Here is a 72,089-nt window from a genome sequence, read left to right on the forward strand (position 1 = left end):
TGACTCAATAATTTAAAATCACGTCCTAAAAGACAGTAGGACATGTTGTACTTTGACATGTGACACTAGAAACCTGTTTAATAAAAGTGATGTTTCAGTAGCTTTTTCAATTGTTTCTATGCAGCTGGAATACAGTATCACAACAGGAACAGGAACAAACAGTGAACAGGATACTTACAAGGTCACTTCATCTGCTATAAAACAGACTAATGTTATGTAAGAGGTTAAAAATGATCAAGTTTGGTCAATCAGAGAACTCCCGAATAATGACGAAGACTCAGCAACACACTATAAGCACAATGTGATGGTCAGCGTTTGTAGAACTCCTGGTCGAAATAATACGTTTATACAATTTGATTAAGTCATTCTTCAGAAAGTTGATTGATAATCAAATAATTCTTGTTATTTCAAAGCAAAAAAGACAAACCCACCGGCTCTAGCTTCTCACATGAAGATATGCTGCTTTTCTGCCGTGATAGAAAGTAACAAAGTACATTTACTTAAATACTATACTGTACTCTTACTAGTATTTCCCATTTATCTTAACATTATCAGTCAATCAACCCCTAACCCAGGCTAATGTTCATCTGCAGTCTCTGGCAGGTTGACGGCACTGAAAGAAAACATACAAGATCAAAGCAGCACATAAGCAAAGGAACATATGAAGATGTTAAAATCTGCTCCACCTCCACCAACTACACTTGTAAATGCATATACAGTATATGTGATATTAATAATCCAGTAATTTATACTTTATGATATTAAACAGGAGTGTTTTGACTGTTGGTCAATATCAAGCAATTACAAGTAATGTAAAGGACATTTTAAATATATATTTATACTAAAAAACATTTATCAATGAATGGAAAATAATATGGAGATGAATCTATAGTGAAATTAATTGTTAGTTGCAGCCCTGAAATAACATATTACAGCCATGTGGAGGAGGCAATCACGTTTATTAAAATAAACACCAGGCTTTATTTATTTAAAATAAGCGTTAGCCTATGCACATACAGTACATCCCTCTGTACACACCCTCAGGTGTGTTTTTTTTACATCATGCTTCTTTCATAACTTATTTAGCATACTACTAGTACACTCAGCCCGTAAAATGAGGATTTACAGTGAGGCTAACAGAATGCCCATCCATCCAACAACACTGGAATCTTTTACTCTAAATTAAATTAGATTAAAACTTGTATAAAGCATGTGGCCTGAGCCATTTAGTGCACCGCAGAAAAATAAGAGGAGTTATTTTCTTTTTTGATGAGCAATGAAGGCATGCAGAAATTCAGCAGTCAGCCCTATAACAAGCATTTCATTTAGTAAAAGAGCAGCTATGGAACAACAAGAGCTTCAGACGAGCTATAAAAAAATTGGGGATTTACAGCTTGTATTTTGGCAGGAAAATGCCATTACCACTTTGACCCCCTTGGATAAGAAAAAGCAGAACAGCTTCCACTCCAAAAACATCGACTTCAGTAAAACATTGTGTTGACTGGGCAGCCTGTGGACAACCAGCACAGAGGCTAAGTGTTTAGTTTATGGATGTGTTGGATGAGAGAAGAAGGATTTTAGGAACAAAAACAGTTTTCTTCTTTTCCAAGAGGAGCTTTGACTAAAGTATGCATTTTGTCTTTGTTACATGAACTCTGTGTTTCCTTAATAGATTACACTTAAAGGCAAATCGTGTTTTTGTGAGGGAAAGCAAATGAAAGTTTTTGTTCAGCACAAGAAAATGAACGATGCGTTCAAGAACAGCCGGCGTTATTTTGAGACTTTCAAGAGTTGAAGGACTATAAAAACTAGTATTGCAGTATTATTGGCAAAAAGTACTTAAAGTTATACAATGTAAAAGTACCCATGATGCATTATTAAGAATTCTGAGCACATTTTTAACACAAACTTCCACTGTGGACCAATTGTAATTGTATTCAACAAGAATGTATTAATTTTATGTACGTTTGCATTATAAGTTATACATACAGTCATTATCTGAAAAAAATGGATATATATCATAATATTGATTTAAAATATCAACCGTCTAAGCAGCATGTTGAAATTGTTTGTTTCTTTATATATTTCTGTGTATTTTTTGTGTTTAAAAACAAATGTACTTAGATACTTTTCACGACTGAAAGGTATAAAATAGATTTAATTAAGGTATAAGGAAACACACAGGTACACAGGATTGTACCGTTTATTCTGTTATCACACAAACAAACATAAAGACGACGTCTTTCAAACACATTCTAGTACAGATAAACAAACATACTCTGCTCTTAAATTACTCTGCTATATAAAGGAAACTGTAAGTTTTCCAATAAAACCTAACAGTTGTGGAAAACTTTACCTTCTTAAGCTAAAGCAGAAAAATTTAGGGAGTAAAAATAAATAACTAATACGGACACAAGCGAGACAGTGGTTTGATCCAAAACAGTTCAAGTCTTTTTCATTGAATTTGTCCTCTCTCCTTTTGTTTGTTGATTATTAAAACACTGAATGACCTGATTATGAAACGCTGTATGTCTAATATGTTGTTAGATGACCATCAGCCAAATGAACACAGGAACACGTTGCACTGCTTAACTTTCACAGAAGCATTAAACATAAAATAAATCACTGTTATACACCTTTCATACCACATTGTGTTATTGTGTACCTCAGTAACATCACATCGATAGCAGATCACATACTTCACTTTTATTTGGCCTGCTCTAAATATTAATATCTTTAAAAAACAATAGAAAAGATTACAAAAATGACTTAAATTTCTATGGGGGTTAAAACTTTCCTGCACCCTTTTTTTTTATAAGGAAAACCAAATTTTATCAGGGTAGAGTTGAAAAGATTAGTTGGTTAATTGATAAGTTCACAGACAGAAAATTATTCTGCATCTTTTTTAATAATCGACTCAACATTTAAGTCACTTTTTAAGAACAATTTAGTGGTTCCAGCTGCTCAAATGCTAATATTTGCTCTCTTTTTAAAAGCTTCTATGATATTAAACTTAAAGCTGCCACAAGGAACTTTCATTTAGCGTGGATTTTGGCGCTCCTTGTGGACAAAAGTGGTAGTGTTTCCGATGAACAGATTCCAGTTTTCTCGTGATATAGAGGCATCAGTATTAAATTGAGACAGTTTCATAACCAGTTAAAAAGTTCCTCACACTATATTTAATATTTTGGGGTTTTGGACTTATTTATACAAATTCTTTATTTATTATTTATGGACCTAGTAATTCATCAATAACTTGAGAAAATGATCATCAGATTGATCTATAAAGAAAATAATTGTTCATTGCAGCTCTAAATGAGGGTAATATTAGATTATATCAAATTAAGATGCTTAAAAAGTATCACATGACATACCAGTCCCTTTGTACTTTACAGTACCTGGTGAAGGAATTTAAACGCTGGTTCATTGTAAAGTACGAGTGATCAATCATGGTAAAAAAAGACAGCGACACACAACAATGTATTCCAGTCAAACTAGCTCTCAGAAGGATTATGACAGAAAAGAGGTCTGAAAAACTGGAAAACATGAATGTTAGAATGTAGGCAAACATCTGAGCAGCGGCCGGCGACTAAAAGGATCCCACTGCAGGTAGTAAAAGTGTCCTCAGACCACTTCTGTATTTCAAAAGATAATTCCAACAAGGAATTCAAACCTTGAATCTAAATAGCGCAGAGTTGAAACACTCTTTTGTTGTAGAAATAAATAGTCTAACAAGACTTATCCTGACATTTCTAAATCTAAATCTTCATAAAAAAAGAAAAAAGAAAAAAGAATCTCCTTGTACATGTTGCGTAAAAAATGTAAAACCCGGACATGCAACCCAACGCACTCCATATGAAAGCGGACTGAAGGTGACGTCTGTCATCAGGCCTCCCTGCCGTTAAACGGTGGTGTTTCTTGCACAGTTCACAGTAGTGTGGGGCCCTTGGTGGTGTAGTTCATGGCGGGGAAGTGTTTGCTGTCTACGTCCCAGTGTCCGAGGGGCTGCGGCGAGGCCGACGGGAGGCTGGGGTTCCAGTGGTTGATGTAGCTGGCCATGAGCAGAGTCAGCTCCAGAATCTGAGACAAGAGATCAGGCTTTAACGGGATATGATGTTTCATTTGATTCTGGGGAGCTGGAGGCTCACAGAACACGTGAAAACCTGAGACGCACGCCCCAAGCAACCCGCCTATCAAGGATGGAGTTACTCTCATTAGCTTCACCCAAAGTTGTAACATGACTCTGTGTTAAAGCTCCGTTGAGGTTTCTGCACTTGAAATAAGAGGAACAACCTGTTTTCTCCATCATCAGGGTATGTAGAAACAGATGAACGTGAATCAGTCTGGACTCAGTTTAACCTCCTTCATCTTCAGAGCTGCTGTATACGACTTCAGCACCTTGAAACATTCGATACATCTACACACATCTCCTTTACGCCTCAGCTGCTGGTGGTTTACACCAGACATTTTCTATAAGACGTTTTCACACAACCCTGTCAGATGAAGCCAGCCAGCCCTCCTTCAACACCAACTGTTACGTCCATTTTAAACCGGATGTTATTTGACACTGTTAATTACACAAAAGTGGACAATGTTACAATCTGTTTTTCACACTGAACTGTCGGTTCGGTTTGGAGTTGCTAATGGTTTCAACCATTTATCAAATACTTTTAGTTCAGTATTTGAGCTGCATATTTATCACTTTTATCTAGACTTGCTAGACTTCTTCTTTAACTTCTTCTTTTAGTACTAAGACTTCTCATTTTCACAAGCTCCCAATCACCTCAATGTCTTCAAATTAGTTGAGCTACTCCACAATATTTCCAGTATCCCTGTTTAGGAATCAGGCTTTCCATCATCTGACTCAATGACAGGTGAGAAAGTCTCACATGGAGGCAGAGTGAAAACTTGGTAATCAATCAGACATATTAATAATGTGCCATACAGCAAATGTCAGATGCACAAACAGACATAATAATAATAATGAAAATAATAATAATGACAACAACAACCACCTCAACATGACTATAGACCTGTTCACCACATATCATGGGATGCAGCATCCTCACAAACAGAAGTTCAGTTATTTTTTCACCCTTTACAGTCTGCCTGATGGTAACAGCTTGTATGCACTAAATAGATGATGTGACACCTCTCTAATAACGTCCTCATGACACTCACCTTTGGTTTAGACATCACAAAGACCAGCTTCTCCACGCTCTTCTTCCCGACTCCAGGCTCCCTCTGCTGGCTTGTCACCACCATAAAATCGTCACGGCAGCCACCGAAGGTAATCACAGACTGGTAGGAGAGGGTGACCAGCGTGTGCTGAAGAACGAAGGACATTGGCAGTGTGAAATGTGCACTGACATAAACAGGAAGCGCTTTAAGATTTCTGCTGGTACCAAAATAAAGCGTAGAATTCTTTTAGGAAATCGTTTTGGTTTTGGCTTTTTTTTAAAGGGGCAAATTGAGTGTAAAGAAGCGTGACATTACATCGAAGACTTCTTGTGATTTTAACTTTGTTTTTTCTCCTTTTGATTCCATGAAAGCCCACGAGCAACGCTGCCCGCCAGACCAAGAATGAAATGGATTTAAGCGGGCCGCTGAAAATTACAGAGCTCTACTAACGTGGTTTACATGTTGGAACGGCTGCCTGTCAGGGTCAAGAATGGTAAATCGGAGGCTGGCCGTTTTATTTTCCTGTGGATTTCTGGTTTTTGAAACACCACGGAATAGAAATCCTTCCAGACCAGCGGGTCGACAAAGCACTGCAGTTATAAAGAGGGATGTCACATTTTGAGCTATAAACTGAAGCATTGTTCTAAACTGTTCTAGATAACTTGGATCTCTCTTTCCATGTTTTGTGTAACAACACAGGGCAGAGATAATGTTGGCGGAGGTATTTGTTTGAGACTCACCATTGTATAGTCCAGCACACACAATCCATCTTCATTGACTGCCAGCCACACCTGGCTCTGCTCAACAGGAGAGGGGGGCAGCGGCTGTGGACAGGGGAAACAAAGAGAGGTCGGATTACAGGTGTGAGGTAAACACTGCAGCTTCCTCTCTGGGTCCTCTTCGTGGGTCTCAAACTGGTCCAGCCTGGGCTTGAAGGCTTGATGGATGGGGCTTGTTAGGGTTCAAGCATTCACATCTAGAGAGCATGCTTGTTTAAATAAGTTTAAATAATCAAGGACTGAATACAACCTGCAGCCTGCAGCCTACATCAAGAGTAACATTAAACATAAACGAAGGAGAGAAGTGGACTGCTTTTTGTTCTTACCTTTGCACTGAAGAGTTTGGCTCCATATAGGGGCCATTTGCGAGCCACAGTTAGGTATATTCTCACACACTCGGGTGCACTGCACCCACGTAGCATAGACCACTTAGTGGCCAGACGCTCAGTAAGATCTCTGAGAGGAAGAAAACAAGAACATCCTTCAGTATGATAGATAGATAGATATTTTTTTTATTTTCGTGTCATGCACAGAACGTGCCCAACCTTCATGGGTTTACAAGACACATCTCATCAGGTCACATTTGATTACAAAACAACCGCTCAATCTTAAACAAAACATTCTGCCTTCTCTCTTTGCCATCACTATGTTTTTCAGGATTTATTTATACAGCAAACAAATCTGTATGAGGACATAAGGTTCTCTGGTTCAAGATTTAAAAAAATAGTGAGAGTATTTATTGAGACAACAGCAGTATTTTTTGTTTTACCTGAGCTGCTCTGAGCTGCAGTCCTGTTTGTAGCGTTTGGGGTAGAAGCGCTCTAAGGCCTGCAGGAGAATCAGCTGAGATTTAGGCTGAGGAGAGCCAGCAGGAGAGGAGGCCGCTGGTCTCTCCAAGTCACCATGTTCAACCTGGAAGACAGTTGAAAGAAGAGAGAGGGTTGGAAAGAGAAAGAGGAGTTTAAAACATAGGGATCCTTGCTGACAGTAAGTATTTTTAAGCCTATAATTTAACATATTCTTTACAGACCTGGGCCAAAAGGGCGGCCACCTCCAGAGCCAGCTCTTTGTTCACAGGGAAGTGGCCTTGCTGAACTTCATCATTCAGCTGGTACGCCAGCAGGAGGCGCTCTCGGTCCGTCTCTCCTTTCACCTGAGATCTGAAACACAACCTGTGCGTGCACAAACGAGAAAAAAAAAAAAAGTTCTCATGATTTTCCTGGTAGAGGCTCGACTCATGCACGAACAAATTCCTGCAAACACACGTATCACATCACCGTCTATTATTGTGTGATTCAAGTTTAGACAAATGTCTGTGACAACATAATAGACAATTAGGTGATGTGTGTTTTTTCAAAGCCCAGGTGTGACGATAGAAATCCTACCTGCTTTTGTATGTCAGACGCACTATCCGTGTCCCCTCATTTTTCCCAGGATGCAGCTCCTTTAGGGCCTGCTCCCACTTGGAAATGACATCACAGATCTGTCAAAAGGGATACAAGTCAGTCTCCAGTCAGACGTGTAGTTGTTATCGTATCCATGGCTACAGAAAAACACATCAATCTTCTCTACAAAAGTACTGTGTGCTGCTGGAGCTGTTTGGACAGAGTTATAAATGTGGTTTATTCACTTTCTCTGGTGAGCTGGTTACATGATGTTTCAGTTTCAGTAACCAGAATGAAAACTAAGTGGAAGCACCACTTTCATCATGATTGAGTGGAATTATATTACAGAGTAAAGCTTTGGTATGCTGGCATGTGACTACAGTCAAAAATCCAAAAGTCACCAAAATGTTTGGACAAACTTAATTTGTCAAAATAATCTTTAACTACCAGCTGCTGACCCACGAAAATATTAAGTAACAAGAGACAAATTATATGAATAAATGAAGCACCACAGAGGCCTCGGTGGTGTGTAGAGGTTTTCTTCCACCCACTTATGTTCAGTGACCCAGACTCTTACCTTGGCAGACGGCTGCAGGCAGTGCTCCAGGTCTTTCCCAGACGGATCATCAGTGAAGAGTGCAAACCCAGACAGCTGAGGCTTCCTCACGACGATCCTCTGATTCAGCGTATTGAGGAACTCTTCCACTGTGGTGGAGCCGTCAAAACCCACCACCTACACGAGAAAAGAAAAGGACACGTCTCGTTCACATTGATGAGGAGCAGTAGAAAACCAGATCCAGCCAATATCATCCGGCATTTCCAGTCCAAACTGCGCCACCTATCAGCGAGAAAAGTAACTGCAGCAGCAGCAGATTAGAACTGCAGATGCAAGAGGGGGGTTAAGCCCAAAAACAGCCTTGCATTAAATAAAAAAAATGCAGGAGTCATGTTGTTTTAGGTACCAGTGAGATGATAAAATATGATCCAGGAAGTCCAGTTTGAGAAATAGATCCATGAGTTCGAGGGCTCTTTGGCGCCAAGACACTTATGAAACAGGATTTTGCAACTCTGGAAAGTTACCACGAAGGCAGTGGTTTTATATTCTCTATCGGGACGATCTCAAAGTAAACACTAGAAATACAGAGTTCACGTTAAAAACGTATCTGATTGCATATATTTTTATGTTTTAGTTTTTGCCAGATACCTCTGAGTTGGCCCTCTCGCCCTGCAGGTATCACTAAATACTGAAACAGCTGTTGTTTTATTTGCCTGTAAGCGGCAACATCAACATATCTCCTCACAGCTGCAGGAATAAACTGATGCTGCTGTTAGTTTCCTTCCCTCTAGGCAGAGCATGTTGGAATGTCTCAAAGTGAGGGAGGTGCAGAGAAATTCTCAGATTTGAGGTTTTGCTACTTAAAAGATGACATTGTAATGGTGTCTATAAGGCCTCAATAAGACATAAGGTAGATGCCGCTTGAGTTAAAATTGTGTTTGCATTTCAAGGCCGTCGCCACAAAGACAGCGACAGCGTGTTGTGCTTTTGTGTCACCTGGTAGGTGTTGTTCATGAAGTGGACTGGGATGCTGAACGGCAGTGAGTGGTGGTAGGGGTTCCTCAGCAGGATGGAGACGATCTCCATACGGGAAGGTTTGGCCTCCCGCTCTCCGTTCTGCAGCGTTCGCTCCACGGACCTCTGACAGTACACGGCATACTTCCCCACCTCACTCCTGTGTTTGACAAAAAAAAAGGGGGACAATGCAGTAAAACGGCCTCAGATCTGATTTTTTAAGTTAATTCGGCCGAAGTCATGTGACAGCTAAAGGCTCAGGGCACCTTACCTCGGGTCAGCGTTGCGTTGCAGGTACTGTTTCAGGTACCAAAGGAAATGTTGTTGAGGAAGGAACAGAGCCACGCACAGAGACAACAGCTGCCAGCACTGCAGGAAGAGGAGGTCAAAGAAGAGAAGTTTAATTTACAGGATCTTTTGTATGCATACATTTTTTTTAAACTTCTCTCTCAAGTTCACATTCTGAGTTAACCCCCCTTTGGTTTCTGTCATGTCGTTTGTAAATTATTTTAAATTGAACCACTTTGCCCTTCACATGCATCTGTTTTGTCCTGCGTGTGCACCAGGCTGACCTGTGTGAGGGAGTAGTTGTGTGGCGTCCGGCGGTTGGTCTGCTTGATCAGCTGACAGTACACCTCGTTCTGCAGCTCCGGGTGGGTCAGGCACACTTGCAATGCACTCTGGGCCAGCGAGGTGTGGTAGTCGACAGACGGAGACTCGGCCAGCACGTTGATGAAGAGCTGACAGGACTACAGAGAAGGAAAGACTTCTGGCAGTTAATTCCACCGCATCACCAGCAGGTGGAGGCAAACACACACCAGAGACTACACAGTTAAATGTGTCTACAAACAGCAAAACTAGTAGAAGTCCAGGTGATGATAATAATCAGGTCAGAAGAAATGATAAAAAAACAACATAAATACATGGCATCAGGTCAATATGTCATTATTTTTTTTCATATTTTCAACTTTTGTCCTCTTGTCTGAGACAGTTGAAGACAATCTTTTGAACTAACGTTTTGAATCCATGAGTTTGGCATTTTGGCCGTCAACTTCTTGGTTTTTGCAACCAGAAAAGAGAGGGAGGAGCTAAGTACAACCGAACGCTGACTTTTTTAGGCAATCAAAATGTTAAATCTTAACATTCATGAAGTGAAAACACGCTGTGAAAGGGTTAAAGTTGTAGGACGAGAACCTCGACAACTCCCAGGTCAGACAACGATGTGGTAGCAACCTGTCAATCAGAAGGTAGCCACGCCCCTAAAGCATACCCTGCTTTATGGTCTATTTTACTCTAAATGGGACCATAATTAACTAAATAAACATCTTACAGTATTGGAGAAGACTTGAAACAAGCGATTGGGATCATAAACTCATGTTTACAATGTTTACTGTGGTAATAAATCAAGTGAGAAGTAAGGTCATTATCTGATCGACTTCTATAAAATCTGACCTCTTTTTGCAAACCAGAGGAGACGCCCCCTTATGGCCGGTAGAAAGAATGCATGTTTAGGGCACTTCAGGCTTCGGTCCTCAACCAATTTATCAGTTTTCGTCAGCCTTGTCAGATTCATTAATTCTTCAAAGGCATGAGGTAGAGCGTAGACCTGAAAAGCGTGTCACTTCCATTCATTCTGCTTCTTTGTGTGTTTGTGACTGTTCTTTAAGGCTGGCTGGTCAAAGAGAGGGCCGATCCATTCAACTTTCAATCCCTCAGCGCAGTGAGTGAAGTGAAGGGGGGGAGGGGCTTCTGGGTGGGCGCACTGAAGGGCCACAGAGTTGAAAAGAGAGGAAAAGGATCTGCCATCTTCCTGCAAGGTCCCCGTTCTGCTCTGATCCCACTTCTCCTCCCCGGTCCTGTGGCTTCCATGTCCATAGCTGCCACTCTCTGAAGGCCCTGACCTCCCATGTCTGGTCTTTAAAGGGGCTCCTTTCACACTGGCTCTAAACCAGAGGAACAGTTAGCCTCAATCAGAGCAGATAATCAAGGCCATTATCTCTCTTCCACACTTTTAATGAGCTTGGGTTCTCGTCCTGGAGCCTTTGATCTGGTTTAGGGGCCAGGAGGGAAGAGAGGAAGAGGGTCGCGGAGCGTATCCAGGAGTAGGAGGGGATAATGGGGGTGGGGGTGGGGGGGGGGGAGTAGGAGGGATGGTGCCTTGAACAGACCCTCACAGTGAGAGCCCCACAGAAAAGGAAATATTTGGAGAAAGGGATCAAAGGAAGAGGAGAAGAGGAAGTGGAATAGAACTAGAGGGACAGAATGAAAGGTGGAGAGACTGACCTTGAAAAGCTTGAGAGCTTCTGTCTGCAGAGCTTCAGAGGGCAGAGTAGTGAGAGGAGAACGCAGACCCTCCTTACAGAAGCTCAAGGCCTCGCTCCTCCACAAGGCAGATTCTGGGAAAAGAAGAAGCACGCACACACACACACACACACACACACACGCAAACACAGAAACCCACGCAAACACATGCACGCGCACACACAAACAAGATTGAGTTTCAAAGCCGTAATGACTCAACAGCTGACAGATATTCACACACAGCGCTCCAGTCGTAAACACAGGCTGCAGTGTGGATTAAGGCCGTCACACACAGAGGATCAAAATAACGTGTAGCGTGCTACTGAGTCAATTTGTATCCACTTATGGAGACTTTTCAAGCCTTTAGCCTTTAGCATCTACTGTGAGTGTTACAAATACATGTCCAGTGTTGACAACAAAGAATAAGCAGTGTTCATGTAACTTGTAACAGAAATGATGAACCAGCCACAGCTACCACTGAGGACACTGAGATTCTGTTATAAGGTTTTTTTGTGTAGAACTATCACTGTCCTTTTACTTCTCAGTCAACAAAATATTTAAAACAGCTAAATTCATCAGTGTTTAAGACATTTTTTCTGAATAAAATACAGTATAAAGATTAAACATCTTTCCTGATTCAAATGAGAAAACATTTGGCTTTAAACAAAATCTAGATGTTCATAGAATTGCTAAAATGTACAGTTAACTAAATAATTTTTTTTTAAAAAAAATAGGAATCAACCAAATGATAAAAGAAGGCAGGTGAGGGATGCATTATGGGAATTTGGACTCATGACCTCAGTATATCCTGCCTACAGCGCTGCTTTTTAGAGTTAAACTGAATATTTTGGACAAAAACAATTAACTTTGATGTGTAACTTCTTTGTAATTCTCAACACTAAGGGCAGTTTGGCATAAAGTACATTTGAAGTTAAATACATTTTCAACCTCTTCTCATCAACACCAATAATAATGCATTTAATAATGACGCTTCTTTGCTGTAGAACAGGGATTTCCTCACCTGGGTCTCCCTCTGTGTCGAGGAGTTTACCAATGAGCTGCTCGTACTCTGTGCCCACTTTGAAGTTCGCACAGCTGCCCGCTGCCACAGTCAGGTGATACAGCCACGTATCCTGTGTAGAAAAATGTGGAAGCACAAATAAATGAGTCCCAAATCTAATGATAAAAATCAAACATGTATTAATTACACAATTATGTAACATTACCTTCTCCTGCTTGGTGCCAATGAGCATGTAAGTAGGACTCTGCTCTCTTGGTTGGACCACCAAGGTGCAGTGTGAGGAGAGGAAGCCTCGACTGCCTGCCTCGTAGTCCTCATCTGAATCACAGGAGCGATCCACTTCCTGTACCGAGGCCTCCCGCATCTGCAGCTGACCCAGAGCCAACTAAGAGAGAAGAAGTAAATCAGCAAACCATGAGCCAAACAAAAGCTAGTGATAACTATATAAGATTTAAGTGTGTTCAATGACAAAAATATACTAAATTGACATAATTCCATCGCTTCTTCTTGCCTAAGCAACATCTGTAAGCACCTATCCCCTATTCTGGGAAAAAGCCTATCATTGTGTGGGAAGCAGCCTGTATTTGTGAGGTGTGAATAATCACAGACAAAAGACAACATTAAAAACAGGCGAGGGCATGTTGGGAGAAGGGAGGCTTGTAAACCTTGTCTTCCTGATTACGATAGTAGTAGAAGACTTTTCCAACCAGGGAACACCACACCAGCTTAGAGTGTCCATGTTTGACCTGAAACAAGAAGACAAGGGCATAGAAAGTATTAGAAAAGTATCAGGACACATTAGAAGATGATCTGGCTGTTGTTTTTTAAACCATAGTAAAAACAAGACTTAACTTTGTATACTATGTTTTTTAAAAGCTTGACAGATGTCAGTCAGGGAGTTTCTACAACTGACCAGCAGATGTCCCAGGAGTGTGCAGTTAAGTTTGCAAATCATTATTTAAATTGATTTAGTTTTCAAAGTAAAGATACAACTATCTTCTGTCAAATGTTAACAGTCCATCCGCGTTGGGATTCTTACTTTCTGTGACAGACTTCTTTCAGAGAGTTTTAGAAATGTGAATGGAGCAATGATTTCACTGAAGGATGCCGTCGACACGAAGCCAGCTGTGCATCCCTTAAAAAAAAAGGGGTCATCGGGGTTAACAGCCCCCCCCCCCCCCGGTCTGGACCGAGATCACGTCATAACCATCAGATCAAAGGCGAAGCTCAGGAAGGGATTTGGCGTTTGGTGTGAGGACATGAGCTGTCAGTCATCTGTCAGAGACCCATCACACACATCTGTCAGATGTTTAAGTGTCTTAACTCCACCAACAGAAGACAAGCCTTGGCTCAAGAGAGGCAGGGAGAAGAGGAGGGTTTGAGGTGGAAGCAGCTCTCAATCATTCCAGCAGATCGGCCTCACTGCCGTGTCCCAACGTGAAGGATGTTTTCAAGAATCTGCTTCAAGATCTCCGTCAAACCCTCCCCACCCCAGTGACAGGCACTTCTAAATCTGTCTGAAAGAGGAGGTTTAGCCTGAAAAAAAGTTATTTCTGGCGTCCTCCTGGTTAATCTGTACCTTTTGCATCTATGCAGTGAAGGCGAGATAGGGGTCGTAAGGCTACTTCACAAACAAGTTAAAAATCTACTAAATTAGGTGCATTGTTTCAGTAAATACAAACATGTAAACAAAAAAAGTTTAATTATTTCTATTTGTTTGTGTGACTCCAGATGTCATAGAAACTTGAGCTGAAAAACTTAATCAATCAGTCGGTAGGCAGAAAAAACAAAATATTGATAATCTAATAATAATTTAAGTCATCTACTCGTTATAAATATATTTTCACCTCTTATTTTTTATTTTTTTTAAATGGTCAGATTATAAAATGAATAATTAGTTGCAGGCTTAATAAAATATTAAAGCTTTGAATATGATACTCCTGTAAAGTAATAACTATGGAGGTTTTGTTTGTTTTATATGCTAAATTTCATGAATATTTAATGCTAGACAGAAATACTTTCTTACTGAGATAAATATGTGAAGATTAATATCATACTAATACTTTGCCAGCTGTTTCCAGTTTTAATGCTAAAATAGGCTAATTGTCTCCTAGCAGTTTAGCTTCACATTTAGCTTACAGACATAAGACTTAATGATCTAGTAGGGTAAGCAAAAATAAGTTTTCAGGTGCTTTAACTGATCTAACACTTCTTCTACTTCTACTTCTGTCTCCTGACCTTTGTAAGCCAACCCCTCACGGTGGGCTTGGCGGCGGTCTCCACTGTAACCGGGCTGCTGGCCTGGACTTTGAGTATGTTCTGCAGAACCCTGATCCACTCCTCCAGGATGTTGGGTGAGTCGGCGGTCAGATAGAAGGTCTTCTTCTCTGTAATCAGCTGATTAGACGAAAAAAGGGGAGAAATATGGGAAAAATGCTAAGCCGAGCCCGACTGAGATAGCATCGTCGTGTCAGATGAGATCAGAATCAGCTGCCGAAGAGCCAGGAAAACATTCCAGAGCAATGCTATACCTGATGTCATTTTAAGCTGCTTCTCTGGTATGCAGCAGTAAAGCTCTACGGTGATGCAGTGCTATAATAAGAGAGTGTGTGTGAAGCTGCATCTGCCCTCTAACAACTGTTTTTCTATTTTTCCTTCATGCTACAAGCTTTTGAATTGTAGATCTTTAAAAAATGTGCTATCATTACAATGCCTTTCTTAGCATTTAGAAGAAAATAGTCACAGGGTGCAGCACAAGTTATACTCTCCTTCTTACACAAAGTTAAGCACTAGGAATCCTTTGCTTAGGATATCAGACATGTTTTCCACTCACTTGAAATGTCTGCGCTCCCTCTCCACGAACTATACGGCAGGACGAGTTCAGCTCAATCTGACCCTGGGGTTTCCTGATCACGTCACTCTGAAAAAGAAACACACAAGAATCTTTATTTCTGTCAAAAACTATAATTATAAATTCCATCACAAAGTTCCCTGCGGTAACGTACATCTTCTTTAATCTAGATTAACAACACTGCTAGTGATGAGGGGTAAGGTGGTGCTCGTGCTTTCAACTACAACCATCTTGCACGCAAACACACAAACTTTTGAAATATTCGTGCAATGTTTTTACGTGCAGACAGCAAAACCTTAGAAGGAAGCAGGCAGGCGGGCTCGCACTCACAGGAGATTTGTAGTAGAGGATCTCTCCATTCCTCAGGATGAACCAGCGGCGTTTCCAGGCTTTCACCTGACTGCCCATCTTCAGCAGGTACCCGGACTTCTCCAGCATCTCCTACAGACACAAACAACTGACTGCTCATTCAGGATTTGACTAATGATTTATTTACCATTAGATTTTTTTCTGCAGAGATTTGTGTCAATTTTAACTGGTGTTTTGTAAAGTAACAACATGGAAAAGACAGCCAAAGGCCTCAATTATAAAAAGCACAACTCCACTCACAGGCCCGACGCTCTCACAGGAATAGGAGGAGGTTCGCTGGACTTTATGTTCCGGTTCGGAGTAGTCGCTGTCCAGGGAGTAGGCGTCAGGAGGAATGGCATAATCACTCTCTGAGCTGATGGAGGACATGGACACACCTAGCAAAAAAATGATTTAGAGCCAGTAAGCAACAGGAAGTTCAAGACAGAAGGCTCTTAAATGGGAAACCCAGACTCTGAGATCACTTCTAGATCTCATCAGTATGCGGTGTTCAATTAGTTATTTTGAGTGAGAGTGGTGAATATCTGTAGCCACTGAGTGCCTTCCTTTAAACTGCACTCACCTACTTCTACTTAAGTTAATGATTTCTGATGTATCTTGGTATTTTCCGTACTTACAATGCAGCTTCTTGCAGCTGCATACCATTGTGGTGAGCAGACAAGCGTTTGCCTAGACCTGCTGTATTTCTCTCTGTATGAACGGTAAATGTGCTCCTCCTGATATTTTTCATAATTGATTTTTTTAGTGTTGCTGTACATTGACAACCCTGCATCTTATCGGATAAACTGAAGTATAAAAGTACATGCTCAGTACTCTGGTCCTATCTTTAGGCTGATAAAACACTGGATCCAAAATTCATGGATTATCTTAAACTTGTGTTGTCAGAAAGCTTGTCTTGAGATTATGAGATTTTAGAAATATGTGGTTTTTAACTGTCCTGGCTGCACAGTAATGTGTAATCCTCACCTCTCTTGACGGCCCGCGGGCTCCCCGGGACGCTGCCCTTCTTGTCCGGGAACAGGATGGAGGTCCGTAAACTGGCCAGAGAGCCGCTGTCGTCCTCAGACCCAGAGTCGTCATCAGGAAGAGGAACACTGCTGATCTGAGTGGCTTTCTTAAAAAAAAAAAACACACATTTGAATGAGTACAGTAAATAAAACACCACATAATGTTTATTGCAGTTTACGCGACAACCCGTATGATGTTTAAAACGCAGAAGTATCTGAAAAGCTGCATCAAAAGTGAAGCACAATAATAAAAAGTAAAATGTCACTCACCCCTTTCAGTGTTGTATAGACTGGTACATTGATATTCTTATAGATCAGCTGGGTGAACGGACCTGCCGCTGGGTATTGGGGTAAATTGGACCCTGCAACATACACAGGCAAACAGTTATTCTTCTTACTTATGGATGTGTACATAGATGGCCAATGCAACATTTATATTATTGAGATTATGTCACTTTTACTTAACAGCTGCTACAAATACCAAGAACAGAAAAATGAAAAAGTCTGTATACTCCCTCTGTAATGTAAATTACACAGAAATATCTACAAGTAACATTAGCCAACATGAGGTTATTATAGTCTGTAGCATATGTATTTTAACCGAGGTGCATTTTATTGCTTAGGAATTTAAGTTTTTATTTGTAAAAGGAATAGAGTTGTTTCTTCTTTTTATTGGTGAAATTGTCTTGTTTATAATAAAGAAACACCCATCACTACATTAGCCTATATATACAAATACACATAACTCAATAGAAAATAATATACAGACAAAACACATGAGTTTAAAATGTATGCAAAACAGCTCTAAGACTGTTGCACCATGTTTCGGCCAATTTGATCTATTAGCTGTCTATAAGCAATTTCCAGAATTAAAATTAAAAAGTTTTGTAATTATGGTTATTGCTTAACAGTCACTCTGATTAGTTTAGATACATGATCATTAATATATAGTTTAAACCCATTTAAAGCAGCATCATATGCTTCTCCAGAACTGGTCCATGGTTTTCATTCTGCCTGAGATCTAAATGCTCAGACAACAGATGCACCTTAAGGCGCAAACATGAGAGAAAGCTGAATACGCTGAGTAAGCTATAACTTTATCCACAACAGCCAATTTGGCAGTAAGGAAATTCAACAGTCGGAGTGCTGTCAAACCTCTGCATCCTGACAAGAGAGATGATGTCTGGACAGAAAGCAAAGCAGTAATTTACGCCCAGACCACGTCCTTTCATCGCAGCTGATTAAAAAGCAACCACTCTAAACCTCACCGCTGCAATGCTCTTTAAAAAAAGAACAGGGAAGAGGAGCCCACACCTGTACAGGTGTGTGGAGCCCCGGGCCGGAGGAAGTGACATCAAAGGGGGCAATGACAGATCCAAACCCACCACACACCTCCAGAGAGGCTTTAGTGTCAGCTGAATGACATGTCAGCTCACAGTAATGACTCATCTCCTACACCACCCGGACTCATGCAGACGAGCACACACACACACACACACACACACACACACACACACACACACACACACACACACACACACACACACACACACACACACACACACACACACACACACACACACACACACACAGGGCGAGACACTGCTGCTGTCTTCATCTCTGCTTCACACTGAATATAAATGGATGTCCAGGAAAGAGATGATGGTTAGTTTCTGCAGGGGGCTCACCTCGTCCGGGGCCCCTGGCTCCAGGGCCGGCCTCTGATACTCTCATTCCTGACTTTGCCACAGCATAGATCCGACTCTCCTGCAGAGAGAACAAAGTCAGGATTATTCCTCTTCAATCCACTCAAACATTCATTATAAACACCTTTAGACAGTACAACATGTTAGCATTGAGATATTTGCTGTTTACATCATTAAAGGAATAGTTTGACATTTTGGGGAATTCACTTATTACATGAGAAGATCGATGAAGTTATATGGCTAACAGCTGCTTAGCTTATCCCAAAGACTTAAAACAGGGAAACAGCTAGTCTAGTGCTGTCCAAAGATAACACCTCTAAAGCTCACTGATTAACTTTTTATATCTTGTTTGTTTAATCTTTACAAATGTAAAACTAACAATTTGTCATTTAACAGTAGGGTGGACTATTTCTTGGCCAGGAACAGCAACTTCCTGGAGTGTCCACTGGTGAAACTAGTCACATAAATAGCCCAATAAAAAATGGCTAACTTTGTGTGCAGATTAAACAAACCAAGTCAAACTATTCCTGCGATAGAGTCCATGGGAAGTAAATGAAACAAAAATATGATGGATCCAGGTGAATTGTTCATGCTTGTAGGTAGGACATTAACAACTTAAATAATACAGGAAGCAGTAGTTGACTAGATAATACTGGTCTCTCATACCCATGAAGGGAAGCGGTGTAATGGGGGCGTTGGTGGTGGATCCAGCTGCTCCTGTTCTTCTGGGAGTCCCACAAAGGAGACTCCATTCCTACACGGCTCCTCCGACCCCGACCCCTCCACCACGCCGTCCATGCTGTCGGGAAGCCCATCGTCGATGTCTGTTTCTTCCACGACCTGCGAGAAGGGCGAGGTGGCGCCGCCTGTGCTCTTGAGGGTGGAGGAAGTGGAGGAAGGGCTCATGATGTCTATGTTAACGTTGAGGTGGTGCAGTCGGTCCAGGCTGGGCTGCGGCTGGCTGTAATGCTTCTTGACCAGCTGGATGCTGTCTCTGGGGGTGAGCGGAGTCCGTACTTTGGGGAGCGTCATGCTGGCGCCCGACTGGTGGACCGGAGGGTTGGGGAAGGGGTTGTTGGTGGAGGGGGAACGCGACAGGAGAGGGCTTTTGGGCGTTATCCTCAGGGACGACTCCAAGGAGCTCGGCCCATGGGCCATCTCGTAAGCGGAGGATGAGGAAGAAGAGGAAGAGGACGAGTGAAGGCACTGAGAGCGGAACTTGCTGCTGAGCTCATCGGAGGAGTTGTCTCTGTCAGAGCACCCTGACTGACCATCTGGGCCCACTGGGAGCTCTGGTCCACTTATGGAAACAGGGCTGCTGGGACCCCCAAGGTCACCGAGACAAATTCCCTTACTGGACAGTTCAGGAGTCCTTTTCACATCTGAGGAGACAAATAATTAACATTTGAGGAAGCCTTCATACCACGTAGAAACTGATGTTCAAGGAAAACTATATTATTTTCATTCTAGATTTTTTTGCTTTAATTAGAAGTAACTTTAGTGAATCCAAGCTGCACTCCTCCACAAAGGAGCTGTACACATTAAAGAGATACCTTTATGCTTACATTAGGTGTACATGCTAAATTTGAAATAAAACACTTTTTGGGGTCTGTGAAATATGATGTTTAAAAGTAAATATTATCTAAGGGTTACAACAGAATTTTCCATTACCTTGAGGTAAAACACAAGCTATCAGACTTTGGTTTGAGATACAAACGTGTTCAAATTATTAAAAAAGTACCTGAACCAATTGCATTTTTACTAAGCAGTTTATTAAATCAATTAGCAGAATTTTTCCCACCAATTATTGCACAGGAAAGCGACTGTATTTCTATTTCTTTAAGTTTGCCACTTACTAAAACTAATGACAAACATGTCAAATAATAAAATAATGGAAAAAGTTATTCGTCACCATAAAAAAAAAAAAAAAACATAATCTAAAAATGTATATTATATTATATTATATAAACACACAATACCTAAAGTTTTGGAAATAATGGTAAGACTGGATGCTGGTGAAGTTACCAATCCGTCTGCAAATGTCGGTTCTGTTCCAGTCATGTGATCAGCCAGACTTGAACTAAAGAACACGCTCTTTGCTTCAAAAGCTTCCTGCTTCCCATCTTAAGATAACACAAACTAATCTCACCTGTCTGCGAGGTCTTGGTATTAGAGGCGGGCCCTCTGGGACCTGCCTGTCTCCAGCTGTCATCTTGGGCAGGTGGAGTGCCGGGGCAGCTGGGAGGAAACAGCGGACTGCTGGGCACCAGGTGTGTATCCATTACAGGGGAGGTGGCAGGAGATCCAGAGGACGAAGGTTTCTCTAAGAGAGCTGGAGGAGAAAGACGAGACCAGTAACTCAGAATGGTTCCCACTGGAGCTCTGGGAATACATCCTAACAGATACATTCATTCCCAACTTGTCTAAATTACCTTTTACTGGTCTTCTGCCGACAAAATACTTACAAAATACTGATAATATTATGATCAAGAAGTACCAGGGAGGGCAATGCCCAAATAAAGCAGCGCATAAATTAATGTAAATCAAATCATTACATTTACTTTGTGACTTATAATCTGATCTGAACTACTGGTTACCAGTACATTACACATTTTAATGTATTCAACTGAAAATAAACTTTATTTAACATTCATTTTTATTGTATTAATAATATATTATAATCAATGTATATTTTCTTAAACAAACTAATGTGAAATAAATGAGAAAGGTGAGAAAAACAATTTTTGGGGGATATTTAGTAGGAACTGTGGCAATGGTTTTTTTGGGGGGGATAAAATATTCGTTGTAAAAAAGACATAACAGCCTTTAATTTCTATTTTCTATCTTTTTATATGTCATTGCTTCTGTTGGTATTCACCTTGTAGTTTGTCCTGCAGCAACATTATCTGTTCTGTCTGCTTCAGGTTGGCCATTTTCAGCTGCTGGTTCTCTTGCTCCATCTGCAACAAAGCACATTAATAAATCAATGTATATATATATATATATATATATATATATATATATATATATATATATATATGTATATACATATCTTTAACGACAACTTTAAACAGGCATAAACTGTACAACTTTAAAACCAATTAAATAATACATAGATTGTGAGTGTTAATTACAGAGATTCATTTTATAAATAAGAGCTTTTAAATGATCTGGAGGTGTATATTAACAGCTGTAGATAATAACGTTTAATCACAAGCATCTCTTGTTGCCACGGGTGACGTCTCTCAGCAGAGTGAGGACTTTCCCGAGGCTCTAACTAGAACCAGCGTGTATCGCTACATGTGTGAGCTTACCTCTTTAAGCTTAAAGGTGACCCAGTCTTTAATCTTGGCTGCCTTCTCCTCAATGATTTTTGCCTCCTGGGCTCTGACTAAGATCTGTAGAGAAAACAGGGAATAATTCAACCAACATTTTATGAACATAAATGGTCATCTCTTGGTTTATCTGACGGCTCCGTCCATACCTGTTTGTCCAGCTGCACCTCTAATCTCTTTATCACAGCATCTTTTTCTTGAACCCGATTGGTCAGCTCTTGATACCTTCTGTACAGCGAGCTCTCCGTTTCGCTGGTTTGTATGTTTGCAGACTTCAGCTTTTCTTCCATGACGTGGATCTGAAAAGGCACAATTAGAGAAGTGAGAAAAGAAGGATGAAATTTGCATTGTCGGTCTAGTTTGATGGGCACCAGAAGGAAACACTTTTGCCAGAAAAATCTGTCTAAACCCTCAGGTATGTCTTGTTTTTAAAGAAAGGGCACCATTAAATTACCACCTACAGAAAACACCTGGAAGACCAGTAACGACAGCAAATGGGAGATTAAACACAACAGCAAAAGAGACAGAGAATGTGTGAAAAGTACTGTCGGCGGTTTCCTATCCTTTAGTGAAGTCCCATCAAAGCTTGACTCCTTCTTACTGGTTAAATCTAACGAACTCTGTGACTTTATGGATCCCAATTTTAGGTCTTCTTCTCACATCATTCAATGTTGAGCATGAAAGTTTAGGCTTGATCTTGAAAACTGTATTTGACAAAAAATAAACTTACTGGCTTTAATCCAGAGCGTTCCACCACAGATCACAACCTTTTTTTTTTTTTTTTTTTTTTTTTTTTAGAAATAGGAGTTTTACATCAAATACAAACTGAGCAAACTCTATTCGCAGAGGAGCTTTGAGTTGTCACTTGATTTCTTTGTCAAATCATTCAATGTGTTGAATTAATGTGTTACATTTTACATATAAATTCACTTGACTGTGGCCTTGAATTGTGTTTGATTTTTAATTAAAGTACATTTTTATGGTACGTTTTCAAACTTTTAAATGACAATTCCACTTTTTTACAACCAGCAACGATTCATATTTTTGTAGTTTTGGTGTAATTTCTGTTACTTGTGAAAACAATGTTATTAACAAAGTACTTGCCGAAGTGCAAAAACATATTCCATCAAAGCCAAATAAGCATGTATGAAAATGTATTTATTTTCGAGTTCAGGTTTAACATTTTGCTGTCCCTATTTATGTAAATGGTAAAAAGTGGTTGCCGCTGAACAAAGGACACAAATTGGTTGCCAATTTCTCTAAATGGTTGCCAATGGCAACTTGGTAACTGTTACTGTCAAGCCCCGATGTGTTTCTTGCCCTGTTGGACTTTAGTTAGTGATGCTGTGGACTGATCCTTTAATATTTCACACGTCTCTACCTGTTTCTCAGCACTCTCAGCCCGCTGGTCCGCCTCGGTCACTCTCTGCTCCAGCTCCTGCATCTAGAATAGAAACAAAAGAGCTTACTGTAGTTTTTTGAACTCATCAAACATCAGCTAATCTTTAAGAGATAAATCTAATTTAAAGGAAGAAAAACGCCCACAGACCTGCCACAAAAGGCCCTATTAGACAGATAGACCTCCAAGCCAGACGACTACACAAACACACACCTACACATGCACCAGACACCTTTAATCCTTGTTGCCATAGGGAAGTCATTTAAAATGAATATAGTGGGAGGCTTTAACAAGGTACACATTCCTTATTACAAAAATCTTGAGGTAACAATAAAAGTGGTTGAAAGAGAAAGATGAAAATGTGAATTCGGCGAGAAAGAAAGCAAAGTTCTTTTTCTGTAAATAAAAATCAAATAACTGACTATTTGGAAGAAGGGCGCTTTAAGCAGGAGGACTCAGAGGCCCTCAGAGGAGGCCCTCAGAGGAGGCTGAACATCTTCTTACCGCTGGTCAAACAGCAGTGTGATAGAAGAATGCCACTATGCGTGTGTGCACAAGCTTGCGTCACCTTTTGTGCAAGCATGCATACTCATGCTTTCAAAGGCAAACACTGTCAATCCTGCAAGTATGCACACATCTGCAAGTACCCTCTCTCTCAGCACACACACACACACACACACACACACACACACACACACACACACACACACACACACACACACACACACACACACACACACACACACACACACACACACATAAATTCAACACAGGACTCCCTTTTCTTGTGAGTTCAGTGACCCAGGTGAAAGGAGAACAAACACACTAATGGATTCACTCTGTTTGAGAGATGCATTTGAATTCCTCCCGTCATCTTTGTTTCCCTTTCCTTTTGTTTCTTTTCTGTGTATCTTCTTCCCCTCTCGTCACCTCTGTAAAAAAGGCCGCCTGATTCCCAGAATCCACCTCTCACAGTTTTTGAACGCTTCCTCACAGCCAGATTAACACTCACTAAAGCCAGAGCGCATGTTAGTGGTTGGATGACTCCTCACCTCAAGGTCAAAAACCTTCATTGTGGGTAAAAAGGCTTTCCTGAGCTTGAGCCGTAGAGCAAACAGCACTTTGTCCTCCATTCAGAAACAATAAGTAGGAAGGGAAGCTCTTCAGGTGAATATTAAGTAAGTAAGAAGTAAAAACGCAGAACAAATGTGTCCCAGTTGATATTCTGTTGCAGTGTATGACAGGAAGTAAACTGGGAGTCAATCTGTTGCCTAGTGATGCAATTCCGTCGATCAACTAGTTATCATTGGTTAGCAACCGACTTTTAAGATGTAACCACACAGACCTATCAGATGAACTCCACACAATCTGTCATGTTACAAATTATTTCATTGTTAATGCATGCTATTCAACACTACACACGATGGGTTTTTTTCACAGTTGTTACAATATAATACCTTCCTGAAATATCTTTGTTTTGGTCAATATTGCATTTGTACTTAGTGATTGAAGTTTCCACCATTTATCAGTTACTTTTAGTTATTTCTCTGGATAAGCTTTTAGCTATCTTAATCATTTATCAATTACTTTAGCCAACTACTTCACACATTTTAGGTAAATATTTGACAATATTTATATTTAACTCAACCATTTATTCAATACTTTTTGCTGTTTCAAGTCCATTACTTGTAGCTAAATATGTAAACCTAACAGTTCTTTTTAATACTTTTACCATTTATTCAACATCTTTCTGGTTATCATTTACTGTTGGCTAACTATTTTTATCTATTGATTACAGATAATGATTTTGAACTGTTTATTCGTTAGCATTACTTTTATTGAAACAATTTTTTTCCATTACTACTTACATTACAACTATTTTTATCCATTACTTTAAGCAAATAATAGTTATCCATTATTTTTAGCTACGTTACGTTTTGTTGCCATTTTTAGCCGTTAAGACTTCTCTGCTTGCTTGCAAACACATTTTCCTGAACTAATTGCAGCAGGTTGTTTTCAGGTTACAGCTGACTCAAAATGCAGATTTATATTGAACAATAAAAATGGAAAATGTCTATGTTTCAAATTAGTTGAGCTACTTCCCCCTTTTTGGGAATATACTCAGTCCGAGCAATCAAATTGGTGACCTGATGCAAACAGACTGGCTCCTATAACCTTAAGGCCATCAGATATGGACACAGACTGTTTATCTGTCCGTCTGTTTACTGCAGAGTCCACTGAGCAGGCGTGAGACAGCTATGTTTGCAATCCATTGCAAAATTTTATTATGTTTTTTTTTATTGTTTTATTTATTGTACTGTCTTGCTTTTGTTTGGCTTTCTGTTGTTATATTGCATCCTTATTACATTATATTCTACTTTTGCAATGCTTTCTCTGTCAGAGCACTTTGTAAACTCAGTTTTTAAAGCTGCTATACAAATTAGTAAATTCTCGATATTATATTAAATAAAGTTATAATAAATACTTTAGTCTATTTGTTACCTGCATCCGTAAATAATCAATAGAGTACCACAAAAGTCACTCTTGTTAGCTAAAAACTACACACTCCCACTGGTAAGTTATTTAGCCATTCCTAAAAATAAAAGCATATATTTTGGGCCGATTTTCAGAGAGAGTCACGGACATCCTCCAAAGACGTGAGAAACACTAATGCTATGTTAGTTTTCTTATTTTAATGGGATACAGAAAAATAAAATAAATACAAAAATATAGAATATAAAGTAAACTTCTTAACTAAAAAATATTATTGAACATTTAACTGTTTCTGTTTAGATATTTGCATAATAATCTTGTAGGGAAGCAGAGGGTCTCAGTATGGATTCCAGAGGGACTGATAAAATCCAGGAGGTGGAGATAAGATGAGAGCCGACTACAGATGACAGATCATCTGCTCCCCAGACAGCGAACAGATCTGTCTCAGCTCAACAACTGTTCACTGTCAGAAACCAACTGACAGATCTGATGCTGTAGATCCTGGAGGCTTGATTATTTAAATACCATCAGCTTTTTTCTCACTTTTACCCTCCATTTCTTCACACCGTTCATTTGATCAGGATCCAAAATGTGATGGTAACAAAACTAGTTACAAAGAACATTCATTTAAACAGTAGAGGAGGTGGTTTGACTGTGAAATATCAGGGGAAAGAGAAAGAAGACACATGTAGAGAAAGAGTCAAATAAGAGCACTTTAATACTGCTCTGAGGACTGTCGAGCCTCAGTGATTATCAATCAAATCCACTTTAATCATTAAATAGGTATGGAGACAAATTAGAGGGTTTTTAATCTGTGAGAAAGCTGATAGATACAGTGATTGTATAAAAATGTGTAAAACACAGGAAAAAGTCATGAAACCTTACCAGAAATCCCTAAAGCACAAATAAGAAAAACCTTACTATGAAAAACAGACTAAGGCAGTTTACCTTTTAAAGAGAAGATGATCCAAACAAATCCTCTCACGAAAAATAAATGTTTATACCAACACATGAACCTGGTGACATTTTTGCAGACTGATAGCAGCGTCTGAGTCAAACAGCAGTGTTTTGCTCCTCGAGACATGCGAGGGTTATTGAGAAGATTAATCTAATTTGTCCAGTATTAGATTATCCAAGTAATGAAAGGAAACCTGGACGTGGAAATACCATCCAATTAAAAAAGAAAATCCTCTGAATAAAGGCATTTCTATTTTGTTAAACTGCCTAAAGACAACTGAGAATCTACACCAAACTTTCTGGATATATTTCCACAATGCTTTTTCACAACAAGCCTCTATTGATGATTCTGGATGTTTTGATTTGGAGAAAAGGTCAAGAAATTAGACTGTAACGTCTTAGGCCAAATTATTTATATCTAATTATAAAGTTTTGTCATTTCTGCAACAGAAAACAAACTGTATTCTCTCCCAGTCACCAGTCATGAAGACGTTTCTGGGTTTTTTTTATCCACCAGCTGACAGCCGTCGTTTGAACTTTTCTTCTCCACAGTAAAAAAAAAAACTCTTAAATGGAGAACTTGCCTGTTAAACTCCTCACAAGGCATATGGGGCATCTCCTTCCCTCTCTTCTCCCTCACTCACACTCAGCCTCTGGGGGGATAAATGCCATGTCACAGGCACCCACCTCAACTTTTTTCTCTTTTTTTTTTCTCCCCCGTGTTTTTCCATAGCAAAGTGGGTCAATGCGTTAAACACTCCTAACTTGGCAAAAGAGGAGATGAAGAGCGCGGAGCAGACTTTCCAAACAGTAATAACATGACGCCATCGCAGTCACTCAGCAACCCCCTCCTCTGAAAAAAACACAGTCAGCAGCATGGGTCTCCACCTCCACTTAAACCCGGCTCAGAGCTGTGTATGTGTGTGTGTGTGTGTGTGTGTGTGTGTGTGTGTGTGTGTGTGTGTGTGTATGCGTGGGTGTTTATGAGAGAAGGAGTTAAAGAAAAACTTAGAGATTAATTAGCCTATTTTCTAGCCAAATGCCCAAAGAGAACGTTTAAAAATAAATACCGTGTATGGTGGGGATTGACTGGATAGTAATTAACCCATTTTTCTAGAAAGCTTGAACTTTAGAAAGCTAATTTGTAGATACGTTCAAACACTGCGTTTGTCCAGTTGTGTGAATGTGGGTACCACTTCTTGATAAAACTAGGCAAGTTGCAACTATGTCCATATTGGTGGTTCAGGGAAAAGGCTGACATTATTATATATTTTTCTTACCGTCAAAAAAATTCTGATAAAAGACCAGAACCAGCAATACATTAACAATAAATCCACCTCCTGTATCATTACATGCTGACCTCTATACTGACACACGTTAAGCCCCAAGCCCATTTTGTCCTTCTGAAGACGTAAATCTTTAATAGCAGCTCACATATATATATATATATACTTTAATTTGATAAAAAAGGGCTGAGTAAGATGGGCGCAGTAAATGTTACTGAAACAGGAGAAAATAGTGGATTTGTAAGGGACTATTTTCTGCTGCAGATGAATACACATTTGGTGCTCTAGTATTGTTAAACAACCAATCTCTGAACCCATCGTCTATAAGTCTGACCATGGATAAGCGTCTGGAGTTGGAGTTGATAGACGATGTGTACAACCAGATTTTTCACAAGTAGCCAGTTTACAAGCTAATTTTACACCAATAAAAAAGCTACATCACTGTCATTCGATTATTTCCTCTTAATATGTTTAGAGTGAGCAGATTCCTTTAAGAAAATAACCTTCATGGCAATAAACAATATTCTGATTCTGGTTTGAGTTGCTGAACAAACCAGAGGCATGAGCGATGATTTATAGATTTGTAACCAGACTATATGTTCATCTTGATGACGGAAAAGTCAACCACTGCAATAATGTGGCCCTTAGATATAGAACAATGGAGCTCTAACGCACAAAGGAACAAGGAATATTATTTAAGCTAAACAGACCACTTGTTTGTAGGATCAATTGTTAGTTTTTGGGGATTGCTGGCAAAAAGAAAATTGGATAGAGGAACTTTTAGGTTCTCACAGAGGAGCTTGAGGTCTGACAGAACCTGACAGAGGACACAGCAGGGAGTCTTCCTGCTCTTATCAGACACATGGATTATGTTTGGACTGTAAACATCCTGTTAACAGGCTGAATGAACCGCTCTCTCACTCCAGAATTAGAGATGATGCAGAGAGCGAACCACTGAAAAACAAAAAGCAGCTACGAGCCAGCTACGAGTCCATAAAGGACGGCCATTTGTTTGCCAGCTGCAAAGAAAACCAACTTTTCACTCACTCCTCCTCACTCTAATCCAAACAATTTGACTCTTTTACCAACAAATCTTCAGAATGGAGCTGAATCTCCTGAGGACAGCTGATTACTTTCCAAAGTGTCTGGTAGTCAGGCTTTACAACGGCCACAACTTTACGAGCATTTGGCCGGCGGACGGCGGTTATTTCCCCCCGAATTGAGTGGAAGAACTAGAAGTGATGAGTTGAATGTTAAATATTCCTCTTGGCTGAAACTGTAGCCAACCTCTGATGACACAGAATGAGTGGAGCAACTGTTTACCAAATAAGCTGAGTAATCCCATCTGTCTTTATGCACACACATAAACACACAGTCATCCACACCTGTATTTCTAACTGATTCACTTGCTTTAATTGCATCCTCGTGCGTAAAACACTGCCAGAGGAAGAGGAAGATGATGACGAGGCAGAGAGATCTGTGTTTTGCAGAATAATCCACACCACAAGATATTTGGACCAGATGAGAGTGGACTGATTTCCACAGTAGTTCAGCAGTTTAAACAGCCATAGATTCAGTTCATTTTACATTATTTATGCCAAATAAGATTAAGGTACAACCGTCAGCGCAAACATGTTACCCATGCTCCAGTTCACTCTTATCTTTCTTTCCTTATCAAAGTGTTTTTGAACAATCTAATCCATTCATTTAAGTGTTTTATGATAAACCTGCCAGGTGTTCTGGTTGTTTGTTACCACGGTTACAAAGAGAGAGCTTTAAATGTACAGGACAATCTTTGTTGTGACTGCCACCTACAGTCTCAGGCTTTTGTTAGTGAGGCGTTTTTCTGATTAGTGGCTGAGCTCAGGTTTTGACCTGGACTCAGTACAAAACTACATTTCCCATCTGTCTCGGGAATGTTGTCCTCATCCAAGAGAAGCTGGAGGTAGTTTCTGAGGAAAATGACTTTTGCATCTGCATCTCTTTCCCTTGTTTATAAAGGCATGAAATACTCCCAAAAAATGGAAACAACTTTATAAACCAAAAGTCACCATGGCCTCACAAGCTTCAGTTCTGAGGCTAATTAAATATGCGTCTCAGTATGGAGTTAAGATTTATCCAAATGCGTTAATCTTACTGACGCTATGTGGTTAACTATTAGCATAATATTTTGTAATTCCAGGTATATTGTTTTATTTTTAATAAAACAATTTAATCAGCATAATTGGATGTTTGATTCTGATTCATTTTTTTCTTTAAATCTGGCCAGTTTAAATGATCAATAAACACTAATCTGATCTTGTTTTAGTTTAGATGTATCATGCATATTCCCTGTGAACGTTTTCGTTTGCACAACAGTTACGCCTGGCAGTTTCTGGCTGTAAATATTAGGTAGGTGGAACTAGTTTGTGTGCCTGTTTTAAACTATTAATGCTTAAATCTTTACTTGGTAAACACCTACATTAAAATTATGTTTGAACTTATGAAGAGTTGGATCCAGAAGTGTGGATCTTCTCCTTGCTCTAGTAACCATGCATGATGATTTTCTCTCTTACTTTCTCTGCCAGCAGCTCTCGGATTTTCCCGGCCTGGAGCCGGAACCTCAGCAGCTGCATCTCCAGAGCGATGCAGCGTTTCTGCCAATCCACGCTGGCCACTCTCACATCTCCGGACCCGCCGCCGCCGCTCTCCAGCACGTCGGCCATGACGAGGATTCAGAGCTCTGCTTCTGGACTCACTGACTGCACTGAAACACAGAAAACACAAGTCTACTCATGAACGGCTTCTTTTTAAGTTGAATCTAAATCTCTTTCTCTTCACGTTTATAAGGAAGCAAATGAAACATCAGCCCACACAGGATACATAAAGTAATCATGTGACAGTATTGTCATAGTATTCCAACTCCTGCCTTCATTTACAGCTCAAAAGAAGAGAAACGTGATTCAACCTCCATAAATGCTCTTTGTTGACCGCACTTCCCATGATTCAGAGAGGAAACGTGAGTAAAGCGACGATGAGTCCGCAGTGACACGAGTTCAACCAAAGCTTCCTCTCGTTTTCTGTGTTGCTCTGTGACACGTGACCACAAGGAAGCATAAATACTTTCACCTGAAACAAACAAACGGTTCAGAGAGAATCTTTTTCTTTCCCTTTTTTCCTCTGCAGTCTCTCCACATGCCCACACACACTGAACAAAACCTCAGCGGGGAGGCTCTGTGTCAGCGGGGGAGTTGGGTTCATGCTTGCCGGCTCCCAGGCCTGCCAGCTACAAAGCAGGTCAGCGCTCTGCTTTTTAGCCAAATTACCTACTAACCCATTCCCCCCTCGGTCTCTCCCCTCCCACAACTCCCGAGCCATGCAATCCCTTCTTAATTACAAGGCAAGAGTGAAACGGGATCCTGCGCAGCACAATAGTGTCTTTCTGCATGACAGTCCCATCACAGCTAGAGGGGGGGGGCCGTCAGCTCGCCTCGGCAAAGAAAGGAGGAAAGAATGTGTGAGAATGAATGGGCAGAGTGCTGAATGTGGGAAAACTGCGGGGCTCTGAGGTTATTTTTACCTGAGGAGGACTGACTCGTGGTTATTTGTCTCTGTGCCGACACTCATTCACAAAAGGTGACGGCCCGACTGTGTGAACTCAATAAAAGTCTGATTATCTTGAGATAACAGTAGCAATAACAATCAGCTTTGGGGTTTTAAACTCACAAGAGCCATGTGATGATTTGAGATTGTGCATTTCATTAAATAAAAATGAAACCAAATGAAGTTAGGTAAGCTGAAAATGACTTTTAAGGAAGTTTGAAGTTAAAAAGTTAAACAGTCTGAGCACAGAGAGACTCAAAGCGCAGCCAGACGCCGTCAGCAGAACAGCAGACGTTCAAAGTCCAGCAACTATAACTGCACCATGGCGCTCCCTGCAATTAGCATGCTCATAAATACAGGCTTAGCAAACAAATTACAGAAGTCTTGCATATGGAGGTTTCGCCAGCCGACCGCTGTACCCGGTCTGGACAGTCAGCCTTCATCCACCGACGTCTCTCACTCGCTCTCTCTCTCTCTCTTGGGGTCAGACTGGAGGGAATGAAGGTCAAGTAAAGTGGGACGCCTGCGAGGGGAAGAAGGGAAATCAGGCCGCTAGAATGAGCCCTGCTGGGCCAATCAGGGACGAACGAGTCCAGGCCCTCCTCCAGGAGCTATAACAGCTGGGTGCAAACAAGCCATTTGATGGTTAAACACTCTCAGCAACGCCGTGCTAATTCTACCCGGGACAATTCCTTTAGCACTCCCAGCCTCACATGAAAGGGATGTTTCAGTTCATGCCACAAACACAGCTGAATCATAAGCACTAAAGTTAAACTTTATACTGAGAAGGATCAGGACGGAAGGAAAAAGAGGTTAGAAAAGATTCCTTACTGTATCTGTGTGCATTCGGATAAAATTAACTCCACATCACCAGACTGTCAAGGATGAGGTCATTCTCACTGTGTGTGTGGGAGTAACCTAGCTTTTGTTCCTGCTTACATTTACACTAGAATCATATTCTCCTTTTGCATGAGCGTAACCCTGCATTGTGGAACAGTTTATAGAAGACAATTTTCCACTGAGTCGGCTGTGCGATCTGATGATTACTATTCTCTTCTGCAGCATCTCCTCTGTCTGACATATTACACCAAAGCTGGAAATATTCATGTTGGAGGAGGGGGAAAGAAAAAAAAAAAGCCAAGACAACAAAAACAAGCTTTCCAGGATTTTCTGTTTGTTAACACTTAGGGCCACCCAGAGTGTGAGGTGCATGATGGGAAGCCCAGAATGGTGACTCCTCTCCCGGGCTGCTGACAGACACAAAAGCCGAAGGGGAGCTTCTTTACTTCCAACTAGCTGCAAAGAAACTGCACGCAGCCGCCGCCAGAGCAAACACTAAGGGAGGACGACTGAATGGAAACGCCACCGCAGCGATCCCAGCAGGCCCGTTTTCTACGGCTGCCATCGCCGTCAACTGCTTTCCATTGACTACACTGACAGTTATACCGAATCATTCCTCAGACTGAGTGAGATTTGATATCCGGCGAGGAGAGTTTTTATTAAAAATGTGGAAGCTATCAAAGTTGTTATAAAATGTTCAGGACAGTGTCAAAAAAGCAGATTGTTTGACTGCACCTTTACTCAGAGGTGTGCAAGCAGCACAATAACAGATCCCAAGTCAGTCCTTCCATTGACTTCAACCTCCTTAATCACCCATGCATTCGAACACACACTCCCCAGGCCAGTTGTAACTCTTCAGCGCTTGCTTACCCGAACTCAGACGGACACCGATGGAGATACACACTGATGTAGATTGGAAACAGACACATGTGCACACACACACATACACACACACACACACACACACACACACACACACACACACATACACACACACACAAACGCACACACACGTAGAGCACACTGACACACTGCTGAGCATGCAGCTGCGGTGATGTAAGTGATTAGGTGGTTCAGTGATATCATCCCCACCAGACGTTTCAAATCCTCGCTGTTGTTGTCTCTGCCGAGGTCCAACTTGGCTTCCCCACGTTTTGGCAACCCCCCCCCTCCACCCCTTCAAATAACTCCCATCAAACAGGAGCATGTGTGTAAATCTGGGTCGCTCGCTGCAGATTCGTGTCAGCGTGGCAGAACTCTGCTTGTATTCTGAGAGCACGAGGAGTGAAGTACGGGTGTGTTATATGTTGCTTTATCTTCTCCTCGGCGGCCCCCCGTATGTTTAACAAAGGGGACCTCTGTCGACTCCCATACTGTCAAATAGGCCTGTTTAAATTAGGACCTCACTATTTCGGTACAGCGGAGAAGTATTCCTATAAATAATTGCGAGGGTGGAATCTCCAATGCAGCTACACATTTCTTAACCTTTGACCCTATTGTTAGAAACCCTGGAGGTTAATGTTATCTGGCGCTAAAGGAGTGTTAATAAATAACAGCGTTCGCCCTATTTTTTTATGATTATCTTGAAATAATTAACATTTAAAAGGCACTTCAACTGAGCAATAACTCATTTCGGACATTCAAAACACTACAGAGGCCAATGCGAGACTTCAGCCGGCTTTTTTTAGATCCAGAATACACCTCATGTTTATCCTCCCGCCATTCATCATCTTATCTCCCTTGTCTGTTTCCTCCTCTCTCTATCTATCTCTATCTTTCTTCCCTCTCCTCCTGCTGCACCTTTCCCACCCTCCCTCCTCCCTGCCCTCCACATCATTTCCTCCCACCTCTGCCAGCGAGGAAGAACCTGCAGCTCTCTCCCAAGCTCAGGTTAATGACAGGCCTCTCTGCAAACTGACCACACTCATTATCAGCCTCAGCCTTAAATACAGGCCCTGACATTCTTCTGTGCTGAGGTGTAAACATCTAGCTCTGCGGCTCCTCTGTCCTGCAAAAACACACACACACACACACACACACTTTAAAAAGTAATGGCTCTCCTGCAGCACTGCAGGGCATGGGGAAAGGCTTTGTGTGCCTGAGTTATAGGGAGAGACCGCATCTTCTGATCGTGTTGTAGCTTGGGAAGATGTTCAGAAACAGAAATGGCTGCTGCTGCCGGAGGGGTCAGATGTACAAAGCAGGAGGATTTCTCCAGATGCTCAAAATGATCAGAACAGCCTGCATGTGTGGCACATTTACGCACACACACCGTGTCCTCTAAAGTCATGCAAATGCAAGCAAGGATATGTATTTTTAAGTCTGGATTCACATATAAGGTTAGTACAGCTTGAATACTAACTTAGGATAAGCTTAAAAAAAAAAGTTTTTAGAGCCACCAAAAGGGCAAACAGTGGACAAGGTTGTATCCAGGCCACGGGGAACAGGTGTGCCAGACGCGCACGGCTTAGTAGAATAGTAGCGACCGTAAAACCGTCAGTCAGCAGAAAAAAAAGAAAGAAAAACCTCAGCCAGGCTTCTCTTAAAATACTCAGCTGCGGTTTTTTTTTTTTTATCCCAAACACCCCCCCTTTAAATGTATCCTCTGACAACAACTGCGTAAAAAAAACACCAGAAGCGTGATAGAGAAGAATCAAAGAGATAACTCGGTCCTTCACGGATACTTTACCTTGTGACTCTGTTGTCTCTCTCTCTCCCTCTCTCTCTCTCTATCCCCCCCCCCCCCCCCCGCACCCCCTCTCGTCCTCCCTCCTCCTCCTCCTTCAGTCGGCTTTCTCCGCTCACGGACACCTTCCCCGGTAATTCGTCGCAATTCGGTTCATAACTTCTTCTTCTTCTTCAGTCGGTGGACTTTCTCTGCGCTCTCATTCCTCATTCATTTCCTTTTTTGTTGTTGTTGTTTTGTGTTGCAGTGTTTCATAGTTGGAGTCGAGCCCCCGTCCCGTCCCCCCGTCCCGTCCCGTCCCGTCCCGTCCCGCTGCTCCGTGGCTTTCCTCTGGAGCGCAGACTTCAGTGGGACTTTTACTCTGAGCTCCATTCAACAAGACTCATCCCATATTCCTTTAAAGGGCCCAATGCAGGATCAGGTTTCTCCAGGAGCCAGGCCCCCCCCTCGTGTGTGCAGGAGCTGCTCAGGATGTTGCATTAAGGCTGGCTCGAGTTTTTTTTTCTTTTAGGATGTAAACACAGTCTTACAGTCTTGTGAGGAGGAGAAAGTGTGCAGCCTTTAACCAGTTCATTTTATATTTTATAAGGAGATGGACAGTACCAGTCAAAAGTGTGGACACACCTTCTCATTCAATGGTTTTTCTTTATTTGTATTGTTTTTCTACATTGTAGATTCATATTGAAGACATCCAAACTATGAAGGAACACATATGGAATTATGTGGTAAACAAATAAATGCTCAACAAACCAGAATATGTTTTATATTTTAGATTCTTCAAAGTAGTTGAATGAGAAGGCGTGTCCAAACTTTTGACTGGTACTGTATCATAGTGTGAGCTTTACACATAGGTCGGTCAATATATTGCACATTCCTGCACAAAAAAATGCACTTTTACTTTGAAAAACAGATTACATATTTCTTGCAATTTGCAATTATTATTGGATTTTTTTTATTTTTTTTATATCATGTCTCTTGACTTTTGTACTGTAACCTAGTTATCGATGCACCAAAACCAAGATACCAAGATAAATGTATGCAAAACTTTTAAAAAGCTGTTTTGTAATTCTTACAGCTTGACACATTGTAGACGCCTTTGAGACATGTTTTAAGACAAATTTTGTCGACTGTATGTTTACTGTCTGTGTTCATTAATGACAACAATGCTACCAACTGGACAAATCAAAAATTTGACCTAATCCTCGGCCAATAGGAAAATTTAGCTTGTGTCACCAACGCCAGTATGGTAAAATGCTCATAATTACAACATACTGATTTTAGTTACCCTGTTAGCATGCCAACTTTTGTTTTTTGTTGCAACTGTTACAACTGGGGATGGGAGAATGTCATTGGAGTTGCAATTATTTGGTCTCAAACCAAAGTATTGGACACAATGAAGGTTTGACCTGATGACCTGATAAAAGTCATGGGATCATCAAAATATTTACACTTAAAATTGGACGGTAATCCATCTAATACTTTTTGGAGATATTTCACACAGAAGCCCAAATGTGAACCTTATGATGGCTCTAGAGGAAGTGTCAGGGGGATCACCAAATGTATGTAAAACATTTCATAGCAATCCATCCAATAGTTGTTGAGATATGTATGTTAAACCAAAGATAGCATCCCTCTAGCCAACATTTTAAAAACACATCTACTCCCTCAGGAAACAATCTGAATGTATGAATCTGAAGTAACAATAAGCCAAACACATTTTTTTATGGAGGGGGGTCTTAAAGTGGTCTAATTTGAAGCAGTCTGTATGTTACCTTTGATTACAAATCAAGACCACCATGAGGGAGCGTTGAGAAGTCCAATTTTTAGGTTTAAGTAGCCTAATTACAGTATGTTTGTTTATTGTTTATTGGCAAGGCTTGTAGGCTGGGCTTTACTGGAATCAAAAGTTGTTAAACCACCGTGTGGAGCTTTGCAACTGTAATGAATCTTATTCTGGGTGTTAAAAGAATTGTGATGGGATATTTTGGGAAGGTTTGAGACCGCACCAGCAAAAAATACAAGTGCGCTCTGGTCTCAGAGGTCTGGCCTTCATTCTCTAGATCTCACAAGGATTCCCTCAAATGTCAGAAATAGTTCACCGTGAAGCTTTTTTAATCAGCGGTGCAGTTTAGAGACAAATGGAGCCTAATCAAAAAGGCGGATTTGTGGCCCTGGTTGGATTATCGGTTTCCTCTCTGTAGCCTTCGCACATCTCCATCTGGAACATTTTACAATGTCAGTCTGAGCATTTGAATTGTTGCACGCAAATAAGTCAGTGTATAGCTCACATTCACATAGAAAGTCTCAGCAGAACAATAGAGCAAGACGAGAGAGAACATTTCAAATCTAATTATGATACAGCCTGAAATGGATCCATGGAATGATTATTTTTGCGTGTTAATGTAACAAGCATGCAGTGGTGTGACACACCCTGCTGCGTCTGCTGACTGAAGTAGTATTGCTCAAATACAGAGTGCATGAAAACAGACAGACAGAGAACACATAAGTAACTGCAAGTTTTCCTCTCAGCTGCATGACTGTGCAGAAATTGGACCAGGATGCTGTGTGACATGAAAACAAGATCACATGTTCACATAAAAGCACTTCAGCAACACAAATACTTTGTTCAACCCTCTGAAAAAGGGCAGCTTTTTCAATTTTCTATAACACACAAGCGTTAGTTTTCTAACAGGTATGGTTGCTAACAAGAGTCAACAGCCTTTTATAGCAGATTCATGAGCTAAATGCTAACGTCAGCATGGTAGCTTGCCCACAATGATACTAGCAGTCACATGAGTTTTGAAACTTTTACTTGTCGTATAAAAAGACAAAAAGTCTTCACACTTACTCCTCACTAATGCGACCGTGGTGTATTTCATTTTTAGCCTAACGTTAGCATTTCACCTATTCCTATTGTACTCATGCTCCTTAAACATCCTTAAAGGGGTGTTCATTTGGGAAGATTATCTTGAAGAACAAAAAGTATAAGTATCATTAATGTTGTTTGTCAAAGAGCTTATTTTCTGGAAAAATACAAATGCACGTCATCCCTGCAGCAGTGTATACACCTTCAATGACATATCTGCATCCCCTGGCAATGGACCTGTCAAGTGCTAACAGTTGGTTATTTGGGACCAGACTATTTCCAGGAACAAAAGCGTTCATTCTGAAAATGACATCACTGATTGATGAAATGCTTGAGTTTCTAAAATGTAACATCTCCGTTCTCTCTTCCTTTTTCTGTTCTTGAATGTACTGTAGCGAGCGACTGAGAGCGAGCTGGACCCAGCATGCCTTGCGGTGGTATAACAGTTAATAGTGGCCCCGACTGCTACTACTCATAAATATGTCCCTCAGATCTCAATAAACTGCACTTCCTTGGGTCCCCAGCAGTACAAGGGCCAAGAAAAAGGGAGGACAGACAGTCAGACTGGTCCGGTTCAAGCTGTATTTATTCATCATTGTTATTATAACCTGCTCGGACAATAGGTGAAGTGTTACTTAGTTCCTGAATGCCAATTCAAGACTATTTGGTGCCTTTATTTCATTATTGACTGTTAAGTTAATATTTAAGTGCGTAGTTTGTCCTTTCACAGTACTAATACTGCTCTGGATGTCAAATTGGCCCTAATGTATTTCTCTGGAACACGGTTACAATACTGAGAAATGGACTCTGCTGAGTGTATCAACAGTTCCTGATATATTAACTGCACTGTTCAAGGGAATGTGCTTCCAAACTCCATCCTGGAAAAAGATCTGCTCTGGAAGTGGGAGGGCGTGAGTTTACAGCAGGGATTTCATCGTTACAGCTTGTGAGGCTAAAGGCTCTGCCGTGTGTTGCACAATAAGTCGGTGCCTCAGTGCTCTCAGTCAAAACAACTGGGGTCAGGCCTACATGGCTTACATGCCTATTCTCGGGCACGGCTGCCAGTGCGACGAGGGGGAGGCAGGACAGTAGAGAGGGAGTTTAAGGCCAGTTTAACAAAGCGTTTGTAGATTAATGTGTGTTCTTACAGCTATTTAACCTCCAGAGCTGTGTGATGACCCGGACTGTGAGCGGGAGTGGGAGACCAAACGAACCCCCATCGTTAACCAAAGGAAGAGCTGAGCTGAAGATACATCAAACATAATACTGAAGACTTAAGACTTAAACAAACATCAGGTTGAGAAAATAAGAAAAGATGATGATTGTATGATTAAATATGTCTTAGTCTGTTGATATTCTATATTTCTCCAAACAAATCACATTAAAAGGACTAAAATCAATAAGCTTATTTTTAAAACACAATCATAAACCCATTGATGAGTGAAAAAGTTGCACTAGCTGTCATGTGCCCCTATTATCATAAGCACTGTGGTTCATTTTGAGTCTATCCCACACAAACTGTCCTGCTGTTGAAAATACTCGTTGTCACACCAAAAACTACTGATTAAAGGAACTTATTTAGAGTTAATTAAGAATTAAAGTATATTTTTGTGACTTGTTTTTAAACATACCATCTTTAATTGGAACCACTTTCATTGGTCATTTTGGTCTTTTCGTGGGATTTGTTGACAAAAACCAAAACAAGGACCCTGTTCCTTTTGAGTACTGCTTTTCTAATATGTATCCAGACATAAAACTCTTTGCTGTATGTCAGCGGAGCTTTTTTCTCATGTCGTGCTTTTCCTGCCCTTACGTTTCTTGCAGAATAAAATAAAAAATTATACCATGAAATCCTTATTTGGGCCATATTTTTGACACCAGACTCTATGTCTGGATGTTTCCTGTTCGGCACCATTATAAAACACATTCAGTCCGTCAGGAGTGAGACGGAGAGACGGAGGGTTCACGCTGACATAGATTTGTCAGAACTGTTTAATTTTCAAAGCTCCTACAAGCCAAAATAAAACAAAGACAATCTGCTTTCAGTTTCCATTCACTTCACATCCAAATGGAACAGACTGCAGGAAAATCCCAACATAGACTCACTCATTCCAGTCGCATCTTAAAACCATCATTTTAGCAAACGCAGCAGTTGAAAGTGTTTTTATGATGACTTTGCATGCATTTTCTTTTTTATTTTAACCAAAGCTGCTTTTATTTGATATTTGTTTACTTTATTTTCTTGTATTGTGCGTATTTTTCAGTACTTTGTGTTTTAATTGAGCTTAACATAAAAAGTTGCCTCCCACAGCATAAATGTAGTTGACTGAATTCAGATGTCAAAGGTTGGTTTACTGACTATTGCCCCATCTTCTGCACAAACACAGACACGGATTAGAAGCTTCTCTGCGGCTGTTATTCGGCCACTCGTCTTACCCCTCTCAACAGCACTGAAGCAGAGCATTGCCCCCTTTCTCTCACATGTTGACTGCCTATTTAACCACTGGATATTGTGTAAGGCTAACAAATAGGTCTCCTTTTCCCTCTCTGATGTCCTTTGAGCATTTTATTGCCATTTGGCCAGCCGTGCTGGAACCACAGAGGGAGTGGAGCATGATGGAAACTCCATATAAAAAGAAAATAAACCAAACTGAGTTTAACAGCAACATTTTGAGAGAGAGAGGACAGCGCAGATGAAATGCAAAGGATAACATGTTTGACAGTGAACCGAGGGGAGGCAGCGAACATACATTATGAGTTTTTATGGCGGAAAAAACTACTCGCCATTTCATTTTTCACCCTCTGTGATAACAAGACCATTAACTCCTCTCCCCTTTGCCTCTTTATCATCTGTATTTCTTTTTCTGCAGTGTGCTTCCTCCTCACTCCGTGTGTGGTCTGCTTGATGGGCTGCAGTGTGGCTTCAAGTTAACAAAAGTGAGTGTCGCAGGTAGAGGTCATCTCGCTTTTGGCCACTGCTGAGAAAGGGATAGGTAGAAACCCATTCCAGTCTGTACCCTCAAATGCCAGTCTCTCATAATCACTGAATATCTGTCTCTCGAGCTGCTAAATGCTCCACGATATTCCCTAGATATTCTTTAATTGTGTCTGTCTGCTGTTTGGTGCTGAGCAGGTGGTGTACAGTTGGTTTTTAGAGCATTTTCTTTGACAAAAGCTGCCTGCTGCAGCTTAAAACAACGCAATGAGAGCGCAGAAAAGTGGCAGCTAGACTGCTAAAAAACTAGCTGAAACTCACTATAAAGCACCGTTGAGCCGAGTGGAGCTACAGATTCATGTGATAGCCTTCTGTAGGTAAATACAAGCGACCCCTTACACAATGCTTTAAGGCAATACCTGGTCTTTATTGTGATGAAGACTTGGTGTACAGTTAATATCATAGTATGTCGGTGTTGTTTTGACCCAAACTGGGGCCAAAAATGTAATACTCGGCATGTGTAATAGACATTAAAGCATATTGTCAATATCATCAGCTGCTATTGGAAAATATAAATCTGGTGAGTGAGTTGTAAAGCGGAGTTCCCGGTCACAGTGTCGTTGGAGGCAGACAGCGTTGGTGTGGTCAGACGATGATCCTTAAATCACAGGTCCAGAGTGTGATGACTGTTTAGCCACTCCACAATAACACTCATTTCATAAAGCTGCACGTGGGGCTGCATGCATGTGTGTGTGTGCGTCTGTAAAAGACATAAGTGGGTCTGCAATGTGTAAACAACACGCGTCTGTGTGCAGCATGAAGATCTAAATCACAACGCCTAATCCCGTGGTCATGTGTCGCAGCGATTTACCATATAGGTGCAAGAGTGTTTTGCAAAATCTCAGCCAGTCCACAAACCACCAGACCAGAATTGTTGAATATAGTTTTTCCACCTCGACTAAAGTTGTGAAACTACAGCCACGTTCACGTTCTGCGGTCACAAATTCACAGCTATAGTCAAAAAAGATTTCACTCCGACAAGCCCCTAGTGTCATAACTGATACTTTAAGAGCTCTGTCTTCTTATTGGATTATGCAATTGGGAGTTTGACTTTCCTTTAAGAAAACATACATGTGCACGAAAGGGGAGAGTTCAGTGTTGATGCAGAAGAGCATTAAGATGAGGAAACTTCTAACCTTGCAGCCTTGAACACATTTACAACAGGCTATCCTAAAAATATGTTATGCAGATGTTACAGGGCAGAACGCTTAAAGGGATAGATGATTTTTGGGGGAAATACACTTATAGCTTCCTGGCTGAGAGTTAGATGATACTACTTTCATGTTTGTATGCTAAATGTGACGCTACTGCCAGCAGCTGTTAAGCATGAAGTCTGTTAAGGGAAACAGCTAGACTGGCTCTGTCTAAAGGCAACAAATTTAGCCTCCTAGCACCTCTAAAGCTCACAAATCATATATGACATTTGTTATGTGTAACGTGCGTAATTATTTCTTGGTCAAGATCAGTAACTTGAAGCCTTTTAAAATGGCCAGTTTGTCGCTTACACAGTCTGCAGAAAAGCCAAAAAGTGTGTTTCCTAAAATGTCAAACTATTTTTTTAAGTGATCCCACAAACTGTCCTGATTGAAACTATGAGACAAAAATGTATAAATCAGAGAGGTAAAAGTAAACCGTCTCAGCTGTTAGCGTTAGCTACATTACGTTACACATTACATCAGTCTTCCCGTCTTACTTTCCCCAAGAACTTTCCAAAAATGACAAACTATTCCTTTAATGTTTAGATTCCTTAACAGAAAGTGAAATATCTTTGACCTTTGATTCTTATGAAGATCGACTTTATGAGTGCACAAAAACATCACAATGTGGCAGAAAATAAATGAATCTTACAATGAGCTGTCACTACACTCACTGTCTAGAAGGGGAAGAAGACCAAACCGAACACTGCTGTTGTTTGCAAGACTGTCAAAACAGAAAGAGGGAGATTGAGTGGAAACGACCGCTTGCACACAGCGCAGGCATCAAGGGATCTCAATCCATCATGGTGATTCACACAGACAAAACAGTCAACACCGAGGACAGACAAGATCTGTTCGGGGCACAATACGCTCTGTGTTTGCACTGGGAAATCATGAATTAAGTAGGAAAGGGCGTATGGCGACGAAGAATGATGGAGTGAGAGATAGAATTAGAGTGCAACGCCAGATAGCGTGCATAATATGTGTTTCGAAATATGGCAAAAAACACAGTAAAACAGGGTGGAGGTAGAAAAGCAGGGCGTTCCGCAAACAGAGGATGAGGCAATGTTACATGATCTTTTGAAGGCCCACGGATGGGGAGCTGTGAAAGCTCGGGGACAATGGAGAGTATGAGAGCATGAAATGGAGAAAACCCAGCATTGTAAACTGTGACTCTCCAGCCCGAAGGCTTCACTCCTCTGGGGAGGTTTGGCCACGGTCCCGCCCAGCAACTGGCCCGTTTGTCAGCCGCCACAGAGTGAGAGTGTTTTGCATGCAGAGATGATAAGATCCGGCTTTGATAAGCGTCTCGTTTTGACACAAGCAGACAGGATGTGAGGGTCGGGTGCTATCGCTTTAAAGAAAAGCAGAAACAAGAGTTTAAAGTCGAGAAAATGTAATTGCTGCGCTTTCAGCATCAAACTTCAATTGACACCAAAGGTGGAAGAAGTACTCGAATCCTTTAAGAAAGTAAAAGTACTAATTAAACAATGAAAAATACTCTTTTACAACTTAAAGTCCCACAGTACTGAAGTATTAACAACAAACTATACTTCAGGTAAAAATACTGGCTTGGTCCATGCCAGTGTTTATTAGATTATTAATACTGATCCATCAATTCATAAGCACCATCTTGCTGTTGTAGCTGGTCGAGGTGGAACTAATTTCAACTACTTAAGATAGTTTAGTCCGGTGGTTTTCCAACCTAGGGGTCGGGCCCCCTCCATAGGGTCACAGGATAGATCTGAGGGGATGTGAGATGACGAAGCGGACAGGAAAAAGAAAAAACAAAGTTCTTCATACAAATTTATATTCAAGGGTTTCTCTAATCTTCCATTTTTGTGGAATATTTGATAATTAGGGTCTCGAACTGTTATTTGAAGGAATAGTGCAACATTTTGGGCAATAAGCTTATTTCCTTGAGTGAGTTGAGAAGATAGCTGCCACTCTCTTTCTTTGGTTATAGGGTTACAAGTGCATTTTATTTTTTTTACAACAGGGTTGCACAACCGCAACAATGAAAAAACTATATTAGAGGGTGGAGGATGAATTAAGGAGTCTAACAGTTGTTCTGAAGTCTGGTGGTTCGGCAGCTGATACTTCTGTATCTCTTGTCAGACTGCAGTCGGGTGAACAGGTTGTGGCTGTAGTGGCTTCAGCCAGCGGAGGGTTAGCTTAGCTTAGCACAAAGACCGGAAACAGGAGGAAACGGCTAGCCTGGATCTGTCCTATCGTGATCAAAATCCACCAGCACCTCTTAAGCTGACAAATTAACACAATATATCTCAATTGTGCAATCCATACAAAACAATTTACTGATTTATTCGGGGTTAAGTGTCTGACTTTTTCTTGGCAACACAGAAATCTCCTGGAGTCTATAAATGCATAAAAAAGCACATCACACCTATTAAAAACGTCAAATTTCCGTTTTCCCACACTGAGCTTCAGAGATGCAGAACAGACATGTTTTGTTTTTCTCTAACGCCAATTCCCCTGTTAATCTTCTGAGGATGCCTGTGTGAATGTGTGAGGTGAGCTCAAAGAGAAGGTGTGAGGCCCACACAGGCCTTCATACAAACTATGAACACACTGCTCTGCTGCTGTATGTCCCACCTGTTGAGAGCTCGATGTCTTTATACCCCCAGAAGAAGAGATAGAAGAGTGTGAATGCCCAACAAAGGGATCAGCACTGACACATTCTTGTTTTTCTTAAGAGGCACCAAACAAACCACACACATGCTAAAGGTAACAAAGTCTTGATTTGGCAAGAAAACATCACATATATACATTTGTTTTAGGTATGTTTGGTAACAAAGTTCAGAGAGCCTCATTTAAGCCGCACATTCCCAAAGGCTGTTTCTGCAGACTGGTCATCGTCACTCGCGGTTTGACGTGTTGACAGCGCAGAAAACAGCTAAAAATGACCTCCTGAAGGGAAACTGTTAAGCGCAGCCCAAAAACCAGACTTTTATGAAGCTATAAATCCCTCGGTCAGTCAGCGCTGAGAGGTGTTTGTTATCTGCAGAGGAGGAGAGGAGACACCGAGGGCGGCTCTGTGTAAACACATACCAAACTGTCTTTGTTGTTAAAGAGACCGACCAGAGGTCCAAACGGGCCTTTAAGGGAGAGGGAACAGGACGGAGAGAGCTGTGACAGGCTGGTAAACTTAAACCTGGGACACTCTCAAACGCTGTGCAAATGCAACTCAAATACTGTCTCTTGTGGGCTACCGTAGCTGACTCATAGAGAAGCGTAACCCAAGAAAATGATTACTCAGTTTATGACTTTTAAGCTTTTTTTAACAGGAACTACTGAGTCAACATTCATGCTAGCAGAGGTACATAGATCTAAATGCTAAAATCAACATGCATTTAGTATGCTCACAAAGACAACGCTAACATACTACTGTTGCTGTAAGATACAATGATATGATGTTTACCATGTTCACCATCTAAGTTTAGATGTAACAATAGCATGCTAACATTTGATAATTAAAGTAGTACAGCTGAGGTTAGTTAGTTTTGCAGGTATGTATAGGGTTTAGTCATAAACCAAAGTATTAGACAAGTACACCTTTGAACGGATGGGAGATGAAAAAGTCAGAGGATCATTAAAGCTATTTAAATGAATCCTGTGGGGAATATGAATGTCTGTACTTAATGTTCCATTAAATATTTGTAAAGACATTTTGCTCGAAACCAAATAATGCAAAGTAAGAAGATCACCAGAATCATTATGGTTCATCATCTGGGAGCCATGAATAAGTGAACCAAATTCATGTCATTCCATAGAATATTGTTGCGATATTTCACTCTGGACCAAAGTAATAGACCAACTGACAAACATATATTACTATCCCTAAAGCCATGCTGCTAGCTAAAAACTGTGTTGATTGTTTATTTATTGATAAGAAAATGGCTTCCTTTATAGATCTCCATAAATAATCAGATTTGTTCTCATGATAGTCAAGCTGGGAGATTAATTCTGACCAAACACGCTTTAACATTTACCACATTTAACCACCTTTTAAAAGTAATACAATATATGAAGTAATATATGAAGTAGTGCCTAACAAATACAAACAAAAACTGTACGAATAAAATAATGAAGTTGTGATTTATCGAAGTTAGAGGTATGCTTCTGCATTTGAATAATGTAAAAACGACATGTTCTGAATCCTTACAGTGTTGCATCTTCTTTGACAGGGAAAAATGTGAGAAATATGAATAAAAGGTCTGGTAAGGAGAACACACACATTGGCCTCATCCCACCTACCTTTTCTTTTCATATGTCAGTTTCTTTCATCTCAGTGAGGAGCTGACGTCATCCACTTAAGAGTCAATGACTCTAACAGGTGAAGAATGAAGGGAAAGAGAGGAAGAGGAGTGGGAAGAGGTAGAGAAGGAAGAGAGATGAGTGAGGAGAGCAAGGCAGTTTTCATGGAGGGAGAAAATATAGTGTGTAGGTTATGGGGGAGGGCAGAATGATGGTTTTAGCAGATTCAGGCTGAAGCAGACAGCAGTATATAGAGAAGAGGAAAAACAGCCTTCTGTTACTCAACTCAAGGACTGGACCATATGGTTTGTTTGACTGTGTGGTAGTGTCTGTCTGTGTGCAACTTTAGCAAAGCTGACAGCAAAAGAGCTCCAGAGGGAAGATGAAGAGACGGATGAAAAGGGACAAAGGGGGGAGAGAATGTGTGACTGAAAGAGAGAGAGAGAGAAAAGAGGGAGGCAGGGAGGTCAAACTTTACTGTATCAGTGACGTGCTGTCCTCTGCTGGACAGTAACGGGACTGTTCTCTGTGTCCGTTTTATTTTCATCTTCACCACAAGAGACGCCAGACCTGCAGATCTCTGTTTCACCACCAAAGACTCATTTGTTTGAAACAAATCAATGAGGACAAGTCAAATCAGATGATGCAAATGATCTCTGAATTAATTTTGAGAAGATAATCAGTGATTAAAATGCATTTATTCTATTCTTATTTCCTTCCCTGACACATGTTGAGGTACTTCATTTGAGCAATTCCATTGTACTTAACTACATTTCAGAGTATTTCCAATCATCCCCACCTTTATCCGCTTCAACATTACTGTGATGCACACTTTAATGCATTAATAATTATAAATCATTTTATAATAAACATCACTGGTACTCTAAAGTTAAGTTTGTACTTATACTTAAGTAACATTTTGAATGAAGGAATGAAGAGTATTTCTACACTGAGGTACTGCTACTTTTACTTAAGATCAGAGTACTTCTTCCATCACTGAAGAGGTGATATAGTAAATCTAATTAGGAATGAGATTTTGTACTCTATCAAGCGACTGATTGTGATTATTATTGTTATTTATATTTTTAAATATGGGATTTAATAAACTAGATCAATAGTTATACTGATGTACACATTTATCCCTCCTGTCAAACTGTCTTATTTACTTTTTATCAATGAATGTAATATACTTTTTGTCCGGCTAAATTGTTCTTGTGGGAGGGGTAGCAGAGGTAATTGGTGGGAATATCGTCTTTAATACGATGTTTGCTTGTCTTAAAAACCTTAAAAAAATACAGTTTTCATTAGTCTTACTGTATTCAAACTTTTTTATCTTCTTTTTTATTTAGTATTACCCTTTTTAAAATCCTGTTTGTGTCTTTTTGTATTGCCTTGTGTTTCGTTTATATATTTTCTTAAAGGAGATCTATACAGCGATGGCAGCTGTTTTCTGCTAATAATGCTCTGAATATCATATAGAGAACATTTAGTTATTTTGTTTTATGTAAAGTACTTTGAATTGCCTTGTTGTTGAACGGTGCAACATAAATAAACTTGCCTTGCGTCAGCCCTTTGTTTCAATCCCTCGCTCTATGGTTACTTGATTACACACAGATTTCTTTAGGAATATGTACCACGTTAGCACACATTAAAGTTAAAATAATAAAGGCCATGACACTACATTTTGACTCAGGGCCGCTTGACAAGATGGGGCCTCAAGATGATGTAATAATTTAGGTGTCACCTTCATTTTATATTCTGCTTAAGTTGTGAATTCAGTTTGAGAAAAAGATGATTTCTGCCCTCATATTTCCATCCAGAGCCACAGAGGACACTATATAACTGCATTGTCGTGCACAGTACTACCTGCCATGACTAGAATTAAACGATTTGCATGTGTAAAATCTGCGGAGTTCCCCTTTAATGTCCCAAGCACACGGCAAGATTAGCCAACCAGGGGGCCTCATGTAGCCGTAGCCGTCAGATTATGTTGAGATTTAGTCTTGCACACAGAATTTACCAGCTAACAGGGTATATGCAGCCTGACATGCACTTAGTAATTACTTTGTTTATGCAGAGACATCAAACTTTTATCAGATAAATGGTTTCAGACGTATTAGATCAGTATTTCCACCAGTTTTGTTTGTCAGTGATTCATATTAAATCAATTATGCATTTAAAAGCAGCATTGTTCTCGTCTTGGATTCTGTAACGCAGTACGATATGTCGTCATGTTACTGAGTTTGATGTTATTTTGGTTTTCTTCCCAGCAGACCACTAACCAGACTAATTTGTTTGACTAACCAATGTCACCGATGTCAGACAAGGACTCTGATTACCTCACATGTTTGAACAATAATGGCTATAACTAGATTCTTTCTTCGTTTTTTGTTGTTGAAAATTTCTCAATTGGTAACACGTTGCATCGTGTATTCCACATACTGGATATCTTTGTGTTTTTCCTCAGTTTTCATGAATAAATGGAAAACATTAATGTGTAAGTCCTCCTCCAGAACACGGAGACTGCAGATGCTTTCTTTTTGTGCAAAACCTATTGCTCGATGTAGCGCTCACAATGTGAAAAACATGTTATACAGCTGTCAAACACAACAGCTCTGTTAATGACCAAATGTTCTGCTCTTTGATGGCTGTGGCTGTACACACACGTATATAACAATAGAGTAAATAACACCAGACTCTTGAAACACCCCCTCCCCCATTTCTCAGAAAACAATCTTGGTCCCTTTTTTTTTTTAACTATCACCACATTTGCAGCAACAGATGCTGCCATAACTACAACAAACTGACATAGTCAATTTGTCTCATGTCAGTTTTTTGTCTTTAATCTACTCCAAAAAAAGAATAAAGCGGCTTCCAACCCCCCCAACGCCTCGACCTCCACCTCCTGAAAGAAGCAGGGTGGCAAGTAGTTGAGTCAGACAGTTAGAGTGGTAACGTTTCTTTAAAAGGGGGTCGTTCAGCAGTTACACGGAGCAGAAAGCGTCCTTCATGTATGAAGGACGGGGGGGGTAAAAGGGTCACGACCTCTGTATCGGCTTCTTGGTGGGGGTGTGCATCCCGAAAAAGAAAGGGACAAGACAATTGAGCACTCTCTCCCTGCACCCCTGCCCCACCCGCCTCCACCCTGCACCGCCACATCCCATCGACTAACGGACGCTCTGATCAAACGGGAATTCCAGCTCTCCGTCCGTATCTCGTCGTACTCAGTCAACTGGAGCGAAGGATGGAGGACATACTGGTTATTCAGTTCCTGGTATACTGATTAAGACACAATGGAGCCTCATGCTGTGTCAGTTATGTGTGTGTGTCAAAGCATCCGTCTAAACTCACACACACACACACACACACACACACACACACACACACACACACACACACACACACACACACACACACACACACACACACACACACACAGTACACATCTCTCTGTGACCATGACCCTATAGCAGGTGGTGTGAGGGCCTCAATTGCTTGGGCTGGAATCTGTGCTCGGGGCCAGCTGTGGAGACGCCGGCCAACGGCAGGGAGGGCCGGAAGAAATGGCACCGATGAGAAAAAATAAAGTTTAACTAGAAATCATGGAAGAAGACTGAAAGGAGTGAGTTACGACTATAAAAGAGGAACTAGCTGTGGGGGGAAAGATTCAAAAGATATATAGATATTCCAGGGGAGATGGACTCAAACAAATGGCCTTTATTACTGACTTAAAATGTAATTTAGGATTTAAACTACTCATTGCAGCATTATCTTTTGGACTGTGTTTATACTATTGTGTCTGAGTCTATTGTTCAACTACAAAACTTTTAAATTAGCCAGTTACATTAAGAAATATGTGGGGAGATAAACTTGAGGCTTGTAAAGTACCATTTCCTTTCTCTTATCTGCCATGCGATGTAAAATATATTTGACACAATGTATTTGACATTTTTCCACAAAAATGTGTTATTTAAAGGTCAATTAAAATTCTAATCTTGTTATAGATGCTTTTTCTTTTGGGTTTTTTGTTATAGGTTTTACCGGACGATGCATCTATATCTTGTGATTTCATTTTGGACGAAACAAATGTTTGTCATGATACGGAAATAAAAAGGAACTTTTTGCAGTATTATATGTTTCTATTATTGTGTTTACCGTCTGTGTATGGGCTGTATGTTTGAGAAAGGGTTAGGCGCTTTTATAAAGTTGGGGTACTTTGGTCAGATTAGTAAAAAAAGAGTAATCCAGATCAATGCAGACGAGTCATTGTCCTCCGCTACGGGCCAAGCTCAAAAACATCGGGTTCAAACACTACTAGACCTGACAAAGCTCCTCAAGAGCCGTAGAAAACATAAAGCTACTATACCATGACAAGAAAACATATTTTGATGTGTGAAATCTGTGGAGTTCCCAGAGTGCCTTGTTGTTTTAATGTTATTGCTTTCCCCCGAACCACTTCAACTGCAGCTCGAGCTGTGAAAAGAGGCACTTCTACTTCCTGCACATCAAACACTTCATCAATAAAAGCCCTTTAGTTTCACCGAGTCACACTGCAACACATGCTGTCACATATTCACTGCTGCTTCATTGTTACACACACTATAGTATCATGTTGTCATGTTGTACATTGATGTTGATCGGACTTCCTCTCAGGGATTTGTTTCCTCTAAAGACCTCCTGTGCAGCTTTCGTGCCGCATTAACCGCACGTTTTCCACACCAACCAAGACTAACATAAGAACTGACGGGGCCAGGCAGTGATGGTCAAACTGTTCATAGTGATTCAATGATGCATCTGTTTAATTAGTCATGACCTACATTTTAAATGTGCTGCAAAGATTCAATTTATAGAGGAAAACTATATTTTCCTTCAAATTCTGGTTAGATTAAAAAATATAATTCTTCACTGTGGTTCCTATTTAAGAGTGGGAACGTGGCACAACAGTTACCCAGATTTTCTAAACTACTTCATCTTGAGGTGAAACCCAAAATGAGTGCACTCAAAATTGTCAAAGTAATTACTCATTTGAGAGAAAAACTGCTGCAGGACAAAGTTTGGCTAACTTAAGTTACTATGACAAAGTTCTAACTGTTTATGAAACATTCTCAATTTAATACTGATGCCTCTTAATGACCTACATAAGTAATAAAGACCATCAGCGAGATGATTGGCTATTTCTATATAGCTATTCTTAACGCTTGTCATCAGAGCGACCAGGTAGTATTCTGCACAAAATCTTTCGAGGGATGTTCCCTTAAACCCAGATTCCCTGAACAGGAAGCTGTGAGCAGGTAGCGCTGTTGATGTACAGAGTCTGGTTTTAAAACCTCATCAGGTGACTCCTCTCGTTTCTTGCCCTATCTGACTTATTTGTCTGATCCATCTGATTTTTAGTGATGTCATCACGTTTCCAAATCTCATGAATTAACTTGGGGACTATAATGTTATTATAAGCAGTTGGAACAATGGCCAAAAAATATGAAAATAAGACCAAAGTTGTGATAAACAGTAAATTTATACTTTGAAAGAAATTTACTTCCAACATCAAACTGGATTAACTTTTATCCTATTGTCAAAACTTGAGAAAAACTTAAAGATAAACTTTTTTTTTTTTCGTTGTGTATCTCAAAGACAAAAAATATAAAGTGAGGTCATCAGTACTCATTGGGCAGACACAGTACAGCGACGGCAGCAGATGGGTTTCAGTTTTTAAGTTTTCATATCCACATTACATAAATTCAGAAGCAGAGATGGTTAAGATGGGAAAGACTTTGTTATGAAGGGCTGGACCTCCACACAGGGCAGCCAGTGTCTCCCCCCCGCCAGGTCCAGGGTTTCCTCTCACCACCTGACTCAGCACCCAACATCTGGTCCGAATCAGCACTCTTAACGGTCGTACCCAAACCCCAGGAGCCGGCCAACAAGGGGGGCCCGAGGCAAACAGATCCCCATGACACACACAGACTAATGCAGTCAGACGGCCGGCCCGCAGGAACGCCTCTCATGTATCCACAGAGGGAATGCAAAACATCCTGCGCTCAGCAGCACCTCGCTGCGGCGCACATCTGGGCTGCAGATGTAACGTCAGCAAAGAAGAAGAGGCGAGAGGCTGCTGTACGGTTCTGCATGCCTGCTTGGATGCTGGTGTGTATGAGTCGACGGTGTGTATCCATATTTACACAGCGCCGGTTCTTTTTATTTTCAACATAAAGGCCACGTGTGTCTATGTTTATAACCAAATGAGCCGTAGCAGAAGCAGAAGTTTTGTGGGTGGAGGGAGAGAAGGTCAGAGGTGTAGCGTCACCAGAGGAGATACAATCAGCCATTGAGAGCTAAGGTTGTGTTTAGAAAGGCGTGGAGGCTCGACATCTACGGAGGAAGAGGGGTTGTTTCAGGTCAGTGGAAGACAAACACACAGATGGACGCAGATGTTCCGACCACTAAAAACACTCTCTGTAAAAAAAAAAGCAAAGGGAGGAGAAACGAGGAGAAACACCTACAAATAATCTCCCCTCCTGTGACTTCACATCATAGCAGCGAGTCTTGAAATATGCATGACGTCATATAGGACTGATCTTCAAGAGGGAACGCCTTCAATTTGTGGAAAGCTGGTGCACGAGGAAGCTGTTTAATTTTATCCTGGTGTTAATTTTCACGCTTTTTATGAGGAATTAATCATCATAAGAACAGAGCATGAGTCAGCAGCATTAGATTAATCTAAACGACCTTGGGGAACAACAGGATCTAATAACTCATGATTCATCTCATGACCCAAGATGGCTGTCAAAACCATCGAGTTCAAGCCTTGACATGAGTTGTTGACGGAGATCACTCGTCTGCCTTCAGATGTAAACTCATAGTCTGAAGAGACGAGGTCAATGAGGGCGAATCAGTTTTAATTGGGTCTGTGTCACAAAGTTGTAGCTTTTCTGTGGTTATTTTTGTTATTAATTTGATTTGTGTCAGTCTGTTGCAGCTGTTGCTTTGATTTGACGGAATGGTTTGACATTTTGGGAAATACGCTTATTCCCTTTGTCTTATCTCTGTCATTTAAATGTGAAGTTACAATCACCAGCAGGTTAGCTTAGCTTAGCATAAAGACTGAAAACAAGGGGAAACGACTGTTCTGGTTTCTCCCCAAGAGTAAGAAATCAGAAACAAATGAGATATAACGTTTTGATTTGTGAACTGAGGCTGATTTAATTACTTCTGGACTATAGCATTTGATTATGGGAGTCGAATCATTCTTCTGAAATATCTCTTGGCAACAAAGAAAATAAGTGCATATCCCAAAATGTGAAATGATTCTTTAGCTCTTAACAAGTACAGTTTTTCTGTGTTTTTTCCATTGACATATAAGATCCATTTACAGTATATGTGACCACTGCTGTTGCATGGATTTATCTTTTATTTGTGGTTTTATTTGTTACTCTTACTTGTGCTAAAACATAAATATATATATTATAGTTTTTTAAATGATATGTAACTTTTCCCAACTTTGTTTCAAAGTGCTTCGCAACTGTCCTGAACAATAAGAGTTCAACCTAAACATGTCGAGTGAAAAAGCAAAAGAGAATATGTTCCAAGAGGTAAGACTTTCTGCTGTGGTCCAGTCTCACTATAAGCCAGTGAGATGGAAATAAAGCAAAGGCCTTAAACAGCCTTTCTTCTGTCAGTTGAAAAAAGAATAATCAGACAGGATGCAATACTGCTTCTGTCCACTAGGTGCCACTTGTGCTCTTTCACTGCTGGTTGAGAGCAGAGGTTCCCTTTTAAACCATGACTTCTTGAAACAAATCAGTTTTCTGCCGGAGACTCATGACCTCCACTAATACTCATACATGATGGAGACAAACACCAAAACAAACAACCAACCGCTGTTTGCTTTTCCTCTTTGACAACTGAGTAGAAATGTAACAGAAATCTCTAATTTTCTCTCCGTCTCGACTTTTTTCCACAGACAGACCACACACACTTTACATAAAAACATCTAACATGCATTTACATGTATATACTAGTATCATGTATTATGTTCTTTCCAATCCTTTGACAGTATCACAATCTGCTACAACATGCCTGAGGCGTTTTTCCTGGCACGGATGAAACACCTGTAGGTCTCCTAAATGACTGGAAACGCACCGTGGCAGAATGTGGCCCGGTAGGTGAACTTTCCAGGCATTGTTGTTGATGTTCTCAGATCACATTAAGCTACTGTTTTCCTCCCTCTCTTCAAGCACCTTTGTTTCCCCAGGGAGACCCCCAGGGCAGTGTTTAAAAAGTCCTGGGGGACTCGGTGAGATGAGAGCAGGGTAAACACGGTGAGGGGAGGCTGTAAAAAGACAAGAAGCTGGAAGCTGAGGTCACAAAGTGAGTCAACTCGCTCCAGAAAATGTTCCACAAACAACGCAGAAGTAGTTTAGTGCCCAAAGTCAGTCATGTAAAAGTGATAGATGGAGCTTAAAAAACAACCGTCTTCCCAGTTATATTGTTTCTCCTATGAGAATTTTAAAGATTGACTGTGTGCAACATTTGAAATAAAGAAAAAGGTGACAATTAGAAATGAACACAATATTCAAACACGAACACTGGCATATCATCATCTTTTGAGTTGATATTGCTAACTTGTCAACTTGTCAGCAAACTATTTCTTATTCACACATCTAGGAGATATGATTTAGGTCGTGTTTCGGGCCACCTGACAAATGTCGCTCTCCTTTTAGCTCTGTTTTTGGTCGACCAGAGCTGGCTCCATAGCTGGGAAATGCTCTGCTATGTTCACCAGCTAGCAGCTTTACTTTGTACATTTGTTGATTGGTAGTGTACAATTGGTTTATCATAGCTTGTTGGGTGAAAACATCGGCCTGCTGTGACCAAAAAACTAGACGCGATGAGTGTGAACCAAAATGGTAAAATTATGCAATGAGCCTAAAGGAGGCAAGCTCATAAATGGCCAATTTAACCATTGTTGTGTATAAAACAAACAAACATATGTTGTGTATAAAAATATCGATTACAGCAGCTTTAGCAGACAGAAATGAGAGAAGGATTGATCAGCAAAGACAGCAAATGAGCGCCTCTCCTTGAATGAGGAACTCTTCCTTTAAGCTCGAGACAACAAAGCAAGAAATGTTTATCTACCAGTCAAACACTATTCTGCTTCGGAGGTATAATGAGCAAAGCGAGGTTGGTGGTGGTGGTGGTGGTGGTGGTGGTGGGGGGGGACACATCATGACTCAGAGCGGGGAGGGAACATAAATACTGTGATGAAGACACTTAGACAAGCCTTTTCATAGCTCATTTCATTTACCGGCATGAACTGCATCACTCTGATTAGGGAAACCCTGCAGTGTCTCTTTATGTCTGTTGTTCTGCATTTAACGTGGTGTGTGTGTGTGTGTGTGGTGTGTGTGGTGTGTGTGTGTGTGTGTGTGTGTGTGTGTGTGTGTGTTCATCTGAAGGAAAGAAACAGGACGAGTAGTCTCCTCCGGGCGTGTGGTAAACACCTCTGTGGGCCGGTTTAATCTCTCCTCTCCCTCTTTTCATTTCTCCTCTCCTCCCGCTGAATGAGAGAGTAAGTGGGCTCAGGTTGTAATTACAGTAATGAATGATTTTGCTCTACCTTTCCGCCCATGTAACATGTTTTCTGACCCAACCCCCCCAAAATCCCTTTACTGAAGCCCCTTTCACCCCTCCCTGTTCCGCTGGATGTGGGTTGGCTGCTCAGGCCTCTTTGTTTTTGGTAAGGAGATCCCCTGTTTATGTGGAGGTGGGTGTCCCCGGGTGCTCTTTTTTTAAACCACATTTTCTTTGATCTGCTCCTCCTCCTCTGGACTCGAGTGTGTGCACTTAGTTCTGATAAGCCTTACAAAAAAATGAACACAACACCGTCTGCATGTGTGGTTTTTAGTGTGTCCGTGCTCACGTTGGTTGTGTTTTTAATGTAAATGCGGTGTGTGTGGGGTTTTCGGTTGCTTTGGGAGTCTGCAGGAGTGTAATAATGTGACGCTGCTCCTACTAACATGATCACATGAGTCTGTAGCTCTAAAATGGGAACATACATATATGGGGAAAAAAAGCCATGTTTGCATTTGGTTATTATTACATGCAGACTTCTTGCTTTAACCCCTCAGCATCCATTTCCCCTTTTAATTTTCCCCTAATGAGCTTTAAAGCTGCTTTAATAAAATATTTGTAGTTTTCCAATCATTCTGTTCTAACTAGGCTGAAAAAAGACTTAAACTTAAAGCTGCACCACTACATTTTAAGTCTGAATCGAATGATGCAACCTTGGACCAACAGAAATCAATCAACAAACGTTGCAGTTCCCCTCAGCTCTATGAAATGTTTTAATATCCTTCAGCTCATTGTTTTGGTTTTGAGTCTCATCAACAGCGTTTTTTGGCTGCAGCAGGCAGCTTTCTGACTTTCTGACTGTTTGGTACCTCGGCATACAGTCAGGAGTATTCCCTTCAGGAGTACAATAGGAGGGAATACTTGACTAACATTTGTCAGATGGCCAGAAAACATGACTCCAAAATGAATTAAGATGTTGCTCCTTAACTGCGAGTTGGAGGCCTATTTACTGGAGGTGTAAACAGTTTGCTAACGCATTTGCCTTATCAAGTTTATAAGGTGATAATATGTCAACGTTGTGTTTACAGCTTGTTGTGTTGCCCCCAGGTGGCTGGAAAATCCACTATTGTAAATGAATGGTTGTTAAATTCATTTTATTCCACTCTGTCACAGGGAATATATTCTCTGTCTGCTTATTCCAGCAACTCATTTAAGCTAAATAATATTTATACTGAGGGAAATGTCCAAAGCCAATAGCTGCACCGTTCCATCAAATAACAATATTATAGATGTATTATGTGCATGTAGGGATAATTTACTACACATTTACCCAAGATTCAGCTTGTCATATTTGGTATCTTTGGAAACTTTTGGATCTTAACTAGATTTTTAAAATGTTTGGCTGCACAGGAAGAGTTTGTAATGACTTGGCCTATCTGCTGCCAGCTGCTTGTTGAGGAGTCAAAACATATTTTTCTCCAACTTCTCTGTTTATGATTTCACACCAGAAACGGACAATCACAGCATTACAAATCACGACAAAATCATCTGATTCAGCATATTAAAACGTTGCTATTAGCAAAGCATTTACTTCCACTTGGGGAAGTAAAACTACACATTTAGCAAGTTTGTACGACGAATGCAATCAATACTTCCCCTACAGAGCCCAAGACCCAATTCTTATACATAGAGGAAGGAAGACGGAAATTGCAACGCTAGAGAAAGAAAAAGAAACTGTCTGCAAAATGAAATAACGTATTGAGTGTTTAGCATTATTAGGGAACATCTGTTGCACCCAAGCAGATCATTTATGCTTTTATTTTTCACACATCCTCTTTGCCTGATTGCAAAATCTAAAACATGTGCAGAAGGAGTTCAAATGGAGTGAGCCGGGCCGAGGCCTAATGCTTTACACCTATCTCTTGTCTGCCCTTTGGCCCTCACACCTCCTCCCTTTTCTGGGTCACAGCTGGGCCGCACAGACGGGCGTGTTGAGCGTTACCTGTCAGACTAAGCGAGCAAGCCGAGATTCTCCTGAGCTCGGCTGGGATCAGGAGCTGAGAGCCTTCCTGCCTCCCAAACCCTCCTTAACTCACCCCCAGCAAAAAAAAAACAAAAAACAGCAGGGAAGTGGGAGGGGAAAAACGATACGAAAGCCAGAGCCGCTGACCCTTGGTTCCACGAGCTGGTTCACAGAGAGTTGAGTCAGAGGTGCAGGGCCGCTAGTTAATTCCTCTCTTCCTCAGTGGGGTCCACTGTGGAAGAGTACAGTATGACACAGTATAATCCTCTACGATTACAGTACAAGGGGAAATCCTGTTTAAGAGAGTCATAAGAGTCACTTTTGGACACAAAATGGACAGTTTCCCTGTTCCAAGGCATTGTTTGTTAGCTCTTCTGGTCTTAAAGGTTAGAATATTTAATGCAGCATTTACTTCATTGAAGGAGTTATGTTGTAAAGAAGTGTTTTAGTATTTTATATGTCTGTTGTGGAAGCCTCAAAATGGTAGATGAGTCATGTGCTTCTGTCCATGCGGTATTTGGAAGATGTAATCAGCATGTTTAAATCATAGACTGTGTATAAGTAGTTGAAGACGTCACCCATTGGTTTGTGAACTGCGGTTTTGAAGCCTTGAGTTCGGCATTTTAGTCATCGCCATCTCATTTTACAGCTAAACAGAACACTTAAACATGGTTCTGAAAACATTTTAGGCGGAAAATAGACAATGCAGTTTGACAGTTTTATTTAGAGTTCATGCAGCTTCACGAGCAGTGATTGACCGCTACGTTAGAGACTCCTCAGCTCTGATGGGTTGTTTTTCTTTCGGCATGATGAAATCTTTCAGCACTAAAATGAGGAAGTGGCCTGATTTTTTTCACAGTTTGAGCAAATACGACAAATTGTGTTTTCATTAAAATCACCGGAGGTAGAAACAGAGCCTAATATGACAACTGTGAAAAAGTATTTTGATCACTGGTAACGTCAAGCTAAAAATACACTGGATCCTACATTTCCCATAATGCATTGGCTGTTATATTTCCTTAGACCTTCTCTTTTTCTTTAATGGCCACATCTTTCTAACTCCAGTTTTAAAATAATAGTTGAATTATGATTCTTAAAATAAATCACATCTTTTGGCAGTATTGCCTTCAGGTCTAACATACCAACTGTCAGCAGAACAATTACTAGAGCGATGGTGAAAATTGTCTGGAAAGAGGTCATTGTGCATTGAGTTAATTGTACTGTTGATGTTTAAGATAAATGGAAAACCTTCTGTTATTGAACCTAAATTATATAATAAATACTGCCTCATCTTGACCAAATATGAACGATTCTCTTCATCTGTAATATCATGTGAAAGCACCTGTTTTTGTGCACACATCTATTTTTGTGTCTCTACATGTGTGAGTAGAGCACGTTATGTTACAGCTTACGCAAAACCAGATTGTGTTAAAAAATGACATAACAATTTACGGTTTTTCACCACAGAGAATGCAGAGCGAGCGAGCTGTGAGATCAGGAATCTGTCGGCTCACACCAACCCCGTCGAGGAGAACGACTGGGTTTTTAAAATGAAACACCCCGGTTAATGGAGGGAGTGTTTCTCATTAGTATGGCAAGCTGGTAAGCAGGGAAGCAGGGCACGTGATGCTGATTATCAAGCAGCAACTAACGGACCAGAAAGTGGACTCTGTGAAACTCTCCTCTTACGTTCCATAACCAGATCCCGTCCCTTCAGCCCACTTATCCCATCCTCAGCTCCACTAGCCGAGCTTCACAGCAGCCCAGGGAGAGGCATGTAAATCTGGCCCCCTTCGAGCGAGCAACGAGCTCCGGAGAAAATAAATCTGCCGAGGTTCACGGTGAGTTCAGCCAAGCCACAGCTCCAGGCTTTCTGTCTTTTTATTCCCCCTCTCTCTCTCTCTCTCTCTCTCTCTCTCCCTGAAGCTGCTGCTGTCTCCGTCAATGCATCCTTCTTTCCATCTCCGTCTTTTCCCTCATTCCCTTCATCGCTCCTTTGCTCTTTTTTTTCTCCCCCCCCAAAGTCCTCACCACAGATTTGGTAATGCCACAGACAGACAGAACTACAGTGATGTCATTGTTCTGATAACGTCCTCTGGGAGGAAGAGGGACGGTCCCCTCGCATGTGTTGCGTCTGGTCTGGTTTGGTTCGAGTGTCTGAGTCGATCTGGTTCAGTCTAGTTTGGATCTACTTTGATACAAAACGAAAGGCCTCGGTTTCCCAAACTTTTGGACTCTCTAGAGTGGGAGCAACGTGACACGAGTAATCATGTTTCGGGGAGTTGCACACAAGAGAATACAGTTTGCATTTAGTGGGTTTGGAGGAGGGCTTTGACATTTTTTGAAAATAGAGTAATATCTGATCTTATTTCCACAGCAGCTGTTTTGAACTTGCAAGTAACGGTCAAGTTCAGAAATCCAAAGAAGAAACGGCTTAATGCTCTTTGTGATGGAATTTTCCAGAAATAATCAGTATTTGTAATGATGTGGAAAAGTCTGACATTATGGGTAATTATTCTATTTGCGTTCTTGTTAAGAATTAGATGAGAAGATTGGTAAAACAATCGAATCACTACGGTAATAATGTAGATACAGCCAGCAACCACTTAGCATAACTTAGCTTAGTTTAGCAGAAAGACTGGAAAAAAGGGGAAACAGCAACAAAATCCACCTACAGTACATGCATGTTTTAAAGATCACTAGCTAACATGTTACATCTTGTTGGTTAAATCTGCACAAATAACAAACTAATTGTTTAATTAGAGTATGTTTTAGATATTCAAATAGGTCAAACTAGACAGTAAGTCACATACAAAAAAGCTAAAAAGTCTAAATAATGAACACAGTTTGTGCATCAGAAATTAGATGTTATATTTTCTAAATTTGGAACCACTGAGTAAATCCTTTAAAGATAATGTGATTTTAGTTTTTTTAATGCTAAACTGTAGACTCATTTTGTTAAACTGTACAATGTCTTACTCTTATCTTAGCACAAAAGATACATTTGACTGTTCTTGCCAAGTTCTCACTCAGGTGTGTGATATAACAGCTGTTCAGGTTGCAGCCATTGACCCATATTTACAGTTGAGGAAGAATTATTTAGTTTGCAATGATTTTTCTTTTGTTCCTTCTGCAAAATGTGCACATGAAAATGCAGCATGGTCACCACCCTGCAAGCCTAATTAACAAATGGCGGAAAAAGCAGACCAGCACAAAACATGGGAGTTGTTTTGTGCTGGTCTGTTGTTGTTTTAGTAAAATCTGTTGAGCTGCAACACAGAAAGAGACAAGGGCAGTAGTAAAAGTTTGGTATGCGTAAAAGAGTCCATTTCCTCCGCTATGACGTGATGTGAAGAAAAGCATAAACTCGTGGTTTGTGTCTCTTAAGGGAGTACTTTTTTTTCATTTAAGAGACTCTTAATTCACAACAATGTTTAGTGAGAGAGCAGGCGTGGTTGGACACTTGGCTGTGTAATCTAGGGCTTAAAACAATTCAGAAAATATGCCGTCATATCTCCAATAATGTTAGCAATGCATCATCTCTTTTCGAGGAAAAAAAATAACCTAATTACAAAAAGAAGCTCATTCCACGAATTAAAACTTTCATTCACCACAGAGATAGCATCTCGGAGGGACCTAGTGTTGTTTACTGCAGAGTGCATCTCACTGGAGGATCATGTCAGGCAGCTCTGTGTTGACACTGCTAAGCCCCGTCTTCTGATGTGGCTGTTTATCAGAAATGGACAGATAGTTTTGAAAAGAAAAGAGGAGGAGGTCTGGTCACTGAGTACTTCCAGACCTCTAATGAAGACGGATGTGAGGACGCAGTGTCCACCCTAACCCTGTAAACTTTGACCTATGACACAACATAGCACAGAGGCCTATGTAGCTAAAAAAGAAAAAAGAGAAAAAAAAGAGAGCTTTGGCAGGACAAAGACGGCTTCATTTGCACTGGATAATTACATGACATCCATCCAACACATACGCATTTTCACTATCCCACTGGAAGAAACGTTTTCACACCATAAAGCAGCTCAAATTGTGGAAAATATCAGCTTGCAAGCAAACAAGCAAAAAGACAACAAAGGCCTCATTGTAGCTCCCAGGCCAGATATACGAAGAGTCTCTAACCCCGCATGTGCACAATGTGTGCGCATTACGCTGATATACAATACTGTTCATTATTTCAAATCAACGCTTCTCTACTTATTGCTTCCGCGACAAATTGTGTGAGTGATGTAGGTAACCCCTCTTCTCTTCTGTCATTAAACTGCCCCGTCTCCTTATCTTTGGGCCTTAGACTTTCCTCTCATATTATTGATATCTCCCTGACAAGTGTTAAGGGTGTCTCAGAGTAATGCGCAGCTCATTCAGCAGAGCCTCGTTCTTAATCCCTGACCTAGAGGAGGGAGGACTCTCTGTTTAAACAGGGAGTGCTGGGAGTATTAGATTACACTGAAACTGTAATTATAAGGATTCTAGACTGATATAAAGAAAGGGGACAAACGCTAACGCACATTAATGCATGAGTGAATACGATCATGCACACACTTGCATGCTCTCAGGTAAACATGCAGTGCTGTAGGTATCAAAGACGAGATCCCATTAGATTCTGTAGCCATAACACTTTGGTTCTTCTCAAAAAGCCCCATATGTCCTACTTCTTATTTCTAGTTCTGTGTTGTTTGAATTGTTTAATGCGAAAATCAACCGCTTCAAAATATCTCACACAGACACCAGCGCTACGTAGAACAGCGTGAGGGTTGCAAGATCATCCACCATGTCTCACTCTTTTCTTACGGCATTAAAATAGCACCGTTTTTGTAGAAAACATGCAGATGTGGCTACTCTGCATAGAACGTACAGCGTGGGGTTAAAATAACCAGGACATCTGAGATCAGTTAAATATTGATAGGGACAATTAAGCAGCACCTTAACAGAGGGACATGTCTGAAAATGTATCGATGGTACAGTAAGTATGCATGAGCTTTAAAAGAAGCTTGACTAAGAGAAAAGATGAAGTGAAATGGGTTTAAGATGTCCATTAATGAAAATCAAAGAGAGCGCTGTCAGAGACAACACTGATCTGAGCGCTGCAGCATCAACCAAAGCCACAGGGGTTAGAACTGACATAATAAACACAAAGCAAAACGGGCTTGATCCAATCCTCTTCAAACAGCCGCTAATTTCATGTTGCATCTCTGAGAGTGAATGCCCAACTGTGTTTGCTCTGTGTGCACTCTGACCCCGTGTCCCTCATCCCTGTGACCCCCTCCTCATCCTGCCGAGCTCAGGCCTGGCTTAGTCCGGCCCACTCAACAGGACAAACTGCAGGCCCCCTAATCAGCTCATTTGGAGCAGATCAATGGCACTGATGACAAGAGCCTAAGCGGAGACTGCAGACCAAATGAAGGCTGAACAAAACACCCTTCTTAAACGATGGCCTCGGAGCAAATAACCCCCCGGGCGAGGGGGTCAGGAGGTTGGTGACCTGGGCGGGTGCGGCGGTGGAGGTGTCCGACTGGGCCTGAGATGGGTGGGGGGTTTGAGTCCCCGGTGTCCCCGCTGGTGGGCCAGCTGAACAAACAGCTGGGAACAAGGCCGGGCTTCAGCGTGCAGAGACACAGAGCTCCAGCCATGCAGGCCCGGACTCAGACCAGGCCAGGCTAGACTTCAGACCCAGGACAGCGAGGGGACAGTGAGCTGCTTTCTTCTCCACACAAAATGCCACCGATCGACACACGCGCAGAAATGGACACACACTCATGCAATTGAACCCACGCACGTGCACGGAAATGCGCGCACTCATTCTCATTCACACATACAATCTTTTGCAGGCCTGCATTCTTGCACATGCACAACCACACTGTCTAATGCAAACGCCATGAATTCACACAGCCTCAGCCCGTCTCTCATCTTCCACACAAAAGGCCTGTGTCTATCTGGCTTCTGCTCAAAATAACACTCCTCTATCTCCAAGCTATTGATCTTAACTCGTCTGTTCCTCCACAGGACATCCACTGTTTCTGCTCGCTTTACTGCTCTCCAGCAACTCCTTAAAAAATCTGGCCCTGTTGACATCACCCCAAGGGTAGTCACATTCCAGGAATTATTCCAAATCTGCACAGCGCTTTTCAAGATATATGTCCTTTTGCAACACTGATTATGTAAAAGCTTGGAGCGCAGACGGATGGAAATAACTGAGGAGATGCTGTGGTTATTATGGGCTTGGGAAAGGGAGAGTAAAAACTACAGCAAGTGATAGAGTTTGTCCAGATAAAACAGACATTACTTTGACATTTCTGCTGCTCCGATTTGATGCCAAACCAAACACATTCAAGCTCAGGTCAACCTGAGTCGGATTCCCAATTGTACGCGCTCCAGTTCTGGCAAAACAGGGTCACTGGCAGATATAAAATACACACACACAAACACATTCAGACACACACAGACAGCCTTGTTTGGGGCAGCGGGGGGCACCGATGAAAGGGCGGCTCCTCGGCAGAACACAAAGTTCACTAGTGGAGCCGTTGTTAGCAGGCTGACCTCTGGGCCTCTGAGTGCGCACATTGTCCCCCGATGGATCCCCTCTGACAGCCCGTCACTCAATTCAACCGTCTCCGTCGGCCAATCAAGGCACAGCAACCGCGGCCCTCTGGGAAAACTCCGCCCCCTGAGAGGACTTAAGAATTTGGTGTGAAGCCATGTTTAGACGGCGGTGGAAAAAATGTCGCTCTGTGGCTTTTACCAATGTGCAATCACAGTGACTGATGAATATATAACAGAAGATAAACAGATTCAGGCCTTGAACTAATTACAAGATTATACCATGATTTATTCTCTATAACTTTAAATAACTTCTCAGTTAGACGTTAAAGGGTCAGCCCATGCATATTGCCAAAGAAAACCAACATTGTCTCAGTTACTTCCTGTATCTAACCAATTAACACAGTTTTGAGATGTCCATCTCTGAGATTTCTGTCCCCACAGCAGGTGGATGAAAATGTGTTTGTGGTACTCAAAGCATTGGAAGATGAAATTAGATGTGAATGTAATGTAAAGAAAGTAAATTTAGTCTATTGCCAAGTCTTAATATTCTGTCAGAGCATTGAGATGAATACTTACTCCAGTGTAATCTTTTAATGCAGCATTCTGCCATTTTCTTGTTTGAAGATACTGTCAGTGTTTTGTAGAACATACTTAAAACAAGTTGATTTGCATTGGCAACAATTTAAAATAAACCTTTTTCATAAGTTTAAAACCTGAAAGAAATGATTTTGTGGCCACTCGGGGGCAACGCAGGAAGCTGTAAACACAACACTGACATATTATCACCTTATAAAGATGATTCAGAGGGAATGCATTAGCAAACAGTAACTGATTTACACATCAGGCAGGAGTGGAGAAGCATTGGCATTAGTTTGGGGTCATGCTCCGGCCAACGGCTCTTAAGGGAAGTATCTGTATCTTTAGCTGCTAAAAGCTCCGACATGTTCACCAGTTTGTCGCTAACTTCGTCTGTTTGCTGTTTGGTGCAGGGTTTATCAGAGCTTTTTTAGCTGAAAAAAAAGCCGACAACATAGTTTGATCTGTGACGTACTTCTCGGTAAAACTGAATATTTGAGCAGAGTACAGTTACAAGAGGGATTTAAAACAAATCCTTCATATTTGATTAGTCTGCTCAAAAGATGGCCTTAGAGTTTAACATGATATGCAGCTTCGAAGTTGCAAACGTTTCTCTTGAATGAATTAGATCAGGCCCATTTTGGAAATGAAAACAAAGTTTTTTGATATTCATTTGTTTGTAGTCTATATTTTGTAAATGCTCCTGAGTGCAGTGTATTTTCAAGTTTTCATGAAAGAGAAAAGACAGGGATTTTATTGGGTTTTTTAAAATACTCTGATACAGATTATTTTTCATTTATTTGGGATATAACAAGAGATGAATGAACACTTACCAAAGAGACACAGGATTAAAACTGTGAAGGAAATGCTTCATTTGACTTTAAAGCATTCAATAGCTCTAAAGGGAATAACACGGGGGGATTTTCATGTGTCACGAAGAGATAGGTGATGATCGTGCAGTGACCCTTCCTCCCCGGCACACACACTCATCTTCTCTTTCGCCTGTCATCGCCTTAATGTCTCAGAGATGGATGAGAGGAACCGTCTGTGCTGCTGAGTGTTTCAGTGAGACTTCAGCCTCTGTTTCTAAATGACTTTAAAACCACAACTAATGCAAGTCATTTGACTTTAAAGCCCCCATAATCAATATTTTTTAAATAACAAAAAATCAAATGATAAGGTGAAAACAATGTGACAATGTCATAGGGGTCGTTCATAGGGATAAATCAGAAAAGTTGTATAATGAGTTTCAGCTCACTTCCGTGGAGCTTTACCGTTTTGGTTCACTCTTATTGCTCTCATATTGTTGTCTTTTGGCCGGAGCAGGCAGAAAAAGCTCTAATATCCGACTGTACACTAACTGCTCACCAGGAAACATCAGACAAACACAGTAAACAAAAAGCTATTAACCATACTGGAGCATTTAGCTCTTAAAGAGACAGATATCGCCCTCAGGAGTTGGTAGAGACCAAACACAGAGCTAAAAGAGAAAGAATAATGGACTTAAATTCGTCGGCCAGAAACACGACTCCAAATAAATGATAATGATTCTCCATTTTGGGAGTTGAAATGCTGTTTTAATATTCATATGTCATTTAATTCATCATAAAGCAGAAATTCCACACATGTGATCTCAGTGAAGTCTCAATAACAGAGCTGCAATATGAAAGGCCTTATGTTGAAATCCACACCAAAAGGGAGTGACGGTGAACTAGATGCATGAAGATAACAGCTATATTTGATCATTTCAGCTCTGTATATCCCAGCAGTTTATAGCTTCCAGACTGTAAGTGTTGTATGATTTTTCTTTTCACTCCTTGATTGATTACATCTGTCCGGTCTGCTGCTTTAACCATTTCCCTGCACAGACTTCCTCCTACACAAACAAACGTATAATATACTGTGCTTTATTATCAGCAAACCAAGACGCTAAACAAAAACAAGATGTGCGTTTTGAAATCCTGCAAATAAGCTGTTGATTGTGAAACGGGATGACTCGGACATCTGCCTCCTCCATCGCCGACCGAGCTCCAGCTGACCCCCGAACTTCCCTTTTCAGAAGTGGGGACTTCCTTCGTTTCACAACAAGTCCTCTTGTGTCTGACTCCTCTGTCTTCTATCAGCACAGAAAAACATGTCCTTCTAGTGAGCCCCCGAACATCGGATTCAGTCGTGAGAGAGCAGCTAATCTGTGCCGCATGGGTGAGACTACTCAGAGGATTAAAAGGGAAATCATTTTCTCCATGGCTGCTGAAACCAGAGTGGGGGTTTGCTTTAACCTTCTCCCTCTAAGCGTCGATGGTCGATAGAGGCTTTTTGTGTCTGCCTCCCATTGTCTTGTCACCTTATAAATCTTCCACGCCGACACCTGATATCGCGGCCCATTTGTCACCTTTGTTTACGTCTGGGATGTAGAGTGCTGTCGGGACGGGATTCTCTCCCCCACCCCTACACCCACCCACCTGAAAACCCTGAAGGGTGTGGGTGCTGCTGGGAGAGGCGACACTAAGTGAACTCGGGGGAGTCAGCTTCAGGATGGAGGAGTGTAGGGATAGAGCAGAGGAGTTAGGCCGACTCCTCTGAGCTGCCCTAAGGAAATACAGGTCTTATCGGGTCCCAGAACGTAATGAGTGAAATAGTTACTGAGTCACAATAAGCGAGGGAGAGACAGTTCACCAAAATGAGGAACTTTTGTGCTACTCAGCCAATGATAGGTGTGATATCTGTGTCCATTGTGATACAATGCATTGGATTTCATTTGTGGTACTCAAAGATTGAAGAAATGTCCTTGAAGATATTTAATAGCAGCGTCTAGTCGGATCGCCAGGTCACAGTAAGCAAATGGCCCAGTGTGTGGAGGTGAGAGAGTATGAAACCAACCAACCAACCAACCAACCAACCAACCAACCAACCAACCAACCAACCAACCAACCAACCAACCAACCAACCAACCAATTATCTTTTATAATGTTTGTGTAACTGCCTTCTAAAACTATACACATTTCCTGATCTGATGCCACCAAAGTAAGACGATTTTGTTTGTCAGTCCAAAACCCTACAAATCAGTTTCTTCTGTCAAAAGGACATGCAATGAGAACTGCCGCCTCCCTAAATGTCCAAAAAAGCGTTAACCGTTTTTTGGACATTTGCTGAAACAACTGATGCTGTCATGTTTCCAAGAGCTTAGTCTCACTCATTTGTATGATTCATTGCGTTGAGACTACAAAGATACACAAAAGGCAGAAGATTTTTTCAAGAGGGATTAAGGGAGGCAGTGTGATGCAACCAGGAGGAGCTCAGTGTGGCTGTTTGGAACAGGTATGGACACTTCTGTCTTAGCTGTGGGGGTTGGACTATATGTTTGTGAGCTAGAAAGCAATGATCAATTTAATATCAAGGCTGTCCTCAACCAAAGAAATTCTTAGTCGACTAAAATGCATGATACCATTTCATTGACTTATCAATTAGTTGATTTACTCGACAGATCTATAAGAGTTTCTTCAAAAGACTAACACAGAAGCACCACTTTAAATATTGTTTACGAGAGATGTGCTTATAAATGTCTTGGAAATAAGTCATTCAGTATGAAAAAAGCTAAAAAACAACAACTAATCAACTAAAGAAATCGTGTTCGATAAAGACGATAGAGAACGATTAGTCGAAAAATGGTGTAAGAGGGGGGAGGCCTACTTTCAAGTCTTCTTACACCCCATAAAAAAAAAAAATACTTTGTTGTCAACAGGCGTCATAGGGAGCATTTCTTTAGAAGAGTAGCTACGATGAAAACTGTTCACAGAGACATTTTGGGAATACACAGACTAGCAGGGATAATATTCTGGAAAGAGATGTCGCTGTGGAAGTTGTTAGATAAATATCTGAACACATGGGCAAATAAAAGTAAAACTATCTGCATGACTAGAAACCACTAGAGGTAAGTGATGCACTAGGTTTTAGTAGTTTGGGCAAGCTGACCTTTAACTTACTTTACTACAAAGTACTGAACAGATCTCAGATCTGCACTGAACAATATGCATGCCCTTGTTTATTCAGCAGCCTCAGCACCACCCCTCCACTCCGCCTTTTGCACTCCATCCAGTCCCGAGCACAATAAACCCTCAATGCCAGCGCATCGGTAAATACTCGCAGGCTCTCTGGCATAAAGAAAAATAGACCGGGCAGGGAGATGAAAAGAAAGAATGGAGGAGGGAGGGGAGCAAGAAAAAGAAGCCGGGCGAAGAAAAGATTAGGGCTGTGGTGAAGTACAACTTTTCCAAAAGCTGGCTCGGTTCTTGGCAGAGGGCCAGGGACGGGAGACAATGCAGCGCTGTGCGGATCCAGGAATCTATAGATGTCCACTGGAGCATTGGGCTATTGGAAGGAGGGTTAGGGAGAGTAGGAGGGGGAGGTGAGGGCGGGGGGGAGCTAAGCACTCTGTTTTTCAAAGCCAAGCACAGAGGACATGATGGGGCGCTGCAGCCAGTAGGGGAGCTCGGTTGAATTGATGCAGCAGAATTAACAGTGCAGTCACAACGTATAGAAAATATTGACCTGACAGACTCCATGAGGGGGATGTTTAGGGCCTCTACTGTCCTACTTGCACCCCCCGACAAACTCCCATCCCTCAGCCCGCATTGCAAACCCTCCCCTGACCGAGCCTCCACGTCCCCCCCGGCTCAAGTCTCACCCTCGCAGCACCTGCTCAGTGTCAGCGGAGGGACGAGGGGGCCGAACAATATACCACAAACAATCTGTCAAAGGGCCGTCTCAGTACGTCCCCCCGGGCCTTTTAATAAGGACGGACAAGAGGAATACAACAACTGATTTTTTGTTTTCCGTCCCCCAGCGCCTCTCTTCACTTCATTACATTTTCATTCATTTCAATCAGTGTTTCATTTCCCTTTTTCTCCTCTTGGCCCTCTTGGCGGTATGTGGAGGGTGGATGCTAATACTGGAGGAAAAAGTGAAAGAAAAGAGAACAGAGATGAAGAGGAGGAGGATGATGAGGAAAAGAGAGAGGAGAGAGGAGAGGTGCACCCCTCTAAGATCAAAGGCTCGGTCCCATTGTGAGGACTTTACAATAGAGTGCTGGATGGAATATGGTCAGACAAAACATCCCTACGCTGCTCTGGGACCCCCCCGCAGGCCAACTGACAACATAGCTGGGAGGGGGCATCAGGGGTAATTGGAGGAATGAGGTCTGTGTACAGTAAAGTACAGTTATGTCAGACAGGTCACACTCACTCCAGTCACAAATTAAGTTGAATATCTGATATCTAATTTAAAATGTTGATATTTTCCTAATCTCAACCAAGCATTTTAGAAGTTTAAACCTTTAAAGACGAGGAACAAGGACAGGATCCTGCAGTCTTGAGATGTACTGTCTATATTGACATCCATCCTTCCATAAGACTTGAGTATAGGAATATCATACTATTTGGATCCCGAATGTATTTGCAGTATATAAACACATTTTTGTAAGAAAACAGGGTTGCCAAGGGAAAGGGTTGCTTACAGCAAAACTGTATCCAGTGGTACTCCATATATATATGACTGTAATGTAATGTATATATATATATATATATATATATATATATATATATATATATATATATATATATATATATATATATATCTGATGTCATGTTATGACTTAAACTAACATAAATACTACTGTTTTATCTGCCAATAACTAAATAACATAAGGATCAAACTGCCCCAAAACTCATGTATCGTTGTCACAGAGTAACACAACTCTAATGAAAACACACAGCATTATTAGTACATGATGTAATTAAAACCCCTTACAGGGATTCATATCTTTCTGTTTCTCTCTCACTGTCGCATGAGTTGTGGCGAGAGTGTGACCACAATGCAGAGCGCTGCAGTGACATGACATACAATATCCTGCCTTGGCACAAGCTGCATACAAAGTGGTGGCAGCCGCCCCCTCGTATCTGAGATGCAAGTGCCAGATTAACCACAGTGTCAGGGCTTGCATACGCTTTATATAAAAAAAAATAAAAAAAAGAAAAGAAAAGAAAAAGTCCCCAAAGATCCCCCACAGAGGAAAGCTGGCGGTTGGGGTTGTGCTCTTACTGCTGTAACCAGTGAATGACCTCGAGGCAGAGCTCTACGTCCACACAATGACAAAACCCCTGAGGGCCTTAAAAGGTCCTACAGCTTTAAGATGTTACCCTCCTTTCAATTTAGAGTTTCAGGTGCTCAAGTGCACTTATTATGATTATTGCCCTCTTGTTAGTTCAGAGTTTCTGAGTTAACTCCTTTTCCTACCTCATTTTTTTTCATCCCTCTCCTCCTTACCCTTCCTCCCCCCTTTCCTCCCCTCCCATTCTAAGCCTGCGGGGCTTATCTGCGGGGATGAGGGAGAGAGGAGAATGGGTAAGACAGGCACTTTCATGGCTGAGTTGGGAGCCATTAGCCCCCTGTTCTACCTCCTCTCAGTATTAATCTGCAGTGACAGCTTCACTGTTTACCAAATCCACCCAGGATCCTGGGGGATGACTGGCCGGCGCCACTCTGCTCCATTAACCTTTGACCTGCAGTGTTACTGCACCAGAGCCAGGCCCGGGGCTCGGGGGTTAGCCGGCCCGAGCAACCGGTCGGACACCTGTCTGATGTCCGAGACAGAACTGAAGTTGCACAGAGACAATCTGTGCACCAAGATGTAGCTCAGCTGGACTTTAGAGGGTGGTGTCATCTATAGTCACAGCTTATTTAACTTTTGTCTACAGGTAGTTTACATTCGTCCAAAACAAGAAGATAAAGATGTGACAATACAGTTTGTGAGGAGAATATTTACAACAGGTGGAGACTTAATAGAATGCTGCAGGAATGAGTCCTTAAACCTTTAAATAAGATAGCATTTTTTAACTTATGGTTCCCTTGTCTCAAAGTCAATGATTATTTTGAATGGTACTTTTGTTAGATGCCTGAAATAAAGTATGTTTTTAACATAATGTCAAGACATTTTATCATTTTGTTTTACAATAAAGAATTTGTCAGTAAATACCCCCTCGTGAATTTTGAAGCTTGTATGTGTCTTAAAACAGGCGGTTGCTAACAAGTGGCTAAATGTCTGGCTGAAATGTCAACCTTTAGCTTACTGGTGGTGACGTTGTGAAATTGTGATGTAATTTGTTTGTAGTACGACATTAGCTGTTTACTTCTGCCCATTGTATTTAGAACTACAAAAGTGGTGTTCATTTATCTTGCTAAACAAAACTTGTAAGTATCGTAAACTTGTGTTTGTCAGAGTTCACTTTCTGCA

At 41.1% G+C, this 72,089-nt stretch overlaps 1 protein-coding gene across 1 annotated transcript; it reads right to left on the minus strand.

Moving 5' to 3' along the window:
• Positions 1–2,195: 2,195 nt before the first annotated feature.
• plekhh1 (pleckstrin homology domain containing, family H (with MyTH4 domain) member 1) lies at positions 2,196–30,345 on the minus strand. Its single transcript, XM_054613830.1, has 29 exons — positions 30,196–30,345; positions 22,887–22,949; positions 21,655–21,804; positions 21,485–21,568; positions 21,049–21,130; positions 20,320–20,502; positions 18,837–19,552; positions 18,153–18,231; positions 16,735–16,826; positions 16,424–16,571; positions 15,698–15,834; positions 15,419–15,529; positions 15,071–15,157; positions 14,476–14,634; positions 12,903–12,983; positions 12,443–12,622; positions 12,238–12,349; positions 11,199–11,311; positions 9,488–9,664; positions 9,187–9,284; positions 8,898–9,075; positions 7,923–8,078; positions 7,346–7,443; positions 6,991–7,132; positions 6,730–6,872; positions 6,287–6,416; positions 5,922–6,005; positions 5,182–5,328; positions 2,196–4,080 (listed from the first exon to the last, which is right to left on the minus strand). The coding sequence occupies exons 1-29, from the start codon at positions 30,343–30,345 to the stop codon at positions 3,928–3,930; spliced, it is 4,233 nt and encodes a 1,410-aa protein (XP_054469805.1). The 3' UTR covers positions 2,196–3,927.
• Between the last annotated feature and the right edge of the window lie 41,744 nt (positions 30,346–72,089).

This window comes from Anoplopoma fimbria, chromosome 15 (genome assembly GCF_027596085.1).
Source record: "Anoplopoma fimbria isolate UVic2021 breed Golden Eagle Sablefish chromosome 15, Afim_UVic_2022, whole genome shotgun sequence".
NCBI classification, from domain to species: Eukaryota; Metazoa; Chordata; class Actinopteri; order Perciformes; family Anoplopomatidae; genus Anoplopoma; species Anoplopoma fimbria.

Excerpts from the sequence above, each read along its gene's own strand:
- plekhh1 (XM_054613830.1), bottom strand. The coding sequence starts at position 30,345 with ATGGCCGACGTGCTGGAGAGCGGCGGCGGCGGGTCCGGAGATGTGAGA. Across the intron at positions 21,805-22,886 it reads CTGAGAGTGCTGAGAAACAG|ATCCACGTCATGGAAGAAAA; the intron begins GTAGAGACGTGT and ends GTGCCTTTTCAG. Across the intron at positions 16,827-18,152 it reads AGCCAGGGGCCCCGGACGAG|GGTCCAATTTACCCCAATAC; the intron begins GTGAGCCCCCTG and ends TGTATGTTGCAG.